Raw genomic sequence first — 72,089 nt, 5'->3', positions numbered from 1 at the left:
AGGCCGCAAAATGTCTGCCAAAGTAGGAAGAGTGCAGTGTGGCACTTTTTTGAACAAAATCCTCATGATCAGGCCAAGGTTATCCGTAAGAAGTGCGCAAAGACCTTTAGCCGAGGGAAAAATCTGAAAAATTTGAATACCAGTTGCATGCTTAGACATTTAACCAGCATGCACTTGCAAGCGTGGACACAACACCAAACCTCAAGTGCCACATGTGCAACTGATCACAAAGAAGGTAGTCAGCAACGCTACATTGTTTCCCCCACTGTAAGCCCACCGGTTAGCACAGCAGCAAATGTTGAGGTGTCGTTGCAAGGCCACAGCAGTCAGGGAATCCCACTGTTATATCAACGAAATACTGAATCTAGGCCTTCAGAAAGAACACCAACTCCATCACCATCATCAACCCTCTCTCAGTCCGCCCTGTCCACTGCTAGTTCCACCATATGCAGCTCTCAAGTCCAGCTCACCCTCCCAGAGACTATGAGTAGGTCAAGAAAGTACTCAGTCTCTCATCCGCGTACACTGGGTTTGAACGCCCACATTGCCAAACTAATCTCGTTTGAGATGATGCCCTATCGGTTGGTGGAAAGCGCAGCTTTCCGCAAACTCATGGCCTATGCAGTACCACGCTATGACCTACCCAGTCGCCACTTCTTCTCTCGCAAAGCCATCCCAGCCCTCCACCATCAAGTGAAAGACTGCATTGTCCATGCACTCAAGCAGTCAGTGAGTTGAAAGGTGCACCTCACAACTGATGCATGGTCCAGTTGGCATGGCCAGGGCCGTTACGTGTCCATCACTGCGCACTGGGTTAATGTGGTGGATGCAGGGTCCACAGGGGACAGCGGTGGAGGGACAGTGCTGCCTAGCCCATGGTATAGGAAACAGTTGGCTGTAGGCGTTCCACCCTCCTCCTCCTCCTCCTCCTCCAGAAGCGAAAGCTCGTCCACAGAGCGCAGTCGTACGAGCACTCCATCTGCAGCTGCCACTGTTGCACACGAGGTGTCCCCCTATCGAGCAGCTAGTGGAAAGCGTCAGCAGGCTGTGTTGCAGATGATGTGTTTGGGCGACAGACACACCGCCGAGGTGCTGGCCGAGTACTTGAAGCGACAAACTGAGTCATGGCTGGGCAGTGTACATCTTGAGGCAGGCAAGGTAGTTAGTGATAACGGCCGTAATTTTGTGGCAGCCATAGCCCTTTCAAAACTCAGCCACATACCTTGCTTGGCTCACACCTTGAACCTGGTGGTGCAGTGCTTCCTCAAAAATTATCCGGAGTTAACAGCCCTGCTCCAGAAGGTGCGAAGACTGTGCGCGCACATCCGCCGGTCGCCTGTACACTCCGTTCGTATGCAGAAGCTGCAGCGATTGCTCCACCTTCCCAACCACCGCCTCATTATTGACATTGCAACAAGGTGGAACTCCACCCTGCACATGGTGGAGTGGCTGTGGGAGCAGAGGCAGGCCATAATGCATTTGTGGGAGGATACACGGCCAGGCACTTTGAGAGCAGACATGGAGTTGACAGGTGTGCAGTGGTCGAAGCTGAAAGACCTCTGTAAAGTCCTTCAGTGTTTTGAGGAATGCACACGGCTGGTAAGCGCAGACGACATCATCCTAAGCATGAGCATCCCACTTATGCGTCTGCTCATGCAAACTTTGACGCACCTTAAGGAGCAGGCGTCTGCAGCCAATGTTGACGAGGAGGAAGAGGTGGAGGGAATCCTTGATGACATTCAGCCATTGTCTGCTCAGGGACCTCTCCTGGACGAGGTGGAGGAAGAAGAGGAGGAGGAGGATGATGATGGGGATGATTACTTAGGGGAGGAGGATGCATCTCGTGGGGCAAGTGAAAATGTTGGCGTGGCAAGGTCTGGTACAGGGTTTGTGCGTGACTGGAGGGATGTGGATTTGCCAGAAAGTGCTCCTCCAACCAGCACTCGCAGTGCATCATTGACACCGGGAACATTGGCCCACATGTCAGATTATGCCTTGCGGATCCTAAAAAGGGACCCCCGCATTGCCAAAATGATGAACGATGACGACTACTGGTTGGCCAGCATCCTGGATCCACGCTATAAAGGCAAATTACAAAACATCATGCCACAGGAGAACCTTGACCTAATATTGGCTAATAAACAAGCAACTCTGGTAAATCGGTTGCTTGAGGCATTCCCAGCACACAGCAGCGGTGATGGTTCTCACACGAGCCGTACGGGCCGGGGGCAGCTTGACAGAGGTGTTCATGGTGCACACAGCAGAAGTGGCGTTGGAGACAGGGGTTTCATGACAATCTGGTTGACTGATTTTTCAAGTACCGCTCACACAACTGGTAATACAGCATCGATGGAAAGTGACAGGAGACAGCAGTTGTCAACTATGGTTACAAACTACTTTTCCTCCCATATCGATGTTCTCCCACACAGGTCATTCCCCTTTGACTATTGGGCTGCTAAACTGGACACCTGGCCTGAATTGGCACAATATGCCTTACAGGAGCTCGCTTGCCCAGCTGCAAGTGTGCTATCGGAAAGAGTCTTCAGTGCAGCTGGATCAATCCTGACAGAAAAAAGGACCCATCTGTCAACCCAAAATGTGGATGATCTAACCTTCATTAAAATGAACCATGCATGGGTTTCCAAGGATTTTGTCCCACCTTCCCCTGATGACACATAGGGTGACAGAAAAATGGCTTGCTTTGGTCCACCTCTTCCTGGGACTTGACCTATTTTGCCTTTTGCATCAGCTGAATGTCCAACATCAATATATGCCACTTTCTAAAACTCCCTAACTGTGCTGCCTCCCCCCCCATGGCCGGGGTCACCACCTAGCGCACGACACCGTGAAAGTGCCGTTGCCCTGGACAGGTGGGTAGGCCGACTCTTGGGCGCGGGCACTGGCACAGGGTCCCTCATAGTGCAATCAAGTGTCTCTGACGGTGGTGGTGCACACCCGCCGTCAGACACACCGCCGTACTATGAGGGGCCCAGTGCCAGTACCGACGCCCACGAGTGGGCCCCCCTTGCTTGGGCAGGGCCCCAGCATTTGCAATCTTTACCTCTCCCTGCTCCTCCGCTGTGTAGTCTGGGCCGTCAAATCCATACTGTGCCTGACACCGTCTGAGCCTGCCTCCTGATGTATAGACATATCTTTTGAATGCGTATGCTATCCATACATGTTATCCGGGGATACGGTACCCTTTCTCACCTTTGTGCAATCACTTGCAAGCCATACTGGGCCTAACACCGTCTGAGCCTGCCTCCTGATGTATAGACATATCTTTTGAATGTGTATGCTATCCATACATGTTATCCGGGTATACGGTACCCTTTCTCACCTTTGTGCAATCACTTGCAAGCCATACTGGGCCTTACACCGTCTGAGCCTGCCTCCTGATGTATAGACATATCTTTTGAATGTGTACGCTATCCATACATGTTATCCGGGGATACGGTACCCTTTCTCACCTTTGTGCAATCACTTGCAAGCCATACTGGGCCTTACACCCTCTGAGCCTGCCTCCTGATGTATAGACATATCTTTTAAATGTGTACGCTATCCATACATGTTATCCGGGGATACGGTACCCTTTCTCACCTTTGTGCAATCACTTGCAAGCCATACTGGGCCTTACACCGTCTGAGCCTGCCTCCTGATGTATAGACATATCTTTTGAATGTGTACGCTATCCATACATGTTATCCGGGGATACGGTACCCTTTCTCACCTTTGTGCAATCACGTGCAATCCATACTGGGCCTAACACCGTCTGAGCCTGCCTCCTGATGTATAGACATATCTTTTGAATGTGTACGCTATCCATACATGTTATCCGGGGATACGGTACCCTTTCTCACCTTTGTGCAATCACGTGCAAGCCATACTGGGCCTAACACCGTCTGAGCCTGCCTCCTGATGTATAGACATATCTTTTGAATGTGTACGCTATCCTTACATGTTATACGGGGATACGGTACCCTTTCTCACCTTTGTGCAATCACTTGCAAGCCATACTGGGCCTAACACCGTCTGAGCCTGCCTCCTGATGTACAGACATATCTTTTGAATGTGTACGCTATCCATACATGTTATCCGGGGATACGGTACCCTTTCTCACCTTTGTGCAATCACGTGCAAGCCATACTGGGCCTAACACCGTCTGAGCCTGCCTCCTGATGTATAGACATATCTTTTGAATGTGTACGCTATCCATACATGTTATCCGGGGATACGGTACCCTTTCTCACCTTTGTGCAATCACGTGTAACCCATACTGGGCGTGAGAACGGCTGGCGAGCTGTTAAGCAAGCTACTGCACCTGTGGTTTGCACACGTAAGTTTTTCATGCCGTATCGGAGCATGATGAGTTGTGGTATTATGTGTTAAAGGGGCGCTCTTTCGCCCAGGGCACATGAAAACCTGGAGCCAGCCCTACCCCCCCACAACATTAGCCAAATAACCCCCATTTTTCAGTGCGTAACTTGTATTATGAAGTTAATTAAGGTTGACCAGCTTAAGTAAGAAGAATTGATGCTTTAGGCATTCAAATGAGCACTGTAGGTGTGTTTCCTGTCCTCCTCTCACTGCCGACTTTTATTCCCAATTGACTTACATTGGGTTTCGTGTTTCGGGACGACCCCGACTTTTCCCTATAATCGGCCGATCTTGCTCGACCCGACTTTTGAAAAGTCGGGTTTCACGAAACGAAACTCGACCATAAAAAACATAAGTCGCTCAACTCTATTCCTGAGTACTGACATAGCTTTTTTGAAGCCTAGCGTCTTCAGGGCCTTTTTCACTGTCACTCTGTTGGCTCTTATTTTCATAGGGTTTTTCATGGATTGCAGACAGCAGCCTTCCTGTCCTTTTCTATCTAGCTAGCTTGGGCCCCATCTTTGCTCAGTCTATCTTTCTGTCTGTGTTAGTATTTTCATCTTGCTTCACCGCCATTATATGTTGGGGGCTGCCTATTGCTTTGGGGTCTGCTCTGGGGCAGTTTAGATTTCCCCTTTCTTTCTTTAAGCCTATTTAATTCTCCGGCTGTGATCGAGGGGTCTAGGGCATCGTAGGAACCCCCCACAGCTACTGCTAGTTGTGTTGATAGGTTCAGGGGTCTGCAATCCGATAGCTGCCAACTTCTCTGGTTTTCTGGACTTAGCTAGCATTTCTGTTTTTGCCTCCTACGGTGACTCAATCATAACAGAATCACCCGCCATACCGCAGATCCTAGGGTACTCAATAGCAGGAAAGAATTGTGTTTCAAAAAAAAAAAAAAAAAAATCTCTCAATGGAGATAAAGCAATTGTCTGATTGTGTGGAGCAGCTCGCTGCGGAACTGCGGGGAATTTCCGTCTACCTTGCTCGTTCGCATGCCCTTGAACCAAAGATCCCTACACCTGATGTATTTTTTGGGGATCGATCTAAATTTTTGAGTTTCAAAAACAATTGTAAATTATTTTTTGCCTTGAAGCCTGACTCGTCAGGGAGCTCCGCGCAGCAGGTTAAAATTGTCATCTCTTTGCTACGTGGTGATCCCCAGGATTGGGCGTTTTCTTTGTAACCAGATGATCCTATTCTGACTAATGTGAACGCATTCTTTCAAGCTTTGGGGTTGTTGTATGACGAACCTAATGCTATTGATCAGGCTGAAAAGACCCTGTTGGCATTGAACCAGGGTCGAGATTCTGCAGAGTTGTACTGTCAAAAGTTCCGAAAGTGGGCGGTCCTTAGTACCTGGAATGATAATGCCTTGGCTGCTCTCTTTCGGAAGGGTTTGTCAGAAGCCGTAAAAGATACTATGGTGGGATTTCCTGTTCCCTCTGGTCTGGACGATTCTATGTCATTAGCCATTCTGGTTGATCGGCGTTTACGTGAACGCAGGATTGCACGAGAGGTGTTGCCACCGGTTGAACAGACGTCTGAACCTATGCAATGTGATAGAGTTTTGTCTAAGGCGCAACGTCAGGAGTTCAGAAGGCGTAATAAGCTGTGTCTTTTCTGTGGAGATGCTTTGCATATTATTTCTGTTTGTCCTAAACGAGAGAAACGCTTTGGACACACGTTTTCTGTTGGTGGTGTTCAACCTAAGTTTCTTCTGGCAATTACCCCTGATCTGCTCCCTGTCCACATTTTCCGCCAAGGCTTTTGTGGATTCGGGAGCAGCGCTAAACCTAATGGACTTGGATTTTGCTAAATGTTGTGGATTTCCGATGACACCTCTGCAGACGCCTATCCCTTTGAGGGGGATTGATGCTACTCCTTTGGCTAAAAATAAACCTCAGTTTTGGACCCAGGTAGTCATGCGGATCGCCCCAGACCATCAAGAAAATTGCAGATTTTTGGTATTGCATGGTCTGCATGATGCCGTTGTTCTGGGGTTTCCCTGGTTGCAAATTCATAATCCAGTTTTGGATTCGAAATCTGTGTCTGTGGTGAGTTGGGGTTGTCGGTGTGCCTTTAGTGAGGCTCCGGTTTTTTCCACCTCTCCTCAGTCGCATGATGTTCCTGACTATTTGGCGGACTTTTATGATGTATTTAGTGAGAATGAGTCTGCGTCCTTGCCTCCTCATAGGAGTTATGACTGTGCAATTGAACTAAGCCCGGGGTGTAAATTTCCCAAGGGTCGGCTCTTCAATTTATCTGTACCCGAGCACGAGGCTATGCGGTCCTATATTAAGGAGGCGTTGGAGAAGGGTCATATTAGACCATCCTCTTCACCCTTAGGTGCCGGGTTTTTTTTTGTGGCCAAAAAGGATGGTTCTTTAAGGCCTTGTATTGATTATCGTGCCCTCAATAAAATTACTATTAAATATCAGTATCCATTACCCCTGATTTCGGATCTATTCTCTAGAGTTAGAGGTGCTTGCTGGTTTACCAAGCTTGACCTCAGGGGGGCGTATAATCTTATCCGCATTAAGCAGGGGGATGAATGGAAGACGGCGTTTAATACTCCGGAGGGACATTTTGAGTACCTGGTGATGCCTTTTGGGCTCACTAATGCCCCTTCTGTCTTCCAGTGCTTCATGAACGATATTTTCCGAGACTTTGTCGATAAATTTTTGATTATCTATCTGGATGATATTTTGATCTTCTCCAAGGATTGGGATTCTCATGTGGAACATATTCGGACTGTGTTCCGGATCTTGAGGGAGAATTCCCTGTATGTCAAAGGATCGAAATGCCTTTTTGGAGTACAGAGGATTTCTTTTTTGGGATTTATTTTGTCTCCATCAACTATTGAAATGGACCCGGCCAAGGTACAGGCCATTTATGATTGGGTTCGGACCACTTCTTTGAAGGCCCTCCAGAAGTTTTTGGGTTTTGCTAATTTTTATCGGAAATTTATAGCAAAATTTTCTAGTATTGCCAAGCCATTGACTGATCTGACTAAGAAGGGTGCTGATGTGTTGAATTGGTCTCCTGAGGCTGTTGCTTCCTTTCAGGAGCTGAAGCGAAGATTTACCTCCGCCCCGGTTTTGCGGCAACCTGATGTCTCACTCCCGTTCCAGGTAGAGGTGGATGCTTCTGAGATTGGTGCAGGAGCTGTTTTGTCCCAAAAGGATCCTGTAACATCTAAAATGAATCCCTGTGCTTTCTTTTCCCGAAAGTTCTCTCCATCTGAACGTAACTATGATGTGGGGAATCGGGAACTGTTGGCCATGAAGTGGGCATTTGAGGAGTGGAGACATTGGTTGGAGGGAGCTAAACATCAAGTTGTGGTCCTCACTGACCACAAGAATTTGATTTACCTAGAGTCGGCTAAATGCTTGAACCCTAGACAGGCTAGGTGGGCCTTGTTTTTTACACGTTTTGATTTTGTGGTCTCTTTTCTTCCTGGAACTAAGAATGTCAAGGCAGACGCCCTCTCTAGGAGTTTCTTTGCTGATTCTCCTGTGGTGACCAAGCCTGCTATCATCTTAGGTGAAGGGGTAGTTCTTTCTGCCATCTCGCCCGATTTGAGACTTGCTCTGCAAGAGTTCCAGGAGGACAAACCTGAGCGTTGTCCCAGTGGAAAGTTGTATGTTCCCGACCAGTGGAAGAAGAGAGTGATGTATGAAGTTCATTGCTCTGCATTGGCTGGTCATCCAGGTATTTTTGGTACTAGAGATCTGGTGAGTCGCTCTTTTTGGTGGCCCACCTTGTCTCATGATGTCAGGAATTTTGTGCAGTCCTGTGGGACTTGCTCCCGGTCTAAATCTTGTTCTCGCTCTAGTGGGTTGTTGATGCCTTTGCCAGTCCCCAGGAGGCCATGGATCCATATTTCAATGGATTTCATCTCTGATATGCCGGTCTCTCAAAGAATGACTGTTATTTGGGTGATTTGTGATAGGTTCTCTAAGATGGTTCATCTTGTACCACTCCCTAAGTTGCCATCTTCCTCTAAGTTGGGGCCCCTGTTTTTGCAACAGGTGGTTCGCTTACACGGGATTCCTGAGAACATTGTATCTGACAGAGGAGTTCAGTTTGTGTCTAGATTTTGGAGGACCTTCTGTTCCAAGCTGGGAATTCAGTTGTCCTTCTCTGCTTTTCACCCTCAGACCAATGGGCAGACAGAGAGAACAAACCAGACCTTGGAGTCGTATTTGAGATGTTTATTTCCGCTGATCAGGATGATTGGGTTTCATTTTTGCCCTTGGCCGAATTTGCTTTAAATAATAGAGCTAGTTCTGCCACTTTGATGTCACCTTTTTTTTGTAACTTTGGGTTTCATCCTCGATTTTCAGTGTTGACACTGTGGTGGAGAGAGTGCACCAGATCTGGGACCAGGTGGTGGATAGGTTGTCTCTCTCCCAGGAAAAGGCCCAGCGGTTTTCCAATCGACATAGGACCATTGGTCCGCAGTTTAAGATTGGTGATATGGTGTGGTTATCATCAAAAAATATTGCTATGAAGGTGGCTTCTCCTAAGTTTAAGCCTAGATTTATTGGACCTAACAGGATATTGGAGATTATTAATCCGGTCTCTTTTCGTTTGGCTCTTCCTTTCACATTTAAAATCCATAATGTGTTCCATAAGTCCTTGTTGAAGAGGTTTGCTGAACCAGTTGTTCCTGGGGTGGCACCTCCAGACCCTGTATTGGTTGAAGGTAACATGGAATATGAGGTAGAGAAAATACTGGATTCTCGTCTGGCTAGACGGAGACTCCAGTATTTGGTTAAGTGGAAGGGTTATGGTCAGGAGGATAATTCCTGGGTCTCTGCCTCTGATATTCATGCCAAAAGATTGGTGCGTGCATTTCATCGGGCTCACCCTGATCGCCCTGGTGGCGTGGTTGAGGGTTCGGTGACCCCTCCTCAAGGGGGAGGTACTGTTGTGAGTTCATTTTCCCCTTCGTCACTGAGGTCTGGTGAACTCCCTATTCTGGTAAAGGAAGGTAATGAGCCTGATTATCAGGCACCTGAGTCTAATGAGGATGACTGGCTGAGTGGAGTCACGGACTGGATATAAGGCTGCCGACGCCCTTCTGCCCTGCGGGTGATTTCTCTGTGGACTTCTAGGACACCAGTCTGATTCCTGCTCCTATAAAGCTGAGTTTTCTGTTTTGCCTTTTAGCATTTTTGTTTTGTTTTTTGTTTTCCTTGCTTTTCTGTATTCTGCCATTCCCTTCTGGGGTGAGCTGAATCTCCTTTTGTCTGTAGCTCTGTCTTCAGAATATTCCTGAGTACTGACATAGCTTTTTTGAAGCCTAGCGTCTTCAGGGCCTTTTTCACTGTCAGTCTGTTGGCTCTTATTTTCATAGGGTTTTTCACGGATTGCAGACAGCAGCCTTCCTGTCCTTTTCTATCTAGCTAGCTTGGGCCCCATCTTTGCTCAGTCTATCTTTCTGTCTGTGTTAGTATTTTCATCTTGCTTCACCGCCATTATATGTTGGGGGCTGCCTATTGCTTTGGGGTCTGCTCTGGGGCAGTTTAGATTTCCCCTTTCTTTCTTTAGGCCTATTTAATTCTCCGGCTGTGATCGAGGGGTCTAGGGCATCGTAGGAACCCCCCACAGCTACTGCTAGTTGTGTTGATAGGTTCAGGGGTCTGCAATCCAATAGCTGCCAACTTCTCTGGTTTTCTGGACTTAGCTAGCATTTCTGTTTTTGCCTCCTACGGTGACTCAGTCATAACAGGGGACCAATCGTCCTATGCCGGTTGGAAATTCTCTGGACCTTTTCCTGAGAGAGTGACAATTTATCCACCACTTGGTCCCATATCTGCTGCATTCTCTTAACCACAGTGTCCACACCAGGGCAGGACGAAGATTCCACTTGCCCTGAAGAGAATCGAGGATGAAACCCAAAATTACAGAAAAAGGGTGACATCAAAGTGGCAGAACTAGCTCTATTGTTCAGTGCGAATTCGGCCAAGTGCAAAAATGAGACCCAATCATCCTGATCATCAGATATAAACCATCTTGAATAAGACTCCAAGGTCTGGTTTGTTCTCTCAGTCTGTCCATTGGTCTGGGGATGAAACGCGGAGGAGAAGGATAACTGAATTCCCAGAACAAAAGGCTTTCCAGAATGTGGAAACAAACTGGACTCCTCTGTCAGACACAATGTTCTCAGGAATCCCATGTAACCAAACCACCTGTTGTAAAAATAAGGGCACCCACTTAGCGGAAGATGGCAACTTTGGGAGTGGTACAAGATGGACCATCTTCGAAAATCTATCACAAATCACCCAGATAACAGTCATTCTCTGAAAGACAGGAAGATCAGAAATAAAATCAATTGAGATATGGGTCCATGGCCTCTTGGGCACCGGCAAGGGCATCAGCAACCCACTAGAACGAGAACAGGGTTTCGACTGAGAACAAGTCCCACAGGACTGTACAAAATTCCTGACGTCACGAGATAAGGCAGGCCACCAAAAGGACCGACTCACCAAATCTCTGGTACCAAAAATACCTGGATGACCAGCAAATGCGGAGCAATGAATTTCAGACATCACTCTCTTTCTGCACTGATCAGGAACATTCAATTTTCCCATAGGGCAATGCTCAGGTTTATCCTCCTGAAATTCCTCCAGGGCGCGTCTCAAATTGGGCGAAATGGCAGAAAGAACTACCCCCTCACCTAGGATGGTAGTAGGCTCGGTCACACTAAGAGAATCGGCAAAGAAACTCCTAGAAAGGGCGTCTGCCTTAACATTCTTAGTGCCCGGAAGAAAAGAGACCACGAAATTAAAACGCGTGAAAAACAAGGACCATCTAGCCTGTCTAGGATTCAAGCGTTTGGCCGACTCCAGATAAATCAAATTCTTGTGATCGGTGAGGACCAAAACTTGATGTCTAGCTCCCTCTAACCAATGTCTCCACTCTTCAAATGCCCACTTCATGGCCAACAATTCCCGATTCCCCACATCATAGTTGTGTTCAGATGGGGAGAACTTTTGAGAAAAGAAGTCACAGGGATTCATCTTAGAAGTCACAGGGTCTTTTTGGGACAAAACAGCTCCTGCACCAATATAAGAAGCATCTACCTCCACCTGAAAAGGAAGTGAGACATCAGGTTGCCGTGAAACTGGAGCTGAAGTAAATCTCTGCTTAAACTCCTGAAATGCTGAGATAGCCTCAGGAGACCAATTCAGCACATCAGAGCCCTTCTTGGTCAGATCAGTCAGTGGTTTGACAATACCAGAAAAATTACCTATAAATTTACTATAGAAATTAGCAAAACCCAAAAACTTCTGGAGGGCCTTCAAAGAAGTAGGCTGAACCCAATCATAAATGGCCTGTACCTTGGCCGGGTCCATTTCAATAGTCGATGGAGATAAGATAAATCCCAAAAATGAAATCCTCTGTACACCAAAGAGGCATATCGATCCCCTAACAAACAGGGAATTCTCCCTCAAAATCCGGAACACAGTCCGGACGTGTTCCACATGAGAATCCCAATCACTAGAAAAGATCAAAATATCATCCAGATAGATGATCAAAAACTTATCCACAAAGTCATGGAAAATATCATTCATAAAAGGACTGGAAGACAGAAGGGGCATTAGTGAGTCCAAAAGGCATCACCAGGTACTCAAAATGTCCCTCCGGAGTATTAAACGCCGTCTTCCATTCATCCCCGTGCTTGATGCGAATAAGATTATACGCCCCCCTGAGGTCAAGCTTAGTAAACCAGCAGGCACTCTTAACTCTGGAGAATAAATCAGACATCAGAGGTAACCGGTACTGATATTTAACCGTCATCTTGTTAAGGGAACGATAATCAATACACGGTCTTAATGAACCATCTTTCTTGGCCACAAAAAAAAAACCAGCACCTAAAGGTTAGGAGGATGGTCTGATATGACCGTTCTCCAATGATTCATTAATATAGGATCGCATAGCATCATGTTCGGGTACTGATAAGTTGAAAAGCCGATCCTTGGGAAATTTACACCCAGGCATCAACTCAATTGCACAGTCATAACTCCTATGAGGAGGCAAAGACTCAGACTTGCTCTCACTAAATACATCAGAAAAATCGGCTAGATAATCAGGAATATCATGAGACTGAGGAGAGGTGGAGAAAACAGGAGCGTCCCTAAGAACACACTGACAGCCCCAACTCACCACAGACCCAGATTTCCAATCCAAAACTGGATTATGAGTTTGCAACCAAGGAAAACCTAGAACAATAGTGTCATGCAAATTATGCAGCTCCAAAAATTACAATTTTCTTGATGGTCTGGGACAACTCGCATTGTCACCTGGGTCCAAAACTGAGGTTTATTCTCCGCCAAATGAGTAGCATCAATACCCCTCAAAGGAATAGGCGTCCGCAGAGGCGTCATGGAAAAACCACAATGCTTAGCAAAGTCCAAATCCATCAGATTCAACGCTGCTCCTGAATCCACAAAAGCCTTCTTGGAAAACGTGGATAAGGAGCAGAGCAGAGTAATTGCCAAAAGAAACTTAGGTTGTATACTGCCCACAGCAAATATGTGTGCAAAACTTTTCTCTCATTTTGGGCAGACAGAAATAGTATGAGAGACATCTCCACAGAAAAAACACAGCTTATTACGCCTTCTAAACTCCTGACGTTGTGCCCTAGACAAAACCCCATCACATTGCATAGGTTCAGTCATTTGTTCAAAAGGTGGCAGTGCCTCCCGGGTAGTTTTACGTTCACGTAAACGCCGATCAACTTGAATGGCTAATGACATAGAATCATCCAGACCAGAGGGAACAGGAAATCCCACCATAACATCTTTTACGGTCTCTGATAAACCCTTCCGAAAGAGAGCTGCCAATGCACTATCATTCCATATAGTAAGGACTGCCCACTTTCGGAATTTTGGACAGTATAACTCTGCAGAATCCTGACCCTGGTTTAATGCCAAAAGGGTTCTCTCAGCTTGATCTACAGCATTAGGTTCATCATACAACAACCCCAAGGCTTGAAAAAATGCATCCACATTAGTCAGAATAGGATTTTCAGGTGTCAGAGAAAAAGCCCAATCCTGGGGATCGCCGCACAGCAAGGAAATTACAATTTTAACCTGCAGCACAGAGCTCCCCGATGAGTTAGGCTTCAAGGCCAGAAATAATTTACAATTATTCTTAAAATTCAGAAATTTAGACCGATCCCCAGAAAACACATCAGGAGTAGGGATCTTAGGTTCAGCAGCATGTGACTGAATGAGGTAGGTGGAAATTCCCTCCACTTCAGCAGCCAGCTGCTCCACACGATCAGACAATTGCATAATCTCGATTAGGAAAAAGAAAAAAAAATCCTCCTATGGCCCCAGAGAAAAAGTGGAAAAAATATATAAAAAAAAAATTCTGATACTTTTTTTTTTAACAACTTTTTCCTTCTTTTGAGTACCCTAGAATCTGTGGTATGGCTGGTGATTCTGTTATGAATGGGTCACCGAGGAGAAAAAAGCAAAACAAGCTAAGTCACAGAAAACCAGAGAGGTTGGTAACTATGCAGATTGCAGATCCCTGATCCTACCACACAACTAGCAGCAGCCGTGGAGCGTACCTACGATGTTCCTAGACGCTTCGTCACAGCCAGAGGACTAAATAAGCCTGAAGCATGAAAAGGGGAAAACTAACTGCCCCAGAGCAGACCCCAAAGGAATTGATAGCCCCCACACATGTATTGACGGTGAAATAAGATGAAGGCACAAACACAGGCAGGAAAATAGGCTGAGCAAACGTTGGGGCCCAAACTAACTAGAAAGGAAAGGAAAGGAAAGACACTGTCTGCAACCTGCAAAAAACCCTGCAAAAATAATGTCCAACACTTCTGATAGCAAAATCAGAAGTCACTAGACTTCTCCCACTATATCAGCATTCTGAAATATTCTGAGACAGAGCAAAAAGAGACCAAACAAGTAAGGGACAAAAAGCAAATTGGCAAAATACTGATAAATAAGAGTGGAAATTCAGCACGGCAATGTCTCCTGCTCCCTCCACATTCAAACTACATCAGATTTTACACTTGTAGTGGGAATGTGGACAGAGCAGGAGACATTGCCGGACACACATCAGGGGATCAGCTGATGTTACTGAACCCCAGTAATGCAGGAACAAGTGTTGATTGTGCAGACGGCACTTCTGAGCAGCAACTGGCCGTGTTGGAGGCCAGGGTAAATACTAGAGACAGAGTGGAGCCAGAGGCCTAATTGGAGCATGTTTAAAATCAGTAGTAGTCTACAACAGATATTAAACTTGATGAAATTAGGCCTCAGCCTACACCCTGATTGACCCTGGGCTCCAACATCACCAGTTGCTGCTCAGAAGTGCCGTCTGCACAGTCAACATATGCTTCAGTGTTATTGGGGTTCAGAAATGTCATCTGATCCCCAGCAATTTCTCCTGCTCTGTCCACACTCACACAACTACAGATTTTAAACTTGCTCCAATTAGGCCTCTGTCTCCACTCTGTTTGTAGTATTTTCCCTGGCTTCCAGCACCGCCAGCTGTTTCCCAGCATTGTCTTTGGCACAGGTACTCCCTCCTGCCCAGCCTGGTTCCAGCACGCCTGCTGTTTCCGGATAGTGTCAATGTCACTTTGCCACCAATACGTTGTCCTGTCGTGTTGCGGTCGGGTTAGCCGAGTCTATGGTGCCTGCAGTTTATGGGCTTCCTATGTGGGCTGCGGGATCTGGCAACAAAGGCTGGTTCCATGGTGCCAATAGGACAAGCACCCCCTGTAGGACTGTGGGTTTCGGTAACTGCGGCCGGCTCGCGGCCTTGCAAGTTTGTTTTTCATGGGTACCATCTGCTGCTCCTCTGGGTTCCAGCACCATCAGCTGGTTATCGGCAGTGCCTTTGGCTTAGGTGCCTCCATCTCGGTATCCGAGTTCCAGCAACGTCTGCTGGTCCTTGGTAGTGCTTTCTTGCACAGGTACCTCCTGCTTAGTAACCGGGTTCCAGTAACGTCAGCTGGTCCTCGGTAGTGCCATTGGCTCTTGTTCCTTCTGCTACCCATCCGGGTTCCAGCACCGTCAGCTGGTCCTCGGTAATTCCATTGCCTCTTGTTCCTTCTGCTGCCCCTCCGGGTTCCAGCACTGTCAGCTGGTTCTCAGAAGTGCCTTTAGCTTAGGCGCCTCCTTCTCGGTATCCGAGTTCCAGCAACGTCTGCTGGTCCTTGGTAGTGCTTTCTGGCATAGGTACTTCCGGCTTAGTAACCGGGTTCCAGTAATGTCAGCTGGTCCTCGGTAGTGCAATTGGCTCTTGTTCCTTATGCTGCCCCTCCGGGTTCCAGCACTGTTAGCTGGTCCTTGGTAGTTCCATTGGCTCTTGTAGCTTCTGCTACCCATCCGGGTTCCAGCACCGTCAGCTGGTTCTCGGCAGTGTCTTTGGCACGGGTACTCCCTCCTGCCCAGCCTGGTTCCAGCACGCCAGCTGTTTCCGGGTAGTGTCAACCTCACTTTGCCACCAATACGTTGTCCTGTTCTGTTGCGGTCGGGTTAGCCGACTCTATGGTGCCTGCAGTTTAGGTGCTTCCTATGTGGGCTGCGGGTTCTGGCAATAAAGGCTGGTTCCCTAGTGCCAATAGGACAAGCACCCCCTGTAGGACTGTGGGTTTCGGTAACTGCAGCCGGCTCACGGCCTTGCAACTTTGTTTTTCATGGGTACCTTCTACTACCCATCCGGGTTCCAGTACCGTCAGCTGGTTCTCAGCAGTGCCTTTGACTTAGGTGCCTCCTTCTCGGTATCCGACTTCCAGCAACATCTGCTGGTCCTTGGTAGTGCTTTCTAGCACAGGTACCTCCTGCTTAGTAACCAGGTTCCAGCACCGTCAGCTGGTCCTCGGTAGTACCATTGGCTCTTGTTCCTTCTGCTGCCCCTCCGGGTTCCAGCACCTTCAGCTGGTCCTCGCTAGTTCCATTGGCTCCTGCAGCTTCTGCTACCCATCCGGGTTCCAGCACCGTCAGCTGGTTCTCGGCAGTGTCTTTGGCACGGGTACTCCCTCCTGCCCAGCCTGGTTCCAGCATGCCAGCTGTTTCCGGGTAGTGTCAACGTCACTTTGCCACCAATACGTTGTCCTGTCGTGTTGCGGTCTGGTTAGCCGACGCTATGGTGCCTGCAGTTTAGGTGCTTCCTATGTGGGCTGCGGGTTCTGGCAATAAAGGCTGGTTCCGCAGTGCCAATAGGACAAGCACCCCCTGTAGGACTGTGGGTTTCGGTAACTGCTGCCAGCTCGCGGCCTTGCAGCTTTGTTTTTCATGGGTACCTTCTGCTGCCCCTCCGGGTTCCAGCACTGTCAGCTGGTTCTCGGCAGTGCCTTTGGCTTAGGTGTCTCCATCTCGGTATCCGAGTTCCAGCAACGTCTGCTGGTCCTTGGTAGTGCTTTCTTGCACAGGTACCTCCTGCTTAGTAACCAGGTTCCAGTAATGTCAGCTGGTCCTCGGTAGTGCCATTGGCTCTTATTCCTTCTGCTACCCATCCGGGTTCCAGCACCGTCAGCTGGTCCTCGGTAGTTCCATTGCCTCTTGTTCCTTCTGCTGCCCCTCCGGGTTCCAGCACCGTTAGCTGGTTCTCGGCAGTGCCTTTGGCTTAGGTGCCTCCATCTCAGTATCAGAGTTCCAGCAACGTCAGCGGGTCCTTGGTAGTGCTTTCTAGCACAGGTATCTCCTGCTTATTAACCGGGTTCCAGCACTGTTAGCTGGTCCTCGGTAGTGCCATTGGCTCTTGTTCCTTCTGCTGCCCCTCCGGGTTCCAGCACCGTCAGCTGGTCCTCGGTAGTGCCATTGGCTCTTGTTCCTTCTGCTACCCATCCGGGTTCCAGTACCGTCAGCTGGTTCTCGGCAGTTCCTCAGCCTTCTTGTACCTTCTGCTACATTTCCAAGTTCAAGCTTATGGAAATGGTTTTTGGTTATCACTCTGGATCTCCCTGACAACGACCTTGAAGACGATGACCCTGAAGACCACCCCAAAGAAGACGAGTACCACGAAAACGATGACCCTGAAGACGATGACCCGGAAGACCACCCCGAAGAAGACCAAAAAGATGACCCTGAAGAAGATGACCAAGAGGACAAAGATCATGAAGACAACCACCAAGATACAGAACAACAAGAGACAGAAGACCAAGAAGCAGAAGACCAAGAAGCAGAAGAACAAAAAGCAGAAGAACAGTAAGCATAAGACTAAAAATCAGAGCAAAAGATATTATCTAAATTCTAAGCAGAAGAAGACTAAGCAGTGTATGGGGGTGAGTCCGTGGTGCCCCTGGAAAATGCCTGGTGCTGCAGGCCAAACTGAACGCGGACAAATCCTGTTGTAAATCTTTTGTGACAGGCAGAACGGAAGGTGTAGTCTTCAAACTTTTATAGATAACAACTACAGGATCCTGTCACAAATAAGAATAAGATGAAGAAGAAGAATAGGAAGAAGATGAAGAAGTAGAATATGAAGAAGAATAATAGTTGAATAAGAAGAATATGAATAATGTAAAAAAAAGAATAATAGGAAGAAGGTGAAGAAGAAGAAGATGAATAAGGTGAAGAAGAAGTTGATGAAAAAGATGCTGCTGCTGCTGCTGCTGCTGAGGATCAAGAAGAAGAAAGTGCGGGACAAGTAAAAAAGAAGGTGAAGAGCATGGAAGTAGTGAAACATACATATCTGACAAAATATAAAAAAGGTTAACATAGTCAATAGCTTTGTAACTCCGAACGTCTTTAAAACAAAAAAAATTATTCCTGCTATTCCATTTGATTGGGCTAAACCTGTATGCCTTTAATGTCTCCTCCACCTCCCCCAATACAGTCTACATTATTCTTAGTTGTTTTCTTCATGTAGAATTACAAGGAAAGAAAGGGATTTTTTTAATTCCGATATTTCTGTCCCATTGTCTTGCATTGGTTTCCGGTATCGGAATCGGCGATATCCGATACTTTTTGGGTATCGGTCCGATCCGATATTTCACGATACCGGATGGTATCGCTCAACACTAAACTTCACATAACATTTAGTGAAGTGAAAGCAGGAGAGGCTTGATAAAAAGCTACCTAAATGAAGACAAAAAAAGTATCTAATTGGAATATTTTTAGTCTCCATCCTGGTAATTTTTGTAGTAGCCCTTTTTTTTGTCTTTGTGCGCTATTGCGGCTGGCTCTGACAGGTGTTAATAAGAGTTGTGATGTGTGATCGAGTCAATCAGATGCTTATCACAACTCTCTCCGCTTCATGCATCTTTCCTAAGTCATAACCTGCAATTCTACCTTTTTATTTCCTTTTTCTACATATGTGATTTCTTTGGTAACTGAGGCTTTTCTCTCCTCTGGTCATGTGTCTTCATTAGTGTTGAGCTTTCCGATACCGCAAGTATCGGGTATCGGCCGATATTTGCCGTATCGGAATTCCGATACCGAGTACCGATACTTTTTTCGTATCGGATACCGGAATCGGAAGTCCAAAATGCAATGAGCCACTTTTGTGGCTCTGATTGGCTGCCGAAATGACGTCATCATGATGCGCTGTCTGTGCGCATCATGATGCGCCGTCAGTTCGGGCCTTCGGGGGGCTGTGCTGACTGTCCGGGGGTCTGTACCGGCCTGCCGGTGGTGTGTGCCGGCCTGCCGGGGGGCTGTGCCGGCCTGTCGGGGGGCTGTGCAGGCTCCGGGGGTCTGTGCCGGCCTGCCGGTGATCTGTACAGGCTCCGGTGGTCTGTGCCGGCCTGCCGGGGGGCTGTGCCGGCCTGCCGGTGGTCTGTGCAGGCTCCGGTGGTCTGTGCCGGCCTGCCGGGGGGCTGTGCCGGCCTGCCGGTGGTCTGTGCAGGCTCCGGTGGTCTGTGCCGGCCTGCCGGTGGTCTGTGCAGGCTCCGGTGGTCTGTGCCGGCCTGCCGGGGGGCTGTGCCGGCCTGCCGGTGGTCTGTGCAGGCTCCGGGGGTCTGTGCAGGCATCGTCCGATGGGACTACAAGTCCCATCGGGCGATGCCTGCTACCATGACAGTGATTGACACATTAGCCAATGATGGGACAGTAGTAGTCCCATCATCCGGCTAATGTGTTGAATGTAAAAAAAAAAAAAATTACATGCTACATACATGCTACATACATACAACATGCATACTACATATATACTACATGTAACATACATACTACATACATGCTACATACATAATACATATATACTACATGCATGCAACATACATACAACATATATACTACATGCATGCAACATGCATACTACATATATACTATATACACTACATGTAACATACATACTACATATATACTACATTAAACATGCACACTACATGCTACATACATGCAACATACTACATGCATACTACATACATACTACATACATGCTACATACATACTACATACATGCTACATACATACTACATACATACACTACATGCATGCAGCATACATACTACATATATACCACATGCATGCAACATGCATACTATATATATACTGCATATATACTACATGCATGCAACATACATATATACTACATACAATACATACATATAGACATACAGTACATATAACATAGAGTACATACTCACCGTCACTTGTCACTTTGATCCCCGAAGCCATTGTCGCCTGAGGAATAAATGTCAAAATAAAAAAACACCAATATACTTACCCCGATCCGCAGAAGTCCACGAGGGTCCCACGTCCATCTTGCGTGGAGAACAGCAGCATCAGCTGATGCTACCGTTCTCTACCAGCTCCAGGAATACAATGACGGAAGGTAGGTATCCTTCCGCACTGTATTCCTCCACCACTGTAAAAAAAAGTCCCTAGTCTCACTTTATGCCATTGCTGCGTGGGAATTTCCCACGCAGCAATGGCATAAAGTGAGACTAGGGACTTTTTTTTTTTTAAAGCGGTGGAGGAATACAGTGCGGAAGGATACCTACCTTCCGTCATTGTATTCCTGGAGCTGGTAGAGAACGGTAGCATCAGCTGATGCTGCTGTTCTCCACGCAAGATGGACGTGGGACCCTCGTGGACTTCTGCGGATCGGGGTAAGTATATTGGTGTTTTTTTATTTTGATATTTATTACTCAGGCGACAATGACTTCGGGGATCAAAGTGACAAGTGACGGTGAGTATGTACTCTATGTTATATGTACTGTATGTCTATATGTATGTATTGTATGTAGTATATATGTATGTTGCATGCATGTAGTATATATGTAGTATATATGTAGTATGCATGTTGCATGCATGTGATATATATGTAGTATGTATGTTGCATGCATGTAGTGTATGTTTGTAGTATGTATGTAGCATGTATGTAGTATGTATGTAGTATGCATGTAGTATATATGTAGTATGTATGTTACATGTAGTATATATAGTATATATGTAGTATGCATGTTGCATGCATGTAGTATATATGTTGTATGTATGTTGCATGCATGTAGTATATATGTATTATGTATGTAGCATGTATGTAGCATGTATGTAGCATGTATGTAGTATGCATGTTGCATGTAGTATATATGTAGTATGTATGTATGTTACATGTAGTATATATAGTATATATATATATATATAGTATGCATGTTGCATGCATGTAGTATATATGTTGTATGTATGTTGCATGCATGTAGTATATATGTATTATGTATGTAGTATGTATGTAGCATGCATGTAGTATGTAGCATGTATGTAGTATGTATGTTACATGTAGTATATATGTAGTATGCATGTTGTATGTATGTAGCATGTATGTAGTATGTAATTTTATTTTTTTTTTACATTCAACACATTAGCCGGATGATGGGACTACTACTGTCCCATCATTGGCTAATGTGTCAATCACTGTCATGGTAGCAGGCATCGCCCGATGGGACTTGTAGTCCCATCGGACGATGCCTGCACAGACTACCGGAGCCTGCACAGCCCCCCGGCAGGCCGGCACAGCCCCCCGGCAGGCCGGCACAGCCCCCCGGAGCCTGCACAGACCACCGGCAGGCCGGCACAGCCCCCCGGCAGGCCGGCACAGACCACCGGAGCCTGCACAGACCACCGGCAGGCCGGCACAGACCCCCGGAGCCTGCACAGACCACCGGCAGGCCGGCACAGCCCCCCGGCAGGCCGGCACAGACCACCGTAGCCTGCACAGACCCCCGGCAGGCCGGCACAGACCACCGGAGCCTGCACAGACCCCCCCCGGCAGGCCGGCACAGACAACCGGAGCCTGCACAGACCCCCAGGCAGGCCGGCACAGACCACCGGAGCCTGCACAGACCCCCCGGCAGGCCGGCACAGACCCCCGAAAGGCCCGTACAGACCCCAGAGAGGCTGTACAAGACAAAAATAGGGTTTTTCTTATTCCGATACCGGAAGTCCCATAGACTTGAATGGGACTTCCGGTATCGGAATCGGCGATACCCGATATTTTTTTTAGATCGGCCGATACCATCCGATCCGATACTTTTAAGTATCGGACGGTATCGCTCAACACTAGTCTTCATTCAACCGGCGTAACAAAAAACTGTAATATATTTCTGCCGCTTGTTACCAGCAGCTGAACATATAGCTCCACTACATAGCTGTCCAGGGCATTCTCTGTCCGTAAAAATGAGACAAAAGTAGGTCAACTGTGGAACGAAAAATTGTCTGGTGAGTGATTGTTACATAGATGGAGCCATGTACATATTAGTCCATGTCGTCTGGTTCTTATTTAAACTGGCCAAACAGGTTCAATGACACCGGGATAATGATGAACAATCTTTCCTGGGAATATTCTGCGAGCACTTCACAAAGTGATCTTTCGTAGACTAGCAATTATTTTAAATTCGACAGAATTCTTTTTCAGATGTTAACAATCTGACATTGCTTGGCTAAAATAATATTTTTTTTTTGTTAAATTTCACCCTATAAAAGATTGTTTTGGTTTAATTTGTTTTGATCAACTTTAGACTGATGTGTATGGACCCCTGAAAGTGGTTTTCTAGGACCTGGATATTCATCTGCTGTGCTAAGGATAGGTGATTAATTTATAAGTTGTAGAAGACCTGATCTATCTTAAAAAGGAACCTGTCAGGTCTCCACCAACAGTTGTTCCAGCATATATAAATTCCCTGCCTAACAGGCCCTGTGCTACTTTACATACATAAACAGATCTTTTGAAAAAGTATTTCTAAAGTCCTTTTAAGGTATGTAAATAAGGGCTTTGACTAGTCAAGAGGCATTAGAGTCCCCAGACTAGCCGGACCACTTAGTATGTTATCTTGTTCCTGTGGGCAAAAGCAACGTCAGTTATACTTTCTTCGTGCATGCGCCCGGCTTCTTTCTCTAAAGCCGGGCGTACACATCCTGGCTTCAGAGAGGCGCACTGCACATGACCGGAAGTAACGTGGCTCCAGTACAGCTCCTATTAAAATGGATATGATCAGATATGCAGTATTCAGTGTATGGAGAAGTGTTGGCTTTGTGCTTTGTGTACATCCCACTATTGCAGGAGCTGTAAACCGCTAATTGTTGGAGGTGTCAGGTGATGGACCCCCATTCATCTGATATTGACGCATTTCACAGTATGTAGTAGAAATTTTTCAGAGTGAAAAGCTTATGTTAAGTGATACCGATGGTGTCAACAAATTTTGCGTAAATCAATAGTATGAGTGAAAATAATAAACTGTCATATATCTCATCAGAGAACTGCTTTTTTCTCCACTTATGAGTCACTTCTGCCCAACCCCTTGTGTTCAGAGTGAATTCCCAGGCAGATACAGGAACATCGTGCTGCTTTTTTCAGCATATAAATTTTCACTTTAGTGCTGGATTTACAGCCACACAGTTCAGTATTGCTGTTTTAAAATGTCTTTCAAACTGCTCTTGTGGCTGCTAGAGGTGAGAGAATCTTTTTAGACTTGAATTTACCAACTTGGACAAATTTAAAAAAACCCTCTATTTATGTTTATTAAATTTGCATGAATCTCAATACTGGGAAGCTTGTAATTACTCATAAAATACAAGTGAGGGAGTGAAGAGAATGGACCCTTCTGACTATAAGAGCTTGCACTCTACAGGAGAGAGAGAGAGAGGACCTCACTGACCAGAAAATCTTTCACTCTACAGGAAACAGAGAGGACTCCACTGATCATAAGAGCTTACACTCTATAGGAGAGAGAGGACCCTGCTGACCATAAGAGCTTAAACTCTACAGGAGAGAGAGAGGACTCTGCTGACCATAAGAGTTTACACTCTACAGGAGAGAGAAAGGACCACACTAACCATAAAAGCTTACACTCTACAGGAGAGAGAGGGCCCCACTGACCATAAGAGATTACACTCTAAAGGAGAGAGAGGACCCCACTGATTATAAGAGCTTACACTCTACAGGAGAGAGAGGACCCTGCTGACCATAAGCGCATACACTCTACGGGAGAGAGAGAGAGAGGACCTCGCTGATCATAAGAGCTTATATTCTACAGGAGAGAGAGAGGACCCCGCTAACCATAAGACCTAACACTCTACAAGAGAAAGAGGATCCCACTGACCATAAGATCATACACTCTACAGGAGAGAGAGAGGAAATCACTGGCCATAAGAGCTTACACTCTACAGGAGAGAGAGAGGACCCCATTGACCATAAGGCTGTGTTCACACGTCCGGAATTTCTGCGGATTTTATGCATTTTTGCCATGTTTTTTTCTCTGCGAAAACGCTGCAAAAATGCATAAAATAAGCAACCCATTGTATTCAATGGCATTCTGCACATGCTGTGCTAATGCTGCGTATTTTTCCATGGTAAAATCGCATCGTGGAAGAATACGCAGCATGCTCATTCTTTGTGCGGAATCGCGGGAATTCCGCACACATAGGAAAGCATTGTTCCGCTTACTTTCCGCATGTGACTATGGTACCCAGGGGCTGGAGGAGAGGAGATTCTCTCTGTAAAAAAAGAATTAAAATAAAAAATAGTGATATTATCACCTTCAGGCATCCCACGCAGCATTCCCGGTCCTCAGCGATGTTTCCGGCAACTCCTGTTCCCAGTGATGCCTTGTGACAATGACCTTTGACGAAGTCGCGGTCTCACGAAACCCTAGCGGTCTCGCGAGACCGCGACGTCATCAATAGTCATTGTCGCAAGGCATCGCTGGGAACGGGACTTGCCAGGAGCATCGTGAGGATAGGGTACGCTGCGCAGGACATCGGAAGGTGAGAATATCACAATTTTTTTAATTATTTTTAACTTTATATCTTTTTACTGCTCAAGCTGCATAAGCAGCCTCAATAGTAAAAAGTTGGTCACACTCGTCAAACACTATGCTTGACAAGTGTGACCAACCCGTCAATCAGTTTTCCAAGCGAAGCTACAGATCGCTTGGAAAACGCTAGTATTTTGCAAGCTAATTATGCTTGCAAAACGCTAGTTAAAACACTAGAAATACGCGGGAATTACACATGCGGAATTCTAGCATATTTCCCACAGCAGGGAGTTGCGGAATTCCCACGGAAATTTCCGCAGCAATTCTGCAACATGTGCACTTAGCCTAAGAGCTTACACTCTACAGGAGAGAGAGAGAGGACCCCGCTCACCATAAGATCTTACACTCTACAGGAGAGAGGGACGACCCCGCTGACAGTAAGAGCTTATACTTTACAGGAGAGAGTGAGAGGACCCCACTGATCTTAAGAGCTTACATTCTACAGGAGAGAGAGAGGACCACACTAACCATAAGAGCTTACACTCTACAGGAGAGAGAGGGCCTCACTGACCATAAGAGCTTACACTCTACAGGAGAGAGAAGACCCCACTGATCGTAAGAGCTTACACTCTACAGGAGAGAGAAAACCCCACTGATCGTAAGAGCTTACACTCTACAGGAGAGAGAAAACCCCACTGATCGTAAGAGCTTATACTCTACATAAATGTACACACAATCCTGTGACTCTGGAGATGGAAATTACTCTGCCGCACAAATTGTGCTCTGCTGGGAATTGCTAATCTGTGATGGCCACGGTACTAACCACCACTATACAAGGTATGATAATCCGCTAGATGTTAGCCTGCTCGTTGATGCTTCAGCTTTGTGGAAAATAATGCTCAGCAAGGGGTTTTATTTTTGAGAACCCTAAATCGAATATTAAAATGATCATGCTCTCATGAAACCTCAATTTTCAGAACATTGAACTTGAACTTTATCCTCCGCAGATCCATCTGCTCATCTTTAGTGGCTGTTTCTTCAGTCTGGGTGCTACAAAGAAAACTAATAATCCATATCTCTTTATGCGTACTGTGTATAGAAAACAACATTGCAGTTTGTCTCAACACACCAGCTCAGAGAGAATAGAAAACTCGGAATAGTATCTGCTCAGTGGAAAATAGTAAAAAGTCAAATAATGGCAATAAATAGTGTTATTCCTTGTGTACACATATTACAGTCAGGTATACTTACATTGTTTCAAAACTACAGTTGGCCGGGAGTTATACTTTTGGGGATCATCAATTTGAGGGACATTATAATTCAGTATGAACTGATCACCTCATGTTCTAATATCTGAATTCTATAATTCTTGTAAGCAGAAAGTCCAGATGCATATCCAAATGAGCATCCTTTGGGAACTGAAAATGAATATTAAGAAACTTTCCAACTTTGTCACATTCCATTGTGCATATTTCCTCAATTAGAGTTACATTTTTTTTCTATTTGCATTTCCTGTTCATGTACTTTATCTTGATACAACATTGTATATTTAGTATAGACACGTTCAATTACTGTTATTGCCAATAAAATGAACCATATCTCTGAAATGTAAGATTCTATTCACCTGTAGAACATATATTAATTTGTTCTCCTATCACCTGTAATTGATACCTTATAGCCTAATGTCTAAACAGTTTTCTAAGATATATGGCCACTTTCTCATGTCCTATATGGAGTTCTCATTGACGCAAGACAACATCGCTTCTGCTACCTATTGCATTATAAATTGAGAAACAAAAATGTGTAATTGTCATTGAAAAGCAGCAGGACAGGTGCCAAGTGCAACATATCACTGATCAATCACACTGAGTCTGGCACTCATTTGTAAACTACTACACTCATCTTCTTTACTGCTACAGTGAGCAACAAGGTATTATTTGGAATATTTGTCAAATGCTTTAGGGTTTTCTTTGTCTATCTTGATTGCTGAAGTGTAAGTTCTGATGCCCTTTCTCTATTCTAAGGGTACCGTTACACTTAGCGATGCACCAGCGATCCCGACAATGATATGGATCGCTGGTGCATCGCTAAGTGGTCGCTAATGAGCTGCCACAAAGGCAGATCTCACCAGCGACATAGCAGGGGTCGGGGGTCGCTACTTACTTGTCAGACTCAGCGATTCTCTGTTCTGTCTTTCCCTCATTTTCTTTCTCTCTCTCTGCTCTTTCTTTCTCTCTCTAATCTTTCTTTTTTCTTTCTCTCTCTCTGTTCTTTCTTTCCCCTCTTTCTTTTCTTTTTCTTTGCTCTCTTTCTTTCTCTCTGTTCTTTCTTTCTTTTCTTTACTTCTTTCTTTCTCCCTCTGTTCTTTCTCTGTCTCTCTCTGTTCTTTCTTTCCCCTTTCTTTCTCTCTCTCTGTTCTTCTTTCTCTCTCGCTCTCCTGTCTTTCTCTCTCTGTTTTCTTTTTTCTCTCTCTTTGTTTTCTCTCTTCCTTAGTGCCAGTCAGTGTGCCCATAATGCCAGCCACTGTGCCCTCATTACCAGTCAGCGTGATCAGCAGTGCTAAATGGGTGCGGTTGGCCGTGGACATGGGTGTGACTAGTTGCGAAATGGATGTGGCCGGGGCGTGGCCTAAAATTTGCGCTGCGCGCCACTGTCTTTCTCCCTCTTTCCCTTCTTCAAAAGTTGGAAGGTATGATAGGGGTGGCTGTGACCAGGGGGTCTGGTTGCCCAATGGATAACAGTTCTGCCAGGAATTCTGTCACCGCACATACAAAAGGGGACAGAGCTTTGGGAGGAGTACTGTACCTAAAAGCAATAAATAGAACTGAGCTGAAATACTGGGCACAGTTGTGACTTCTTGTTATATAGTCATGTTAATCTCCTCTCACTTCTTCTTCAAGTGTACAAAGAAATTATATAGTCACCATGTGACTAGTGGGCCTGTGTAACTTCAAATGCCAGGGCTGAATTTTAGTCCCAGTCCGGCCCTGATTACTTCTGGCAAGAAGAAAAACAAATATTGGAAATATTAGTTCCTTATCAGGCCTCTGTTGTAAAGTGCTTTATTAATTTATTATTAGGCATGACTGGCCTAGACACAAGAAAAGGTGTTCTCTGACCCACCACGTCTAAAGGTTCTTATCGCTACCTTCATCACAATCGGACCTGTTCTCAAGTACAACAAATACTTTCAGAGCCATCTCAGCTTGGCCCAAGTTTTATGTGCATTAATTCGGCTGCACCAAGGTTACAATATGCATAGTCAGCTTCGTAAAAACTGAGTCATATTTCTTAACAAGGAATCTTATTTACCAAGAGATTGTTGTATCCAATCTCCATCTTTGTCCGAGCCAGATATACAGTATATCTTTTCATAATAGCCACTGTTGAAACGCGGGAGACTACTACAATGGCAAAGTGATAGTTAAGACTGTTCTAATGACTGTAGTAAATATTAGCACAGTTTATTAGTGATCAGTGAATCAAATTTGCTGTGAATTTTTTTGTAATTTGTTCTATTTGAGTAAAGCAAAATGGCAACAATTTTTAAGGACTTTTTTAGGGAAGGGTTGCGAGTTGCGACGCACATCAAAGACGTCATAGACATGCATGCAGCTTAATCAGTGTGAGCACTGCTGGAGAGTGGAGACCTAAGCGTTAGTGCCAGAAGGTCAGAGGAGGGCTTGATGGCAAGCTGTGGCAGCAGTAGAGGTTGAATGTACTATTTTATTATTATTTTAGTCTCTTCCCTACCGTACGACCTCAAAGAATAATAAACGTCTTTAGATGGCAATTGCGGCTCTTTTGATTGCATCAAATGAACTTGGTACAAATTTAATTTCCTATTTGAATTCAAGCAAATTTCCGGAATTCAAATTTTTGGGTAATGTCTGCATATGTATTGTATTCACAGCTAGTAAAATCACTCCCCAGATGTTGCCCACTTGCTTTATTACAGGAAGCCTGTCATGACCACAAATAGTTTTAGCCTGCAGGATAATAGCATTTGCAGTGCTGTATGGTCACCTCACTAAAAGTGAAAAATGAACTTTATTCTTCCCGGGAGCTGCCGGCTTTCAGTTGTAGAGATGTGCCTGGATTGACTACAGCCACCACTAACAGCAATGTGAGCAGCAGCTGTAAGCATGCCCTTACACTTCTCTTAACAGCTCACTTTATACAAATGCACTGCAGAGCAAGCTGTCAATCAAAGTACTGTGTACTGAGAAATGACTAATCTCTCCAGGCACACCTCTCTGACTAAAAGCCGGCTTCTCCAGGGAATAATAAAGTAATTGCACTCTAGGTAGGTTCACACATACATGAAAAATGGACTGACAATTCTGATCAGACTTTGATCAGAGTTTGATTAGAATGGCATCACTTTTTCTCATGCGTCAAAAAAATCTCCAGCTTCTCCTTTCTACCAGTCTTGGAAAATTGAACCGGATGAACCTTAGACTTGTATGGCCGATTTTGATTCGAACCCCTGGATCAAAATAGAACTTGTCTCCAATTTTGGACCACTCGGTATGCAGAATATATTGGACAGGTATACTGCCTCATAGAATATCATAGGTACGAGTGCTAACATGAAAACCACAGATTGCACTTGTATGAGAAATTCAGTTGTAAACTCTTTCAGTTAGGCAGCCGAGCAGCATTGTAACGCTGTTACTCTCCAAATTAACCCTATATTTGCAGGTAATAACAATTGGGAACAAGACAGATTCCCTTTAAGAAGCTGGGAGTCATAGATATAGGGAATATGAAGATGTAAATACAATTTATTTTTCTCTTCTTACGTCTACACCAGTACTTAGGGTTGACGGGTTCAAATTGATAAGTCTGCAGTCACTCTTTGTGACTGCAGACATATGAATCCCCCCAGCGCACGGACAGTGTGCTGCAAGGATTCCCCAGTTTCTGAGCCGGGACCGGAGGGCATGTATACGTTTATACATACCTCCAGCCAGAACCTGTCAAATAGGCGCAGCCATGCTCCATACACTTGTATGGAGTGAGGCCACACCCTCCAGATAGGCATGCCCACTGGATGGCCCCATCACAAGTGTATGGAGAGAGACCACACCCACTAATCGGGTTCTGTCCGGGAGTATGTATAACTAATACATGCCCTCCGATCCTGGCACAGAAACCGGCAAATCCTGGCATCGCACAGTGCGAGCGCTGGGAAGATTCATAAGTCTGTAGTCACACAGAGGGACTGCAAACTTATTGATTTTAGACTGGTCAATCCCTTTAAAGAGGTGGCCATTTTTTCCTTATTTTAGCAATATGTTGTTGAGGACATGGTTTTGTAAAAAAGCTGGCACACTAAAACAAAGTTTATCTACACCCATGTATCTGAACGTTCATGCTCTGTAATGTAAATGTACATCATAGTGAGGAACTTGTTTTTCCAGTTCAGTCCTTGGTAATTTTTAGATCAGTTTTCACAGCAATGACATATTTGTGACTTATCGTGTTAAAAAAAATAAGACAAAACACACAAGCAATTGATATATTATTCTTTATTGCTGTGAATAATTCATTGTATATACGTAATTTGCTCTTTTTGGTGATACATCCAATTTAACGCTTGAAAGTACTGTAAGTACAATAGGCATATACGTTTTAACATAAAACAGATCTACATTTTTACAGGGAATATCATTGTTACATTTTTATTATATTTGATGCCAGTTTCTTTTCTTTTTTCTTCTTTCTTAATCTTTACTGTTTTGTCTGTAAAAATTGTACAGCAGGGTGTGTGTGATTTCTGAAGGCAGCAGCAAATAATTGATATCAGGTGGCAGAGAAAACGTCATAGATTATTACATTCTCCAGGAAGTAGTAAGGTACAGTCCCAGCTCCTGATTATATATCCTTATCTGCACATATCCTGCGTATTTAGACCTCAAGTATTATTATAAGAGCTGTCATTAATTGCTTGCCTTCTACGTTAATGAGATGACTCTGTTGATTCTGTCTCAGCTTATACAGCAAAGCTGACAAGTCATCTGGGCAAAAAAGGAAATGTCTACTCATCTTGACTGCTCTACTGGCCAGTGTGACAGCTGCAATATTATCATTTGATATACTGTATAATTGCAAATTTTCTATGAACACCAATAATTTTAAAATAAGATTCTTAAACAAAATCCTCATTTAAATAATATTTCCTTACGCAATCAGACTTCACCCTATCAAGTGATTGATGGGGTGATGTTCACAACAGCCTATCCACACACAAGTTAATTAAATGTTATCGCAGGGAAAATCCTTTTTATTACATTATCATTTTTCTTCACACTCACATTTTTGTCAAACCAAACTTGTTAGAGTAGACGATCAAATACCTAAATATTTTCCAACTCCCACATATAAGAAGATTTATTATCTGCTAAATCAGATTAGGGTTCAAACAACCATTCTACCATTTGGGGGCTCATCATGGGTTTCGGCCATGTTATGCTTGCTGTAAAAAAATAGCAGATCTCTATTGGACCCCATTATACAGTAGTTCGACTTTAATGGAATCTATTCAGAAACTTCAGAAAATGACTATGTCACGTCAGTCAATGTTTCTTTATAGACGGGAGCCATGACAGTACTGTGAAAAGAGTCCTACTTGGGTTCTTTAGGAATGAAGGAGTAAAAGTTATTGAAAAGTGCACAAAAAGTTCTAAAGGTGACCACCAAGGTTTGCTCTTGAGCAACTATAACAAACCATTGGATAAAAATTTTAAAGAGATTGTTCGATTTAGATTTGTGTTGAAGACAGGAATTTGTGTTACCAACTAGAGATGGTGAAAATTGATTCTTAATAAGACCCAGTCCAGTGGCCACGTAGGTAATTTATGGTCATTGGAAGAGAAAATATCAAATATCTCCATTTCTTCTCTTAATTAACCAGCCACATGTCACATGGGCATCAAGACACAATCAAAAGTGAAGCAGGGATGCTGACACATAAAAACATCCCCCATCTGATACTGGCATGATTTTTTTCTCCAAATGGTAATTGATGAATGTGCATGTGATAAGGCCTGTCTATCAGCCTACTCCAATCGAAAACCACCGCACATAATAAAGCTGCCATCCAATAGGTGGAGGCAGTGAAGAACTAGACACTTGTAGTTAAAAATACAGATCAGAACGATTTATTGGTAAGTATATTCCCACAGAAAGTGCATAACATTTCGATCACATTGATTTTCATCAAATGATTATGGACAAAATTGGAATTCTACATAGACAGGTATGTGCTCAGTGGCTACTGCTAAAAGCTGAGCATTTTCTTGTGTATCTTGGATTTCTAGATAGATGTTGAAGGTCAATGTGACCAAAACATTCTACATTTTCTGTAGGAATACACTTGTCAAGATTCCACTGCGCAGTGTGTCTTGGACACATTGACCGATAGCTCAGTCATCCAATCTAATGCAAGGGCGTGCTGAGCTGTCAGTATTTTGAGTGACAGCTCAGTCATCCAATCTGGGAATGGGATGTCCTAAGCTTCCATCTAGTGTTCCATGTTCCAAGTGATTACTCAGCTACTTAACTAAGCTATCTCTCCCAGATAGCTGCCAGTTGTAACTTTCATCTCTCTGTGGCTTGTCCTCTGCTTAAAGCTCTGAATTAAGACATACTGATCTTCTGGTGCTGGACCCTGGATTTGCCAATTGACTATCCATTTGTATTACCCCTTTTGCCTTGATGTACTCTGATCTTGGAACTCTGACTCTGGCCTCTGGCCTGACCACGCTTTACCCCTTGAAATATGACGAGCCCTCTTGGTTTTTGACCCTGCGCTTCTTGACTACCCACCTTACAGTTTGTCAATGGGTAGAGACTAGCATCACAATACTTAACAATAAGTCGTTCTAATATGTATTTTTCACTGTATGTGCTAAGTTCTTCATTACCTGCTATATAAGGGGTGGTACTCTACTTGTGCACCAACAGTATAGGAATGCCTTGTCCTTTTTATTCCAATAGGAGGAGGAGGCAGATAGGCCTTGTCACATGACCCTCCATCTACTGTTATTTTGAGAACAAGAATGCTGTGCCAGGGAGGCTTCGTTAAGTGCAAGAGGAAAACCTATAATACTTATATATTAGTATGTGCCTCATAATCATGTCTACAACACATCTGTTAAAGTAGGGATAAAATGGAAAACCCCTTTAATTTTTCCAATGTAGGTTATAAAATTAAACATAAGTTACATAACAATATGATTGGATGCTACGAGCACCCAGTATACCCAGCACCCTCGTATTACAACGTACGTGCTTGTACTTTTCAATTACATTTATTACTTACAGTCCGTGTAAGCCCTTTCGATAGCAGCGGGCAGAGTGATGTATGGGCCACTTTAAAACAAGTGTTACAGAAATATTTATTACTTTTAAAGTCTTTTTATGTTTATGATTAATACTAAATAGTAGTTACTTTTAGATATTGAGCCAAATATGGTTAAATAACATAGGAAATACTCCTAGAATATGACATATTCCACTTATGGTAATATATGGCTGTATAAAGTGGTATTATAGAGCTCATAGACTCAGACCATACATGTATGTCTCAGGTATAGGAAAACATTGTGATATGCTTCATTATGTACAGAACGTTCCCTAGAAACATGGCTTCCGACGATGGCTATCTCCGTATCGTTGCACTGTATGGGAGCACCATATAGACGCACACAGTAAACAATTGCATGAGGCATAAGAAGGATAGAAAATAGGCTTTGGCACAAAGAAAAAAACTATCCATATAATATGTTTTCACAGCTTTTCCAAAACAGAATGCTTTATAATTGTGTACATCACAAAACTGATACAGTGTAAAAAGTTCTGTATACATAAAATAAATTGAACTTTCACATGTAAAAAAGGTTTAAAATGCTTTACATTAATAATGTGTACATTCAAGACCCAAAACAAAAAGTTCATGGTCAAAGTTCAGAAATTTCCTGATAGGTTTATATGGCGTATGGTTAAGTTATGGGTTTATATGGCGTATGGTTAAGTTATGGCTGGCGACTCTTCATGGAAGAGAATTGATCCCTTCTTCTTGGGTTTAGTGGTGATACTATGAGCTGGCACTGATACCATGTACTGTGCCCAACGTATCGATATGTGAGTTAGATATCTGTTATTAATGGGTTTAGCTATTAAAGACAGACAGGTGAAGAAAATCCGAGAACTACAAATGGTCTCGTTAAAGAGATTCTGAGGGAAACAGTTACCGTATATTTTCCACTCCATTTCTCAGACAAGAAAGAATATGGGGCCGATTCATCAAAGCTTTTATGCTATAAAAGTGGTGTAAAAGCTTTGAAAAGCCCCAAAATTTTTGTGAAATGCGGAGCTGCACCAATAATTTTGCAACTATTTGGATCAGCTTTGAGAGACGGGGCCTCAATGTGGCAATGCCCCCCTTTGAATTAATCAAACCTGGTGGCATTTTGGTGCCAGAAATGCTAACTCCCAACTGGAGTAGCATTTCTGGTGCAGAAACGCCAAATTCATTAATTAGCGTGCGCCCGTTAATGAATTAATGAATTTGGTGCCTTGCACTCTGCCAGGACTGGCGTAGAGCGAGCTTGCTCTACTCCCGTCTTGATGAATCAGCCCCAATCTATTGAAGCGGAAATAAAAAAACTCATTAACCTGTATGAAAAGGTATTTGGAACATACATTTTTCAGCAAATGTCCTCCTTTAACACCTCTTTACATAATCAGTCTACATTGAATTCAAAAGAACCGATCACATTGTACTTTGCAGTCATATCTGTGGGCAGTACGGTATAGATAGGAGAAACCAAGCAGACGGATATAAAGCTTTACAGGAAATTATTCAATATAAAGCCTCATTTAGGTGCATACAAAAAGGCGATTTTTTCATTAGTCAAAGTTTAAGTTCATCCTTTTTTTGTGCATTTGTCAAGTTTTACCATAAATAATGGTATCAGTTTTTTTTTGCATGCCAAAAAAGTTTCATCTTTTACTGCTAATTCAGCAGTGTATAACTGAACAGAAGACATCAGAGAGCTGCCAGGATAAAATGAACTTGATTCCCACTAGCAGCGCTTGGCATCCAATCAAAGAGGTGGCGTCGGTGAGGATTCAGTTACCGTTCTGTGTATAAAGAGCAATGACTGTAACCATGCTCCCATCACTGACTGACAGCCAGCTTTGATGCTGAGCTATAATATTGATCCCGCTATCAGTCAGTGATGGGCACGTGATTCCAGGTGCTGATCTTTATACAGAGAGTGGTGACCAAACCCGTGCAGGAGCTACCTCTATGAGGGGAGTTCATTAAAGATTTCCCCTGACCCACTTCTATTTATCACAGGACACTGAAACTGCAAATGTGTAATGATATAAGTCTCTGTAGGTTACTTGCCAATTTGCAACTCAGAACTGATAACGGTCTTGATTTTACAGGCGCTGAAGTAGTGTGAGGTTTGATAATGGACCCAGTGAAATACAGAGCAGAAGAGAAGAAAAACGAGTTATATTATACTCACCCAGGGGCGGTCCGGGTCTGATGGGAGTCATGGTCCGATCTGGCACCTCCCATCTTCTAGCGATGACGTCCTCTTCTATGCTTCCTGTCGCGGCTCCAGCAGGGCAGAGGGTAGAGCAGAGTACTGCAGTGCACAGGTGCCGGACCTCTCTGACCTTTCCTGGTGCCTGCGCACTGCAGTACTCTGCTCTACCCTCAACAGGGCAGAGCAGTGCGCCTGCGCCGGAGCGCGAAGGGAAGCAAAGAAGAGGATGTCATCGCTAGAAGATGGGAGACGCCGGACCGGATCGCGACACCCATCGGACCTGTATCGGACCCGGACCGCCCCTGGGTGAGTATAATATAACTTGTTTTTCTTCTTTTTCAGGTTACATTGGGGCTTATCTACAGCACTACAGAATGCTGTAGCTAAGCCCCTGATGGCGGTGGCCGCATCTTATACAGCAAAAAATAGGTGACAGATTCCCTTTAATCTACAGGCTGAAATCTGCCAACATTCCCTTCTGGCTCAGTGACTACAAAGAGCTTGTTTTCAGTGTATAGAATTCTAGGAAGTGACACCTTCATACTGGGGATTGTGCAATAATCTCATACCGGGAACTAAGTGTCCTAGTTTGCGAGATCAGCCGACATGGAGAAGTTAGATGAAGGACTGACTTTTACATCATCCTATAATTAGCAAAGATGAAGAAGTTGTAAACTGAAATGTTTAATATTAGCACCTCCTGAAAAATCTATACATAGTCATAACTGAAGTGAAAGGATCATGTTCAATTAGTTTGGTCATATATAAATAACTACGCAAAACAAACTAATAATAAAAATATATGTATCTGTGCGGTATAAAATAACTTATAAGATCATTTTAAGTTAAACTTTGGAGGGTCAGAGGTGCTCACTTCCAGAGGTGAGCAATGACGATGACGTTCTAACACCACACTTTTGCCGATAACTCTTCAATGATAAGCAAGTATCGTGCTCATAACTCAGCAAGTGTGTAGGGTCATAACATCAGTTCCCCTTACCTGTGAAAGTGAGCAGCACCAAATAATCCCTTTAAAGATAAGGTTCAATAACAGTGTCGATCAGCAGTTTACTCACAACAGTAAACTGACAACCTCCATTACACCAGGAAAGCACCAAAGAAGGTTTTGTGTTCAACAGAGGTATCAAGTGGAGTGCCAGGACTTATATGCACCTTCAGCTGTTCATTCTTGTACAGATGAATAAGACCACCCAGGTAAATGGGTTGGTATTTTTTATTTGTACAAAATGAAATTCCACTGAGAATAGTTTCCGGCTCTGGGTAGTTGGGGTTGAACTTCTTGATGTACTGTGATATGGTCTTGTCATCAATGCACACATTACTTGGAGGGCGGAAAGACAATTGAGAGTACACAAAATAAAATCCTTCTTCGGGAATGATGATGGATTTGTTGGAATATATCATTCCATTTCTGAGAAATGCCAGGCCACGTGTAGCTTCCCATTGCAGATCTTCAGCGCTTACATCAGTTTGTCTTGTGCCTGGAAAAATATTAGCAGTTTATGCATTAGTTAGATATTGAGTTAGATCGAACAACATAGTTGTGCACAACAAGAAAGTTCATATTGTCAAAAGGAAGCCAAGAGTGTCTCTTTGGCATGTGTTTGGTTGGTATAGGTCAGCATACTGAAAATTCTACTCTATTCTATAATTTTGTATCGAGTTAAAAAATGCAGACGTTTAAGGGCTTGTTCACACGTTGCGTTTTTGCCGCATCTTTCCGGCGCATTTCAACCTCAGAAAAAATGGCATAACAGCACATGGCGTTGCGGCAAGACAGTCATCGGCCTTGATTCCAAGTATATAACTGACAGCTCCAGTTTTGGCAGTGTCGAAATATACTTGATTATACAGGAGAGACTCCAGCTGCTAGGAAGAGACATCTCAGCAACTCCACTATTTAGTGTGGATACTGATGAGGGACAGGCAGAAAAATGGGTTGTCTCAGGTGAACTCTTTGCTTAGTGCTTTCTTGCTTCTCCTAAGGTTGGAGAACAAGAGTCCATAGTATGTATGGACTGGGTCAGAAGCAACTTTGAAGCTCCTGATCTACCACTGCTCAGAGCAGAAGTAAGCTGCAGAATCACTGGGATTGCTGAACATCTGACACAAACAGAGCTGACTTTTCATTTCCCATGAGGCCTGGCTCAGTATTGGCACCTTCAAAGTATCAGTGGAGCATTTCTGAAGTTCTCAGAACTCTCTAAATTCTGACTGTCTCTCTGATGCTCCATTTATGTAAATGTCCATGCTTGTACAGTTACAATATGCAGACAGCTTAGTGGAACTGCAGGGGAAGCTCCAGTGACAAAACTGCCCTTATATAACCATATATGGACATTTACATCACTGGAGCTTCCCCGGGCAGCCTCGGTCTTTAGGGTCGTTTCTGTGCAAATTTTCCTGGTGTATCCTACTAGTTGTAATTTGGGCATGCCATGGTAGCTCCTCTGAGATGATATTTTAGGTAAGGTCTGATGCACACTTTAGTTTTACCAATAAGTGCAATCAGTGGGTTATTAACCTGTGCAAACCCAGTAAGACTGTAACTCAATGACTACCAGTACAGTCACATATGTTAAAGCCTTCTGCAACTGTCCCATTGATTTGCAGCAATTGTCCCATTCATCTGAGTGAGGCTTACAGATAACTATGTACTTGCTGCAGATACAATCAAATGCAGACAGAATGAATTAATTAACAGTGGGAATTTCTGCCACATGTGGATGTACTTCTACAGGTCTCTGCACCAACAATGAATGGGATAACTACGATGCAGGAGAAAAGTCGTATAAGCTGATTCCTCAAGACTGGCGTAGCGTAAAAATGCACTAGGCCAGTCTTGCTGAAACAGAAGGCGCTAAATTCATTACGAGATGCTCGCCACTTAATTAGGTGCCTTTTCTAAGTGGCATACAATGCACTAGAAATGTTATCCCATTTTTTTGGATTGCTACTTCCAATAGGTGGGACTAGAGCTCAAGACCTCTTCTTTTCTGAAGAGACCATTTGCATATTTAATTTCCCAGAGGAGAATTGAAAGGCTTAGGCTACTTTCACACTTGCTTTGTTTTGCAGCGCAAAAAACGCATGGAAAAAACGCATACAAACGCATACAAATGCTGCGTTTTATTTCAAGCATTTTTATTAGCATGCATGAAAAAAACCCAGCGTTTTTATGCGTTTGTATGTGTTTTTAGTGCGTTTTTACCGCGTTTGCATTTTTTTCCAACATTAGTTGGCCCCTCACACTAACCCAAACCATGACTTTACTAACCCTAACCCTAACCCTTAACCAAACCATACCCTAACCCTTAACCAAACCATACCCTAACCCTTAACCAAACCATACCCTAACCCTGACCCTAACCCTTAACCAAACCATACTAACCCTAACCCTAACCCTTAATCAAACCCTACTAACCCTAACCCAAACCCTAACCCTAAACCCTAACTAACCCTAAACCCTAACCCTTAACCAAACCATACTAACCCTAACCCAAACCCAAACCCTAACCCTAAACCCCCTTAACTAACCCTAACTCTAACCCAAACCCCTAATTTCCATTGTCTAACCAATGGTCAACAAAAAAACGCATGCACAAAAAAACGCATACATGAACATGCCAATGCGCACATATGCACACCCATAGACTTATAACAGGTGTCTTGATGTAAAAAAATGCATTGCGCGCACATGCGTTTTTTTGAGGCAAGTCGGACGCCCAAAAAATGCAACAGGATGCATTTTGTGCGCCCGAGCGCACACCACAAAATAAAACGCATGCGTGTAAAAACGCATACAAACGCAGGTGTATGCGCACATAAGCGCATCCCATGCAAAATATAGGAAAAAAAAGTGCATGCGTTTTTTAGTGCTAAAATACAGCACAAAAAAATGCAAGTGTGAAACCAGCCTTAAAGTCTCTTCACCTTGGCATGTCAGGCTTGGCATGTCACTCTCCGCAAGGAGAAATGTTACCCCCTTGGATTCCATATTTTATTAATTTCATGGGTGGCTGTTGCCACATCTCCATCCCACCCCAGCTCTGCCCATTTCAGTGGAGCTGAGTCAAACAGGCAAAACATCCAAAAAGTGGCAAAATGTTTGCGGAACTCCCCAACTTTGTGACTTTTCAAAACATCTTTTCAGTTTTCTGGCTTAAAAGCTTTGATGAATCGACCCCTCAGATCCCAGATGTTGGTCTCCAAAGATTAAAATGACATGGCCTCTCTTAGCAGTAAGTTGTAACTAGGGATGAGCAAGTATACTCGTTAGGATTTGGTACTTTGCGAGTAATGCGGTACTCGCGATTCTCGAATCCTAGAGAGTACATTTCAATACTCGCCTCGCAATATTCAGATCTCCAGCCTGGCATGTGTTAGCCAATCACAGTAAAGCCATCGCCTTCTTTGTTGAAGCATTACTGTGATTGGCTGGCCGTGTAGCGTCACAGTCATAGCCTATGAGTCATAGGCTATTAGGCTATAACTATGTGTGTGCGGAGAATCTGTGTGGAGGTCTGTGAGGCTGTGTGTGTGTGTGGAAAATGTGTGCGTTTCTGTCTGCAGGGCTGTGTGTGTGTGTGTGTGTGTGTGTGCGGGGCTATGTGTGTGTGCGGGGCTATGTGTGTGTGTGCCATGTCTGTGCGCGGCTGTGCCAGGATCTGTGGGGATCTGTGGGTTGTGTGGGGCTGTGCCAGGCTCTGCGGGCTGTGTCGGCCTCTGCCAGTGCTGCGCGGGGCTGTGCCGGCCTCTGCCCGGCACAGCCCCATACAACCCTGGCAGAGGCCGGCACAGCCCCGGCAGAGCCCGGCACAGCCCCACACAGCCCCCCGCACACATTCTCTGCCCACACACATTCTCAGCCCATTACTCGCATTTCCCATAGACTTACATTGGACTCGCTACTCCTTACGAATACCCGAGTATTAGGAGCTACTCGTAACGAGTACAGCGAGTCCGAGTATTTCACTATTTGCTCATCCCTAGTTGTAACATTATATATGGAACTATCCGTTTTTCCTACCTTTTATCATTCAAAGTTCAACACTTAAACAACTTTAATAAGAAAAAAAAACTTTGTGTACAATGCATTTCCAACCTTTACAATTAATAATTGACTGCAGAGGTCTTGTGCCTTACTCCTGCAATCATACCTCACCGATGGGATCCATGACACAAGTATTATGGCAATTAACCTCTAAAGTACCTGAAAACAAAGGCTGAGAATAAAATCAGTACTAAATTGGAGGAGAAAGAAAGTGATGAGTGCTATTTATTTTGTGTTCATTAATTAGTTTTCTTGCTACATCTTGACATCGGGAGCTGTGTTTTTTATTTTGTCTTTTTGAATTTATTGATAAGATGGGTAACCCCTTTAAATCTAAATAAAAGGAAACTGGAAATAAGAGTCACATTAATGTGTTAATACGTAACAAGACGAAGATAAAATTAAAGTTTAAAAAACTCTAAAAACTTTTCGAGGGTTTTTGTTTTTTGAAGATTGAAAATTAGAATCAGTGGAATCAGTACCTGTTAGGTGAGCCTTGGGTCTTTTATCGGAGTCCGGATTGGTCCCTTAATTAAAATAATAATGATTATTGCACCATCATGTTAAATCAAAATAATGAAATAAAAGAAAAATTAGGAAAAAAATGTAAATTATGGCTTATCCATGTCCTTTACTAGAGCACTGCAGACCCTTCCCTGCAATAACTGATGCAGGGGCAGCCATATATCTCTGTTTGCACCCGGTGGTTGGCAGTTTGTCTTATACTGCAGTGACGAGACCACAATATTATAGTGGGCATTGCGGACCCTTTGTACTTATGACCAATGGGCATAATGGGTTTTTGAACCCCAAAATCATACATTAGTACTCTAAATTATGATCATTGAAAGCTCATTTAAATCTACTAATTGCAATTTGGGTGTTAGAAAATACTCATTAATAAGTAAGACATTAATAATATTATTTAAAGGAATTTGTAAACAAGATTTCACACTCCAAACTACTTATATGAGCATGTAAGTCTTTGAAAATAAAATCCAGAAATGCCTTTACATGGCCGGTCTGTTCCTCCATTCCTGAGAAATAAGCTTTTAAATTAATATGCAAATGAGGCTGAACGACCATGGTAGATCTGAAGCCTTTGTCACTCCAGCTCTATTCCCAGCTCATCCTGGCCACCTCCTGCTGCTTGTCTGATGGCTCCTTTGACTGAAGTTACACAGAAAAGAGGCTGTTAGTCAAACAGGAAGAGGTTGCGCTGAGTGAGGAATGGGAATGGAGCTGGAGTGACAGAGGCTTCAGATCTACTGTAGTCCATCTGCCTCATTTGTATGTAAATTTAAACCCTGATGTCTCAATAATGGACCAACGACTGGCCATATAAAGATACTGCTTGACTTGTCTTTATATGGAGGCAGTACTGGGTGGAAAATAAAGCTGGGGTGACGGAGGCTTCAGATATACAATATCCATTTACATATCAATTCAAACAGAGAATGGACAGGCCATGTCAAAGTATTTTTGTTGAACTTGTCTTTGAAAGAGCTAAATTGGCATATAAGTACAGCTCTGGCAAAAATTAAGAGACCACTTTCAAATGTTCAGTTTGTCTGATTTTTCTCTTTATAGGTATATTTGAATAAAATGTAAATTGTTCTTTTAGTCTACAAACTTCTGACAATATGTCTCAGAATTTCCAAGAAATAAATATTGTATTTTTTTCTGACAAAGAAAAATGGTCAAAATTAAAAAAAACAAACAGTGCTTTCAGACCTCAAATAGTGCAAAGAAAACAAGTTCATAATCTTTTAGAAACAACAATACTAATGTTTTAACTCAGGAAGAGTTCAGAAATCAATATTTTGTGGAATAACCATGATTTTTAATCACAGCTTTCATGTGTCTTGGCATGCTTTCCACCAGTCTTTCACACTGCTTCTGTTGCAAAAATGTAAGCCGTTCTTCTTTGTTTGATGGCTTGTGACTATCCATCTTCCTCTTGATTACATTCCAGAGGTTTTCAATGGGGTTCAGGTCTGGAGAATGGGCTGCCCATGACAGGGATTTGATGTGGTGGTCTCTTAAGTTTTGCCAGAGCTGTATTTTGGAGAGTGAAATCTTGATGACAGATTCTCTTAAAAAAAATTAGTCTAATATAGAGGTATAATTTTTAATTTTTAGCCACTCTGATTGATAAATTACACTTTGATCTACCTTATAGAAATTAAAGTTCATATTACTTACCTTGCTGTTTGTCCATTTGTCCCTGTAAGCAAAGATAACAATAATGAGTGAAAATAAAAATAGTAATAAAATATTCTATAAATAAAATTCAGCGTGAATACGCAGATACCAAACATGCATATTTTTTATTAATTTAAATGGTGGAAAAAAATAGAAAATTTGTAAAAAAAAATTGCTTTTATCACCATTTTCTGAGTCCTGTAATGTTGTCAGCTTTTGGGATTTTGTGCTGTGTAAGGGCTTGTTATTTGCACACTAAGCTGATGTTTTTAATGATACCATTTTGGGGAAGATGTGGTATTTTGATTTTATTGAAATGTTGCGGCATCTAAGAACCTGTAATTGTGGCTTTTTGATCTTTTTCCTCATTAAACTGTTTACTGATCAGATTAATTGATTTTATATTTTGATAGACCGGACTACAGCAAACGTATAAACACAATATATGTGTATTTTTATTTTTTAAAATTGTTTTATTTTTAATGGGGCAAAAGGGGTGATTGGAACTTTTGCATTTTGTTTATTTTTTTCATATTTTTAAAAACATTTTGTTTTTTATTGTATTTAATAGTCCCCTTAGGGGACTTGAAGCTGCTATACGTGGCACTGCATCAGCACTGCTAGGTATAGAGAAAGTCTTGACCTCCTATGAACGTCAGCTATACATTGGCTTTCACAGGAGGATTGTAATGATAGGCAATCGGGGTCATCAACAGACCACTCCATCTGTATGTATAATGAAATCTTTATATGGTGAAAACCTGGTGACAGTTTCTCTATAAGCCCAACGTGCCTATAGTTGGGACATGTGGCTCCTCTGAAGCCAATGAAGAAGGTAGGCCCTGGCATGGTAGGTCAAATTCCATTTCCTATTGGATGCTGAAAACATTTGAGCTACCCCTTTCTCCTATCCGTCTACCACTCTCTTAAATGTATGGTTAGCATGCAAGTGCTCGGATGTGGAAACAAGCACCAAAGTCCAATTTTCTTCTTTTGGTATTCGGCACTCGCTTTTCTATTTGCACCATTGGGTGAAGACCAACAAACGACATTAGCACCCCAAAAAGAAAAGCAACGTCTTTTTAATACCAAGTAGTCATCGTCATCATTATGTAGGAATCTTATTTTTGAATATATTAACATTAATGACAATGAAATGGTCCTGTGAATATGAGAAACATAGAAATGCACTAGGAGGATCACCGACCAGATTAGACAGTAGGTTGGAAATTTTCATCAGCTTACGTTACACATATGGGATTTTCCCACAATTAACTTTTATGACATATGAATTATCATGTAAAAAAAAACAGAGTTGTGGGACACCCCTTCCTTATCGACTTTTCTAATTCCTAGTTTGTTAAAGGGACTATACACATTATCATCAATCTTCCATAACTGAGGATGAGATTTCCATTTTTATTAGATATTTGGGTCTTAGAGATGAGTCTGCAATTGCTCTAAATTAATAACAAACTCGGTTATGGTGAGATGGCACATGAAGTTTAGTTTCTGATACAATTACTTAAGTCTGGATTGGATCCGATAGAAATATTTTTTTTCCTTTATTCCAAAGATAAACTACTTTTCTGGTCCAACGGCCACATTTTCGTCCCGATCCCAAAAGCCATAGCAAAAGGTAAAAGGGTAATACTATCTGAGACATTTAGGGCATATTGAAAGTTTATGCCAACAATATCTACTAGCTGCCAACTCAACTTCCTTGACTCCCACCTTGACGATGGAGGAAGATCACCCTTCTCCTCCATTCACACTCCCAAGGAGACCATAAGTGCAATTCTCTCCATTATAACTTATGTCAGTATTTCACTACAGGCTACCTATATAACTATTGTACTGTAGACAAACTCCCAAGTGGCAACATTTCCATTTTGGAGTGCAACAAAATGGTTTTGAGACTCCGATTGTTCAGATATCACATGATTTCAGAACTGGATGTCCAACGCCGTGTAATTATTTGCTAATCTCAATGCCTCTGTTCTCTTGAATAAAAAAATAAGTCACTAGACACAGATAAGGACATCTGTATCCAGATAGTTTGTTACGATACAGAACAGATTGACATGGCAGATTGACATGATGCATTTTACTAACCCATACTTCTAAATCCATTCAATTGTGTGTTATTCCAGTTTTATACTATACTTTTTATTTTTCTCTGTGGCTAAAAAATCCTAGTACATAGCTAAGGATTTTTTTTTTACAGCCTGTCAGTAATCGTAAATACAGTGGGTATGGAAAGTATTCAGATCCCTTTAAATTTTTCACTCTTTGTTTCGTTGCAGCCATTTGGTAATTTTTTTTCTCATTAATGTATACTCAGCACCCCATCTTGACAGAAAAAAGCAGAAATGTAGAAATTTTTGCAAATTTATTTAAAAAGAAAAACTGAAATATCACATGGTCATAAGTATTCAGACCCTTTGCTCAGTATTGAGTAAAAGCACCCTTTGGAGCTAGTACAGCCATGAGTCATCTTGGGAATGATGCAACAACCTAAACACAATTGAGCATCTCTGAAGAAACCTGAAAATGGCTGCTCACCAACATTCACCATCCATCCTGATGGAACTGGAGCGGATCTTCAAGAAAGAATAGCAGAGGATCCCCAAATCCAGGTGTGAAAAACTTGTTGCATCATTCCCAAGAAGACTGTGCAGTTATACTATGTGACTGCAGATTTGTGAATCCTCAGGGCGTGCACACTGTAAGCTGTCAGGATTGTCCTGTGTCAGCGCCATGAGCAGGCGGGTGCGTAACTTCAAGTATGCGATTTGCATTAATTCGGTCACTTGTCAACTAGTTGTGTGTGGGCTTTCATTCAATACAAGTGAATTGAGTTAGGCCAGATATGTCTAGTCGGAATGTGACCAGAAGTATGCATATTGTATCACATGACTGCCCATTCTCAGCACTGGCACCAGAGAATCCTGACAGTGTGCACTGTGCACGCTATGAGGATTCATGGCTTTTTGGCCACCGTTCTTCCATGAAGACATCTTTTGACCAGACTTCGCCAATCAGTAGATGGTTGCAGCTGGGTGCCACTGGTTGCTACTAGTTTTGAGCTGATGGCACTGCTGGATATCATCTGATTTTGAAGGTAAGTTAGCATGAATTTTTTATCTTCCATACGATGTTTTATTTGATGAACACTGATTGTCCTGTCCTTAATGTTGCCCATTTCTTGGTGCTTCTTCTAAAGAACTTGAACAGCCCATTTTGAAAAAACCCAGTCTGCTTTGAAATCTTTGCCTGGGAGAGACCTTGCTGATGCAGTATAACTACCTTGTGTCTTATTGCTGTGCTCAGTCTTACCATAATGTATGAGCTGTGACATAAAACCATCTTCCGCAACCTCACTTTAGTAGTAGAGCTTGGGTGCTCCTCACCTAATTTTAACCCTCCTACATAGCTGTTTCTGTTTTAGTTAAAGACTGTGTCAACCTACATATGAAAATGATCATCAGAGTCACCTGCTTGGTTTAACTGGTTACTCACACACCTGACTATAAACCTACAAAATCCCAACTTTTTACAAGTGTGCCTAGAAGAATTTATGCTGTTTTTAAGGCAAATGGTGATCGCACCAAATAGTCATGTGATTTAGATGACTCTTTTCTTCTTTCATTTTACATTTTGTTAATTTATAATAATAGAGTATTAACTATTAATTTTTGAGTGCTTTCTTACTACTTTGCAGCATTTTTCCCCAGCTGCCTGATACTGATGCACAAGACACTACACTTACAGTACACTTGTCGTGAATGTCATAGAAGTCATTCACCTTGTACTTTAGACCATTGATCATTAGATCCATCTTCCATGACTCCACATACCATACATTCACAAATGAATGTTACCGTCGTCTGTGTTATCACATTAAATCATAACTTTTTCAATGATTGACGAAAGACAGGAAGTAAATATTCACGTGGAAAGCTCTAGGCATCTTATCCTTCTAGCGATGTAACATGGACCTTGTCCAAACCACACAAAGACAGATTAAAGAGTTCTGAAATTTTTGTGGCAGTTCAAAGTAAACCTCTAAACAATTGCTTAAATTGCAAATTCTGTAACATTTCTGAAAATACAGCAGGAGAGCTAAGTGAGATTACACAAGTCGGCAGTTTTCTTTATACCTTGGTATAGATAGACAGAAACTTATCTGGGTATCTGTTTTTAGGGTTTTTATCCTGTATTTGAGAGGAACATCATTTGAGACAGAGCTATGTCATTTAGGACAACATTACTGCAGGTTTGCTTGTCCTCTCAATGATAAGTTTCTGCTGAGAAAACGCTTTAATCAAAACTACAGCAAGCAGCCCAGTAAAGACCCCGAAAAGCAGCAAACTAACATTGTCCAACCCCTCCAGATCAGCAGGAACTGGCGTCAGTCTAATCAATATGGAGTCTTCCTGAATCTAACCCCCCAACAGATGATATTGAGGGACAGAAGGATCCAGCTGGTTGGATTTCTGACAGCTGTTCCTTTTGTTCTCTGGGAGAAAACCCGTTGTCAGGGGAGTTTGGTAGCCGCAGTCTCTTGGCTGTCCTTACTGTGTGCATGGTCTCCAAAATTTAGCTGTCATCTGAATGTTTTATCTTTCCAACAACTGCCTATTATCGAATCATCCTATTGCCACGTATATAGTACATAAGCTCACAAATTACAACACCTGTTCACCATCTAGTAGCTAAATCAGAGCCACAAAGCATTTGAGCGTCAACCATTAATATTAAAAATACCAATTTTATTAATTATCCATAAAAATATTTGCATAAATATATAACAGAGTACAGGAACAAAGAACAGTGACAGACTGACTCCTCACAATTTACATATATTGCTGCATGATAACCAAGGAGGAATGATGTGCCCGGGGGGTTCGGGTGACAGGGCTCCGTTTTCACCTTCACACGCTGCTGGGATCCAGGTAATGTGTTCATGGCGGTTCACTTTGTTTATAGAGTTGATTAGGAATCTTCACACAGGGCACATCATTCCTCCTTGGTTATGCCCACATGATATGTCTCTGGAGGAGAATTTTGTAGTAGTTGGAGGTATTGCTAAGGGAGCTTAATGTGCTTAATGCCCTGCCATTAATCCCCATGTGGTTTCATTAGGCTATTGTGGTTAACAAGTAATGTGTACCCTGGGGTATGTGAAAGGGGTAGGACTATAATCTTTGATATAATCTTTGCTGTATTTTGCACTAGTTGAACGTCATGTCACTTACCATGCAGCAATATATGTAAATTGTGAGGAGTCAGTCTGTCACTGTTCTTTGCTCCTGTACTCTGTTATATATTTATGCAAATATTTTTTAGGATAATTAATAAAATTGGTATTTTTAATATTAATGGTTGACGCTCATATGCTTTGTGGCTCTGATTTAGCTACTTGATGGTGAACAGCTATTATCTATTATGCATGGAAGGGCTTAAAGAGAAACTGTCACCAGCTTTTTCCCATATAAAGTACGGTCACCACCATTAGGGCCTTTTCTACAACATAATGAAATGTTAAAAAGACCCCAATCCAGTTTGCAGATCCCAAAAATATCTTTTATTGCACTTAGACAGGGTGGTTCGGTCCAATGAGCATCTCTGGTCTTGATCCGGCACCTCCTCTCTTCCTACAATCATCGTCCTCTTTCCCCACTTCGAGTGGATGACTTGTCCTACGTCATCCACACAGTGTCCTCCATCGTGCTCCTATGCAGGCACACTTTTATCTGCCCTACTGAGAACAGAGCAAAGTACTACAGTGCACACGCTTCTGAGAAAGACCAAAGAGCGATGACCTCTGCAGGTGATAGAGACGTGTGCCTATGCAGGACTGCAATGTAGAACACTGTGTGGATGACAAAGGTCACGTCATTCACATGGATCATGAAGGACAGCAATTATAACAAGAGGGGAGGTGCAAGATCAAGACAAGAGATGTCCACCAGACTGAACCACATTGTATGGGAGTATAAAAAAAGCTATTTTTTGGGATCTGCAAACTGTATTGGGGACTTTTTTACAACATTCAAGTATGATACAAAAAAGGACTTAACGGTGTTGGCCAAACTTTAGATGGGGAAAACCTGGTGACAGTTTCTCTTTAAGTGACCCACAACTGGACTTAGGGTAACAGACATTATGCTGCTTCAAGTTGAAGAAGCAAACACCAGGAGACTGAGTCTCTTTAAGGATTACTGCTGTCTTCACCAACCCTATCCAATGACAGACATATGCTTCTATAGAGGCAACACTTCCAGGAGACAATACCTCCATACTGTAGTATGTGAATTAGTAAGAAACCCTCTATTTGCTTTTCTGTAACTCAAGTCCTGTATGGACCATGGAAAAATGTTATTTGTATTTTTGCTCACATTCAAACAAACCAATGTGCAGAACAAACAATTAGGGAACCGGAGGCCCTTCATTCTGATAATTGACGTGGCCCTCACTGGTGAAACAGTGATGACCTATCCAAGACAAATGCCATTACTGGTTTACAGAAAAAAATACATTGTAAAAGACTAAGGCTGGTTTCACATTAGCGCTTTTTAAGCGCATGCACGGCCGGGGGTAGCTCCGCCCCCGAGCCGGCTCTCTGCCCGGCGTGCCCGCCCCTTGCTTGTAGCGCCGCCTCCTAGCGCACAGCGGCGCCTGCGATCGGCGCACCCTATCTTTAGCATAGGGTGCGCAGATCGTGCGCAGGCCGTGCGCTAGTTGCGCTTTGACCTGCGCTGCGCACTTTTGACGGTGCGCCGTGCGCGCCAAAATCCGAAAATTGGCGCGCACGGCGCACCGTCAAAAGTGCGCAGCGCAGGTCAAAGCGCAACTAGCGCACGGCCTGCGCACGATCTGCGCACCCTATGCTAAAGATAGGGTGCGCCGATCGCAGGTGCCGCTGTGCGCTAGGAGGCGGCGCTACAAGCAAGGGGCGGGCACGCCGGGCAGAGAGCCGGCTCGGGGGGCGGAGCTACCCCGGCCGTGCGTGCGCTTAAAAAGCGCTAATGTGAAACCAGCCTTAACCTCTGTTTTTTCCCCAAAAAAGTAGAGAAATTCAAGTAGCTTTTTTACAATGTTGATAATTAGACCTCCCTGTCATATCAATTATTATAGAACCAGCATAGTGATATACAGTGTATACTGTGTAATGGCAGCCTAAATTTTGACCCTTTATATTATTTTATTTATTATTCAATATTATTTCTATTGTTGATATCATAATATATATGTTGGCGCTATAGTAATAAAAAACATTAGCATTACTATAGTGTATATAATGTATATGATAAAGCTTAAGGAAAGCTCATCATACTCCTAACTTCTACCTCGGCTGCCATTCCAGTGACTGTTAAGAGTCAAGTTGTCTCCCTGTTTTCCTGCTGTATATAACACTATAAAAACTTTTGACTATATATTGTGAATGGGACAATCTTTCCAATGCAGTTTTTCTGATATCTAAAAAAATACCATGCAAAATCTGTATAAACATATTATCAATAATAATAACAACAATATCTAATTATAATGATTAATAAATCATTAATAAATAATAATGTAATCTTTGTGAATAGTCATGTATTTATTTGACCTAATTCCCATGCATTTCATGACTCACTTCGATTGCAAGTTTTCTCATTAAGACCCTTCATTCTTGTCCTACTCAGTAAAATTTTAGCATGTATTATGAGCCCTGATCATTATCATCTAAGCTGTTTGCACATCCCCCTACCAATTATGCCAATTAAACATCTGGGACCGGAATGGTGTGCAGTTAGAAAGTTACATGCACACCAACAGGTACAACAACCATAAAGAAGGGTTAGAACCTCACCTGAGGTGGCATCCTTCCCTGGCAGCTTGGATTACAACATATTGGCAAAAACTGTATAGTCAGCCTCTGCAATCTCCCATTTCCTATTTGGCAGGGCAATAATGAGGTTTCTGGTGTCCCAGTATAGCAGACTGAATCTTACATACTCCTTCCATGTGAAAGCATGGTATATACCCCCTGGAGGACACAAACAGTGAAGGACCCCATGCAACCACAATATATTGAGCCGCTGCCTCAAAACCACCAGAGCTGTTGCACCCCCGACCTTCTGTCTCTTCCCCTCTATCCCGTAGAATGTAAGTCCGCAAGGACAGGGTCCTCTCCCCTCTGTACCAGTCTGTTATTGTAAATTTGTTTACTGTTAACGATGTCTATAACTTTGTATATAACCCCCCTTCTCATGCACAGCACCATGGAATTAATGGCGCTATATAAATAAATAATAACAATAATAATAATAATGATAATAATAATATTGGCCCTTTTCAACCCAAGACCTCTTCGTAATGCAAAATTCCACCTGCTTTGGAGGTGACAGTGGCCCCTTACCTCTTATGACTTTACAGGATGCACCAATTATATGTCCGGCCCTGTGCAAAGGTTTGAGAAATACAACAACCAGGCCAATGATAAAAAGCACATTCCTCCTGCTAGTATGTGACCTCTAATTCTCTATGGAAGGGGTTGTCCAGGCCTGAGGCTCAAGTCTGCAGCCACTCTATGTGACTGCATACTTGTGTATCCTGGATTCTCCGATGCGGACAGCCAGTTGGTATGTGACTGTAAGTATGCAATTTGCATATATGTAGCCACATGCCAACTAGACTTGTGCTGGACACGTCTAGTCGGAAAGTGGCCGGAAGTATGCAATTCACACAGCGCTGTGCTATGAGGATTCACAAGTCTGCAGTCACATAGGGAACCCCAAGCCTGGACAACCCGTTTAAAGTATTGCAATTATGAATTACAGTACCTTGTCTCTCTTGTCAGGAAAGTCACCTCGTAGTAGGAAAACTGCGAACAGTACCAAGGCGGTGAGGAGAATGAAACAGAAAGCGACAGCCCATTTCAGCCTCCTAATACTCCTATCTTGAATACGCAGAGACTCTGAGCTGGAAGTAATATAATTCCTATCTTCTTGCAGCATTTCCTCTCTTCTTGGCATAGCTTTACTGAGTTCTGAGCTCTCAGCTTCGGTTCAGGATTGAGAAAGGCCCTGACAATCATGTTCTTGTCCGGTGGTCAGGCCCTAAATAAAGAACCAGCGCCCCCACCTCCTCTCCAAGTGTCCAGAGATCCCCTCCCATCCTAGAAGGGAGTGTTCCGCCTACAGTCGATACTCCTCACTTGTGCACTAGTGTAACTTCTACTCTGCAATGTCTCAGGAAAGTCCCAGTAAGAGTAGGTGGTGATAGGATAATGAACTTGTGTGTGGGTCGAGTACACAAGGGATTTAGTACAGAGAGTGAAACAGCAGCCAGAGCCAGAGGGAAATAGCACAACGATAATTGCTCAATTTAACTTTAGGGATTTTTGCTGTCACATTTGCAGCCTACACATCTTATGGAACATTATTACAAGCGATATTTATGAGGCACCACAAATACTTTTCTTTCAATATTTTACATTGTATCATTCATTAAGTATCTCAATTTTACATAATTGTGTTCTATTATTTGCCATTTTTACAATTTGGCACTTTAATCCTGGATCAGGGAATTTTTCTTTTTCTCTCTCATTTTTTCATTTTTTCCTCACTTTCATTCAACAGCCATAACTTTTTTTTTTTCATTTTTCCATTGACATAAAAACGGGAAAAAAAATTGAAATGGTGAAAAAAAAAATGTAATTCCCTTATTGTTTTTTAAGGGTTTTATTTTTGTGTTATTAGTTGTGAAATAAAAATGACCTGAAAACGTGAGTAAATATTTTTTTTTGCCTTGTGTTGCTATGTTCATACACCCGTTACATTTTAATTTTTTTGTTGATGGGGCTGAGTGAGGGCTTTTTTTTGTGCAGTGATCTGTCGTTTTTATTGATATCAATTTTGTATAAATATGATGGTTTGATTGCCTTATTGTTACACTTTTTTCAGTGAAGTAAGGTAACAAAAAAAAATGCAATTCTGGTGATCTTAGTAATTTTATTTTTTTTTCTCTTTTTGGAGTTTATTGATTGGGTTAATAAATTTCATATTTTAAAAAAGCAAAGATATGAACCGGGATGTAAACTGATGTGCATGCGTGGTAATTGCAGGTACGCAGGATGCAGTGACGAGTCGCGAGACAATTTGGTGCTTTCTATAATAACGTTTATAAGACTAGAGGGAACTTTCCTCAGTCACGGCTTGATCACCAAAAGGGGTAATACGTGTTGCCCTCACAGGGGCTCTAAAACAAGCAAACACAAACGGGTAGAACACGACTACTTCCGGCAATAGCCGGTCACTATAGGGCCGCGGTATGGCCAACTACGGGTCCGTAAGTATATAGTCAACTTAGCCGTCCAGACATCCCTCGCCGGTGGTCTTTCGGCGCAGTAGTCATTGGGCCCAGTTGCTGAGGCGTTGGCGAAGTCTTCGCACGCTGCGGCGCGCTGATGACACTGAAGCCCCATAGGCCCCGACGGAGTCCTTGGACGGGTGTGCAGCAGTCCCCGGACTGGGGCAAGCAGCAGCAATGTAGGGTGGTGAATCACAGACCACCTGCGCAGCTAACGGCTGCGACGGGGAGTCCGCGGCCAGCAGAGGCTCGGCCCCTGCTGCGGATCGGAGTGGGACAGTGGTGGCTGCCGGCGGCACTGTACTTGCCGCGGCCACTGGTGAAAGCAGGGCGGCTGTGGGTGGCAGGGAACAGGCCACAGCCGTGGGCTGGAGCGAGATGGCAGCGGCGGCGGGCGACCGCGGGTAGGCCACAGCCGGGGGCTGGAGCGAGATGGCAGCGGACACGGGCGACCGCAAGTAGGCCGCAGCTGTGGGCTGAGGTGAGGTGGCAGCGGCCACGGGTTGAACTGGGGCCGCAGTGGCTGCGGGTTGGAGCGGGGCAGCAAATCTTGGATGATCGCCCTGGCGCCGTCCCTCTGGAGTCCTCAGTCAGCGTCTTCCCTGGCACTGGTAGGTCGCTCTATCTTGCAGTCGCTCCCACGGTCTCCTCCTGCCTCTGTCCCCGTCTGCTGACTCATTGTCTTGGGGATTCCCCACCTCCTTTATACTGGTCCCTCCCCCAGCCCATCTGTCTGTCACAACGGTCCGTCCTCGAACTCTGTCCCCCGGGGACAGTTTCCCCTGGAACCCAGATGATGGCTAGAGTTGAGCGACTTTTGTTTTTTTAGGGTCGAGTTTCGTTTCGTGAAACCCGACTTTTCCAAGAGTCGGGTCGAGCAAGATCGGCCGACTATAGGGAAAAGTCGGGGTCGGCCCGAAACACGAAACCCAATGTAAGTCAATGGGGAATAAAAGTCGGCAGTGAGAGGAGGACAGGAAACACACCTACAGTGCCCATTTGAATGCCAAAAGCATCAAATCTTCTTACTTAAGCTTGTTAACCTTAATTAACTTCATAATACAAGTTGCGCACTGAAAAATGGGGGTTATTTGGCTAAAGTTGTGGGGGGGTAGGGCTGGCTCCAGGTTTTCATGTGCCCTGGGCGAAAGAGCACCCCTTTAACACATACCACAACTCATTATGCTCCGATACGGCAGAGAAATAGCGGTATAGTACAATGATAAATACTTCACTTTTTACATCTCATGACGAGGCCCATCTATTTCTCCATACAGAATCATTGGTCCCATATAATGTTTGAAACAGTATATGATGAGCTCCACATAATACTACAGTATATGTTGGTCCCCATGGATGAAGCTCCACTGTCTTATGGGCCCAAATAATGCTCCAAACATAATGGGCCCCATTTCTAATGCTCTAGTTTATAATGGGCCCTGTAAATGCTGCTCCAGTGTCTGATGTCCACCTTTGGAATGTTCAAGTGTATGGTGGGCCCCATCTATCATTCTCCAGAGTATAGTGCTCCCCAAAAATTGCTGTCCCAACATTGAAAACAATGAAATAAGTCTCCTCGCTAGGGAATCCCTGTACTAGTCTGGACTCCTCGTCGTTTCCATCTTCCATCTCACTGCACAGTATTTCAACCTTGCAAGTGCTGTGATCCTGAGCAAGCAGGGGGGGCCCACTCGTTGGCGACGGCACTGGCACAGGGCCCCTGATAGTACGGTGGTGTGTCTGATGGCGGGTGGGCCGAACCTGCACTTTCATCTGCAGCTTCCTCTTTGTCACCGTGTAAGATGGAACTGTATATGGGAAGGGTAACCTGAGTTTCATCAAGGTCAGATTCAGGCCGTGTAGCGTGCGAGGGGAATGTAGTGGTCTGGGTCAATGTACCAGCAGATTCATCGAGCAGTGGCTGGGCATCAGTGCACTTGTGTCGCCCCCAGGAGTACGGTCGCCACAGTGGCATTACCTTCCTCCTAGGGAGTGTGATGTCATGCTTGGGAGCAACGAAGGATCTCTCTAGCAGGTTAACTGATTGGGCGGCGTTATTCCCACGAGTCATGACCCTCCAAACAGCGTTCATGAAGGCAAAGTGTTTGTTTTACGTGGGCAGTATGGTTGCAAAGCTGAACCTTAAAGGAATGTCCAGAAGGGCACCACCAGGAGTGGAGCCTACGGTTTAATTCCACTCCACCTGGGAAACCTCAACCATGCCAGCTACAGAAAAGATGCACACATTGCAAGCTTAATTCCGTTAACGAACGAGACTCCGTCATGCTCCACGGTCCGAGTCCGGCTTACTAGAGGGACACGTGAGGCTCTGGCACATGAGATTGGCCAATAACTGGTGTGTCATGCCCTTACATGTCCGTGGCTGCACGTACGCTACACTGAAAAGGCCAGCGTTTGTCACAATTATTACCCGCGAACTATGATTTCCCAGTAAGTGCAGGTCAACCGCAGTTCCCGAAATAGGCCTAACCATCATTCCTGAAAAAATGAAAAACTTACGTGTGCAAACCACAGGTGCTGTAGCTTGCTTTAAAGCTCGCCAGCCGTTCTCAGGCCCAGTATGGATTACACGTGATTGCACAAAGGTGAGAAAGGGTACCGTATCCCCGGATAACATGTATGGATAGCATAGTGTACACATTCAATATATATGTCTATACATCAGGAGGCAGGCTCAGACGGGGTTAGGCCCAATATGGATTGCACGTGATTGCACAAAGGTGAGAAAGGGTACCGTATCCCCGGATAACATGTATGGATAGCATAGTGTACACATTCAAAATATATGTCTATACATCAGGAGGCAGGCTCAGACGGTGTCAGGCACAGTATGGATTTGACGGCCCAGACTACACAGCGGAAGAGCAGGGAGAGGTAAAGATTGCAAATGCTGGGGCCCTGCCCAAGCAAGGGGGGCCCACTCGTGGGTGTCGGTACTGGCACTGGGCCCCTCATAGTACGGTGGTGTGTCTGACGGCGGGTGTGCACCACCACCGTCAGAGACACTTGATTGCACTATGAGGGACCCTGTGCCAGTGCCCGCGCCGAAGAGTCGGCCTACCCACCTGTCCAGGGCAACTGAACTCAAACGGTGTCGTGCGCTAGGTGGTGACCCCGGCCATGGCGGGGGGAGGCAGCACAGTTAGGGAGTTTTAGAAAGTGGCATATGTTGATGTTGGACATTCAGCTGATGCAAAAGGCGAAATAGGACAAGTCCCAGGAAGAGGTGGACCAAAGCAAGCCATTTTTCTGTCACCCTATGTGTCATCAGGGGAAGGTGGGACAAAATCCTTGGAAACCCATGCATGGTTCATTTTAATGAAGGTTAGATCATCCACATTTTGGGTTGACAGACTGGTCCTTTTTTCTGTCAGGATTGATCCAGCTGCACTGAAGACTCTTTCCGATAGCACACTTGCAGCTGGGCAAGCGAGCTCCTGTAAGGCATATTGTGCCAATTCAGGCCAGGTGTCCAGTTTAGCGGCCCAATAGTCAAAGGGGAATGACCTGTGTGGGAGAACATCGATATGGGAGGAAAAGTAGTTTTTAACCATAGTTGACAACTGCTGTCTCCTGTCACTTTCCATCGATGCAGTATTACCAGTTGTGTGAGCGGTACTTGAAAAATCAGTCCACAACATTGTCATGAAACCCCTGTCTCCAACGCCACTTCTGCTTTGTGCACCATGAACACCTCTGCCAAGCTGCCCCCGGCCCGTACGGCTCGTGTGAGAACCATCACCGCTGCTGTGTGCTGGGAATGCCTCAAGCAACCGATTTACCAGAGTTGCTTGTTTATTAGCCAATATTAGGTCAAGGTTCTCCTGTGGCATGATGTTTTGTAATTTGCCTTTATAGCGTGGATCCAGGATGCTGGCCAACCAGTAGTCGTCATCGTCCATCATTTTGGCAATGCGGGGGTCCCTTTTTAGGATCTGCAAGGCATAATCTGACATGTGGGCCAATGTTCCCGGTGTCAATGATGCACTGCGAGTGCTGGTTGGAGGAGCACTTTCTGGCAAATCCACATCCCACCAGTCACGCACAAACCCTGTACCAGACTTTGCCACGCCAACATTTTCACTTGCCCCACGCGATGCATCCTCCTCCCCTAAGTAATCATCCCCATTATCATCCTCCTCCTCCTCTTGTTCCTCCACCTCGTCCAGGAGAGGTCCCTGAGCAGACAATGGCTGAATGTCATCAAGGATTCCTTCCTCGTCAACATTGGCTGCAGACGCCTGCTCCTTAAGGTGCGTCAAAGTTTGCATGAGCAGACGCATAAGTGGGATGCTCATGCTTAGGATGGCGTCGTCTGCGCTTACCAGCCGTGTGCATTCCTAAAAACGCTGAAGGACTTTACAGAGGTCTTTCAGCTTCGACCACTGCACACCTGTCAACTCCATGTCTGCTCTCAAAGTGCCTGGCCGTGTATCCTCCCACAAATGCATTATGGCCTGCCTCTGCTCGCACAGCCGCTCAACAATGTGCAGGGTGGAGTTCCACCTTGTTGCAATGTCGATAATGAGGCGGTGGTTGGGAAGGTGGAGCAATCGCTGCAGCTTCTGCATACGAATGGAGTGTACAGGCGACCGGCGGATGTGCGCGCACAGTCTTAGCACCTTCTGGAGCAGGGCTGTTAACTCCGGATAATTTTTGAGGAAGCACTGCACCACCAGGTTCAAGGTGTGAGCCAAGCAAGGTATGTGGCTGAGTTTTGAAAGGGCTATGGCTGCCACAAAATTACGGCCGTTATCACTAACTACCTTGCCTGCCTCAAGATGTACACTGCCCAGCCATGACTCAGTTTGTCGCTGAAAGTACTCGGCCAGCACCTCGGCGGTGTGTCTGTCGCCCAAACACATCATCTGCAACACAGCCTGCTGACGCTTTCCACTAGCTGCTCGATAGGGGGACACCTCGTGTGCAACAGTAGCAGCTGCAGATGGAGTGCTCGTACGACTGCGCTCTGTGGACGAGCTTTCGCTTCTGGAGGAGGAGGAGGGTCGAACGCCTACATCCAACTGTTTCCTATACCGTGGGCTAGGCAGCACTGTCCCACCACCGCTGTCCCCTGTGGACCCTGCATCCACCACATTAACCCAGTGCGCAGTGATGGACACGTAACGGCCCTGGCCATGCCAACTGGACCATGCATCAGTTGTGAGGTGCACCTTTCCGCTCACTGACTGCTTGAGTGCATGGACAATGCTGTCTTTCACATGATGGTGGAGGGCTGGGATGGCTTTGCGAGAGAAGAAGTGGCGACTGGGTAGGTCATAGCGTGGTACTGCATAGGCCATGAGTTCCCGGAAAGCTGCGCTTTCCACCAACCGATAGGGCATCATCTCAAACGAGATTAGTTTGGCAATGTGGGCGTTCAAACCCAGTGTACGCGGATGAGAGACTGAGTACTTTCTTGACCTACTCATAGTGTCTGGGAGGGTGAGCTGGACTTGAGAGCTGCATATGATGGAAGTAGCGGTGGACATGGCGGACTGAGAGAGGGTTGATGATGGTGATGGAGTTGGTGTTCTTTCTGATGGCCTAGATTCAGTATTTCGTTGATATAACAGTGGGATTCCCTGACTGCTGTGGCCTTGCAACGACACCTCAACATTTGCTGCTGTGCTGACCGGTGGGCTTACAGTGGGGGAAAGAATGTAGCATTGCTGACTACCTTCTTTGTGATCAGTTGCACATGTGGTACTTGAGGTTTGGTGTTTGGTTTGCACGCTTGCAAGTGCATGGTGGTTAAATGTCTAAGCATGCAACTGGTATTCAAATTTTTCAGATTTTTCCCTCAGCTAAAGGTCTTTGCGCACTTCTTACAGATAACCTTGGCCTGATCATGAGGATTTTGTTCGAAAAAGTGCCACACTGCACTCTTCCTACTTTGGCAGACATTTTGCGGCCTAGCACGCTATGATATTTTGACCCTCTGGACAAGCTGTCCAGCAACTCTTTTGATTTTTGGAACCTGTCTTTGGAGTGCTCCGTGCCTGCCAGATAACAGCTGTTGCGATGTCGATGTCTGCTGTGGATGCTCCTCATCTGAGCTATTGGAAGCAGCACCCTCTTCCCCCAATGGATGCCAATCTGGGTCAACAACTGGGTCATCCATCACCTCCTCTTCAATGTCATGTGCACCTTCCTCTGTGTCACCGTGTATGGTGGTATAGTGTGCTGGAAGGGGCACCTGAGTCTCATCAGGGTCAGAATCTGGCTCTGTACACTGCGAGGACAATGTAGTGCTCTGAGTGAATGTACCAGCAGAATCATCTATCAGTGGCTGTGCATCAGTGCACTCCATGTCAGATTCATCTTGGCCTGGGTAATTCACCATTTCACTTGATAATCCAGGCATGGTATGTGAAAACAGCTCCATTGAGTAATCAGTAGTATGGCCTGCGTCATCCTTCAATCTTGGTTGGGGTTAAGGACACAAGGAAAGGTGTGGTTCATGAACATGAGCCTCCAATGACGACTCAGTGCTTTTACTTTTTACAACTTCAGAAGAGGAGGCAATAGAGCTGGAGGCTGAGTCAGCAATGTAAGCCAAAACTTTTTCCTGCAGCTCTGGCTTTAAAAGCGGTTTGCCAACTCCTAGAAAAGTAAGCCTTCGAGGCCTTGTGGAGCCAGACGATGATGCAGGCTCAACACCTCCTGCATTCGGTCCTATTTTGCTTTTGCCACTACCATCAGATCTACCACCAACACCATCATTACCAGCTGCCAACCCCTGCTCAATTCCATGGCCTCTTCCACCAGCCTTCCTCATTTTTGGTAGAAATGTAGACAAAATCCAACAAACTATATAGTAATGTAAAACAAGGTACAAGGTGTCTATAGGACAGGGGAGATTATGAATTTCTGCACACACTTGTGGACACTGGACACTTATGGATTGTGTGAGGCCCACTGAATATCAGAGCGCTATGTCACAGGCTCGATGGCACAGGTGTGAAAAAAGTTACTACAGGATCACAGAGATTTTGAATTTCTGCACACACTAGTGCACACTGGACACTTTTGGATTGTGAGAGGCCCACTGAATATCACAGCGCTATGTCACAGGCAGAAATTGGCTAGTGTATCACAAACTACAAGGTGTATATAGAATTGGGCAGAATAGGAATCTCCCTAGAGTGTAGGTCTGTAAGAATGGAACAAGTCCTCCACTTATCCTTCCACAGTGACACACAGATAGCTTCACTGTGGCCGTGATAACAGCCGTTACACGGTACTGAGAGGAGCGTGCACGTACACGGCTGTCCGGTGTACATAAAATTGTCAAGCTCCGTGTTTTTTAAGTATACGGACTGACACATGCTGTCTCTCTATAGTTTTGAATGTGATCAAACAGCTAATATATTTAACTATTTGAAAGCTAGACAAAACTAGAAGGTGCAGGTCTGTAAGAACGGAACATGTCCTCGACTTATTCTCACAGAGTGACACACAGATAGCTTCACTGTGGCCGTGATAACAGCCGTTACACGGTACTGAGAGGAGCGTGCACGTACACGGCTCTCCGGTGTACGTAAAATTGTCAAGCTCCGTGTTTTTTAAGTATACGGACTGACACACGCTGTCTCTCTATAGTTTTGAATGTGATCAAACAGCAAATATATTTAACTGTTTGAAAGCTAGACAAAACTAGAAGGTGCAGGTCTGTAAGAACGGAACATGTCCTCGACTTATTCTCACAGAGTGACAAACAGATAGCTTCACTGTGGCTGTGATAACAGCCGTTACACGGTACTGTGTGAGGAGTGTGCACGGCTGTATGGTGTGAAAAAATGCACGCTCAGTACCTCAGCAGGACAAAAAAAAAAATTGGGATTGCTTTTAAAAAAGCAGTTTGCAGAGCAGTGGGTAAACAGCAATGCAGCCGTCAGGAAGCCTTAGAAGGCAGCCTAACAACCAACACCGCTGATCCACCAAAATATAGCCTCCCCTTGCACTGCACACACAGTGACTGGTGTGTTGTACAGGCAAAATCGCTAGCAGCAGAAGCAGTTTTTTTTTCTTCTTCCCTGCCTAACGCTCTCCCTACAGAATCAGCAGCAGCAACCTCTCCCTATGCTAAGATCGGCAGAAGTAAGATGGCGGTCGGCGTGCACTCCCTTTTATACCCCCTGTGACGCCCACCAAAGCAAGCCAATCACTTGCATGCCCTTCTGAAAGATGGTGGTGACCCCTGCCTATGTCATCACGTTGCCCACAGTGTCCATGGATCCTGATTGGCTGAAAAAGAGCGCAAAACAAACTTTTGAAACGCGACTTTGGCGCGTAAGTCGCCAACCTCGTGGCCGACCTCATCCTAGGGTCGGGTTTCGTTTCATGAAACCCGACTTTGCCAAAAGTCGGCGACTTTTGAAATTTTTCGACCCGTTTCGCTCAACTCTAATGATGGCTCTATTTGTTCCGGCCCGGACACTCAACGGGGGCCATTCCTCCCACACTCCCCCACCCTGTATGCTCGTCAGTCCTCGGGAGAGGGTTTTCGTAGACTTGGGTTAGTTTTTTGGGACGACAGTCCTTGTCGCCATACGAACTGGTCCTGTTCATAACGTTCAGGGGGTTTGCCAGCTGTTGACCACTCGGAGCATCGAAGCTCGGGTGTAGTGGAGTCTCCTTGGGTGGTGGAGGGTGGTCGCATAGTTGGTTCTGGTGGAATTCCAGGTTCTATTGTCATGCCACTACTGGGGCGACCCGCAGCTGCGATGAGGAAGTCCTCTTCGTCATCCCGGTCCCAGACCGTGGGCGGGGGGTCAGGGACCTGGAGAGTCGGTTCGAGCCGTGGGGGATCGGTAGACATACAAGGCCGTAACATGTTACGGTGCTCAACCCGAGTTAGGGGCGCGTTGCTTCCTTCAGATTGTATTTCATACACTGGCCCATCAGGGCTTATTCGGCGCAACACTCGGTACGGGTTCACCTCCTACCGTGGTTCCAACTTGTTTTGGGGACGTTGATCAAGTACGAGTACCCGATCCCCAGTCTGAAAGTCAATGGGCGAGAGCAGTGCTCCCCCTTGGTGTTCTAGATCCTGGAGCTTCGTATGGACGATACGGTGGAGGGTCTGCAGCCGGTGTTCTAGATCCTGGAGCTTCGTATGGACGATACGGTGGAGGGTCTGCAGCCGGTGCCGGTGGTTGCGAACCCACGAGGATACCCCAGTCCAGGGTTGTGGCTCCTCCGGGTTCAATTCCACTTCCGTAATTCCTTTGCCTTCCCGTCCGAACAGCAATGAGTAGGGGGTGTAACCAGTCACTTGATGCACCCGATTGTTATATAACAACACCAGCTCGGGGACATATTCAGGCCAGCGGGCCTTGCGGTCGCTCTCCAGGGTGCGCAGCATTTGGATTAGCGTGCGATTGAATCGTTCGCAGGCTCCGTTTCCCTGCGGGTGGTACGGCGTAGTCCGCGATTTATCGATATCGTAAAGATGGTATAGCTTTTCCATGACTTTTCCTAGGACGCACGCTCCTTGGTCCGAATGTATTCATTGTGGACAGCCATACACTTGAATAAAGCTCTTACAAATCGCATAGGCGGCCGACTCCGCTGTTTGGTCTCGAGTGGGGGTGACCACAGCGAACTTGGTGAAATGGTCCACCGTAACGAGACAATGTTCATATCCCTGATAGGCAGGACTTATGGTCAGATAGTCCACCGCAAGAAGCTCCAGAGGGGCTGATGTTACGATAGTTTGCACCGGGGCTCATTGCACGGGGGGTTTAGCGAGCTCGCACAAGCGGCAGGTTCGGCAAACTTCTTCTACAGCAGCGTGCAAGCGTGGGTGGTATGCTATCTGCTGCAACCATTGTAAAGTCTTTTGAGCCCAAAAATGAGCCCCCTTCTCATGGGCTTCCCGGGCCAGTTGGTTGAGATGGGCTCCCGGCACGATCACCTGCCATATCGTAGCTGACGTGGTTCGTGACATGGCTTTTCGATATAAAAGTCCCTTTTTGATGATTTGTTTTTCCCACTGGCGCAACATTAGCAACATATCTTGGGTCAAAGCCTGTCTCTGTGAGTCCATGGGCCATTTACCGGTGGCCACCCATCGGTGCAGGAGTCCAACTTCTGTATCTTCCTGTTGCTGCTGAATCCATTTGTCACGGGGCTGTTCCAGCATCCCTCCTAGAAGCCCCGAATGAGGCACTTCCTGCGTGTTGACTGTAGGCGCGGCGGTGGTGAGGGTGAACAGCGTCACGACTGCTTCTAATTTGTCGTCTCAACTTCTTCCTGGGGTGGTGTGTCGGATTCAGGAGAGCGCGTCGGCGTGCACGTTTTCAGCACCCCATTTGTAGATGATCTTTTACTTGAATTTGGCCATCCGAGCCACCCACCACTGCTCTAGGGCCCCCAGTTTGGCATTCTCCAAATGGGCAAACGGGTTGTTATCGGTCCGCACTACTACTTCGGAGCCCGCCAGGTACTCTGCGAATCGCTCCGTCATTGCCCACACTACCGCGAGGAGCTCGAGCTTAAAGGAGCTGTAATTGTCCGGGTTACGTTCTGAGTCGTGCAGCGTCCGGCTACCATAGGCGATCACTTTCTCCCGGCCGTCCTGCACCTGTGACAACACAGCTCCTAGTCCCTGGAGGCTCCCGTCGGTATGCAGGATGAACGGTTGCGAGAAATCCACATACGCCAATACCGGGGCGTCCGAGAAAGCAGCTTTGAGATCTTGAAACGCATCCTCTTGCGGTTGCTGCCACTGGATCTTCCGTCCATTCGCCCCGGCGGGAGCTCCCTTCAGCAGGTCTTGCAGGGCTCGAGCTCGGGGTGCAAAATTCTTCACGAATCGACGGTAGTAGCCGGCCAACCCCAAGAAAGCCCGCATGTCCTTCACAGTTTCGGGGGTAGGCCACCCCTGGACGGCAGTGACCTTCCTCCGACATCGGCACCTGCCAGTACCCACTGGCTAGGTCTAGGGTTGAGAAGTACGTCGCGTTCCCCAGGGCGGACAGAGATTCTTCTATGCGGGGCAACGGATACGAATCCTTGATGGTGCAGGCGTTCAACTTCCGATAATCCACGCAAAAACGCAGAGTGCCATCTTTTTTCCGAACCAGGACAATAGGGGCCGCCCAAGGGCTATGGCTTTCTCGTATGACCCCCTTCCGGAGCATTTGGGCTAATAGAGTCTTCACTTCCTGGTATAGCTGTGGTGGTATTTGACGATATCGCTCCTGGATGGGGGCCGCTCCTGCCATGGGGATCCCATGCATGATGGCCATGGTACATCCGAAGTCGTCCTCGTGGCTTGCGAAGACACTGTAAAATTGTCCAAGAAGTGTCTCTACCTGGAGAAGTTGGGCTGGCGCTAGGCCGGAAAGTTTGGCCCGCATTCTCTCCAGGATGGCTCGACCTTTCTCCTGGGTCGAGGGTATGGCAGTCTGTTGGGTTTGTACAGTTACTGCCCAAGGATCTTCGGGCTGCACCTTTAACTGGACCGCGGGGTCCGGCAGCATCTCCTCCAAAGGCCTCACTAGTTTGGCCATTTCGGCCCGGGGCTTCAGGGCGATATCTTGGTCTTCCAGGTTGACACAACGCACCAGGATGGTCCCCTCCCACACCGTGGCCAGGGAGCGGGCTACCAGTATGCCAGGGTGCAGGCGCTCCGAGTAACATGGTTCCACCTGCACCTCCACACCCTCCAGTGGCATCGGGGCACGGATCGGCAGAGCTACCACCGTCTGACCTGGAGGACTCTCCTGCGGCTGAGTGATTTGCCGCTTTTTGAAATCTGCATCCAGGCTACTCTGATGACAGGAACTGGTAGCTGGTTAACGGCTACCAACTTTATCACTGTCCCCCACTGAGGTCTCACTGCTTCGGGAAAATGCTGCCGAAAATAAGTCTCTGGCATGGTCGTAACTTGCGATCCTGTATCTACTAGGCATCGCACGGTACGGCCTTCGATCTCTGCCCATACCACTGGGCACCGCGTGACCAGGTCTTCGTGACTACCTCCATCCCGTTTGATGAGCTCCAGCTCCGGGCGGCGTCCCCACGGCTCAGGGTCCTCTGCTCCTCTTGGCCAGCGGGGCAGGTTCCCCCTGGAGTGTGGGCACTCTCAGGCGGAGTGTCCCAATTCTCCACAATCGTAACAGGCAAATGGTCGTGGGGACAGACTTGGATGAGGGCCGCGATGGTTCATGCCTCCTTTACCCGGCCCTGGCCGACTCCTTGTGGCTGCTTTCTTGGCTTCGGCCAGTTCACCCTTAATACTCTGTATCTCTTGCTTCACCTCTTGTACCCAGTGGGGTTCGCTCAGGGCGCTTACAGATGCTTCGATACTCTGAGCCATCCCCACAGGGACCGTCACCACTTGCTCCTGCTCCCGAACCCGTGCCTCCTTACCTATCTCTGAAAAGGTCAGATGTGGGTCTACTCGCACCCGCTCTTGCAAAGCCTGTCTTGTCAGGGTGTCTCGCAACCTGGTCACTAACAGGTCACGTAATTTTACGTCCACGGTCCCCACGCCGACTCCATCCTTCCTTTCAATGGCTAAAAACAGTTCCTGCAAAACATTCATATACTGGGTTTCCCACTCTTTCTGCATGCGTCTAAACATCTGGGTTCTCAGTTCCCCCACATTGGTCGGGTCCCCATAGGCCTCTTCTAAGATCTGTAACACCCTGACGAAGGTGTTTCACTGCCCACGGGGCCTCAACATTACGGTATCCCGGGCTTCCCCGTCCAACGCCATCAGGGCCATTTCTGCCTCTAGGTCAGGGGTAAGCGGATGCATCCTGAATAACCCACGCATTTGCTCCATCCAATTCCACAGCATAGTATTGCTGCCGGAGAACCTGGGTAGATTGCTTAGCATGGCCCCCAAAGAAATGCTGGGCCGGGGACCCTCGCTGTCCACGCTCGGAGACTGCATCCTGCCGACTACGCCAAATGTGGTAATTGCAGGTACGCAGGATGCAGTGATGAGTCGCGAGACAATTTGGTTCTTTCTATAATAACATTTATAAGACTAGAGGGAACTTTCCTCAGTCACGGCTTGATCACCAAAAGGGGTAACACGGGTTGCCCTCGCAGGGGCTCTAAAACAAGCAAACACAAACGGGTAGAACACGACTACTTCCGGCAATAGCCGGTCACTATAGGGCCGCGGTATGGCCGACTACGGGTCTGTAAGTATATAGTCAACTTAGCCATCCAGACGTCCCTCTCCGTTCGGGATGGTGGTCTTTCGGCGTAGTAGTCTCTGGGCCCAGTTGCTGAGGCATTGGCGAAGTCTTCGTGCGCTCTGGCGCGCTGATGCCACTGAAGCCCCACAGGCTCCGGTGGAGTCCTTGGACGGGTGTGCCGCAGTCCCCTGTAGGGTGGCGAATCACTGACTACCTGTGCAGCTAACGGCTGCGACGGGGAGTCCGTGCCCAGCAGAGGCTCGGCCTTTGCTGCGGACCAGAGCGGGACAGTGGTGGCCGGCGGTGGCACTGTACTTGCCGCGGCCACTGGTGAGAGCAGGGCGGCTGCGGGTGGCGGGAAACAGGCCGCAGCCGCGGGCTGGAGCGAGATGGCAGCGGCCGTGGGCGACCGCGGGCAGGCCGCAGCTGCGGGCTGAGGTGAGGCGGCAGCGGCTGCAGGTCAAACTGGGGCCGCAGTGGCCAGGGGCTAGAGCGGGTCAGAAAATCTCGGATGATCACCTTTGCGCCGTCCCTCTGGAGTCCTCAGTCGGTGTCTTCCCTGGCACTGGTAGGTCGCTCTATCTTGCAGTCGCTCCCACGGACTCCTGCTGCCTCTGTCCTGGTCTGCTGACTAGAGTTGAGCGACTTTTGGTTTTTTAGGGTCGAGTTTCGTTTCGTGAAACCCGACTTTTCCAAAAGTCGGGTCGAGCAAGATCGGCCGATTATAGGGAAAAGTCGGGGTCGTCCCGAAACACGAAACCCAATGTAAGTCAATGGGGAATAAAAGTCGGCAGTGAGAGGAGGACAGGAAACACACCTACAGTGCCCATTTGAATGCCAAAAGCATCAATTCTTCTTACTTAAGCTTGTCAACCTTAATTAACTTCATAATACAAGTTACGCACTGAAAAATGGGGGTTATTTGGCAAAAGTTGTGGGGGGGGAGGGCTGGCTCCAGGTTTTCATATGCCCTGGGCGAAAGAGCGCCCCACATACCACAACTCATCATGCTCCGATACGGCAGAGAAATAGCGGTATAGTACAATGAAAAATACTTCACTTTTTACATCTCATGACAAGGCCCATCTATTTCTCCATACAGAATCATTGGTCCCATATAATGTTTGAAACAGTATATGATGAGCTCCACATAATGCTACAGTATATGTTGGTCCCCATGGATGAAGCTCCACTGTCTTATGGGCCCAGATAATGCTCCAAACATAATGGGCCCCATATCTAATGCTCTAGTGTATAATGGGCCCTGTAAATGCTGCTCCAGTGTCTGATGTCCACCTTTGGAATGTTCCAGTGTATGGTGGGCCCCATCTATCATTCTCCAGAGTATAGTGCTCCCCAAAAATTGCTGTCCCAACATTGAAAACAATGAAATAAGTCTCCTCGCTAGGGAATCCCTGTACTAGTCTGGACTCCTCGTCGTCCCCATCTTCCATCTCACTGCACAGTATTTCAACCTTGCAAGTGCTGTGATCCTGAGCAAGCAGGGGGGCCCACTCGTTGGCGACGGCACTGGCACAGGGCCACTGATAGTACGGTGGTGTGTCTGATGGCGGGTGGGCCGAATCTGCACGTTCATCTGCAGCTTCCTCTTTGTCACCGTGTAAGATGGAACTGTATATGGGAAGGGTAACCTAAGTTTCATCAGGGTCAGATTCAGGCCCTGTAGCGTGCGAGGGGAATGTAGTGGTCTGGGTCAATGTACCAGCAGATTCATTGAGCAGTGGCTGGGCAACAGTGCACTTGTGTCGCCCCCAGAAGTACGGTCGCCACAGTGGCATTACCTTCCTCCTAGGGAGTGTGATGTCATGCTTGCGAGAAACGAAGGATCTCTCTAGCAGGTTAACTGATTGGGCGGCGTTATTCCCACGAGTCATGACCCTCCAAACAGCGTTCATGAAGGCAAAGTGTTTGTTTTACGTGGGCAGTATGGTTGCAAAGCTGAACCTTAAAGGCATGTCCAGAAGGGCACCACCAGGAGTGGAGCCTATGGTTTAATTCGACTCCACCTGGGAAACCTCAACCATGCAAGCTACAGAAAAGATGCACAGATTGCAAGCTTAATTCTGTTAACGAACGAGACTCCGTCATGCCCCGCGGTCCGAGTCCGGCTTACTAGAGGGACACGTGAGGCTCTGGCACATGAGATTGGCCAATAACTGGTGTGTCATGCCCTTACATGTCCGTGGCTGCACGTACGCTACACTGAAAAGGCCAGCGTTTGTCGCTTACAGGTGAAGATAACCCGCTGAACAACGTTAGTGATGGGGATCTGTGATTACAATTATTACCCGCGAACGATGATTTCCCAGTTAGTGCAGGTCAACCGCAGTTCCGGAATTAGGCCTAACCGTCATTCCTGAAAAAAGGAAAAACTTACGTGTGCGAACCACAGGTGCTGTAGCTTGCTTAACAGCTCGCCAGCCATTCTCAGGCCCAGTATGGATTACACGTGATTGCACAAAGGTGAGAAAGGGTACCGTATCCCCAGATAACATGTATGGATAGCGTACACATTCAAAATATATGTCTATACATCAGGAGGCAGGCTCAGACGGTGTTAGGCCCAGTATGGCTTGCACGTGATTGCACAAAGGTGAGAAAGGGTACCGTATCCCCAGATAACATGTATGGATAGTGTACACATTCAAAATATATGTCTATACATCAGGAGGCAGGCTCAGACGGTGTTAGGCCCAGTATGGCTTGCACGTGATTGCACAAAGGTGAGAAAGAGTACCGTATCCCCGGATAACATGTATGGATAGCGTACACATTCTAATATATGTCTATACATCAGGAGGCAGGCTCAGACGGTGTTAGGCCCAGTATGGCTTGCACGTGATTGCACAAAGGTGAGAAAGGGTACCGTATCCCCGGATAACATGTATGGATAGCGTACACATTCAAAATATATGTCTATACATCAGGAGGCAGGCTCAGACGGTGTCAGGCACAGTATGGATTTGACGGCCCAGACTACACAGCGGAGGAGCAGGGAGAGGTAAAGATTGCAAATGCTGGGGCCCTGCCCAAGCAAGGGGGGCCCACTCGTGGGCGTCGGTACTGGCACTGGGCCCCTCATAGTACGGCGGTGTGTCTGACGGCGGGTGTGCACCACCACCGTCAGAGACACTTGATTGCACTATGAGGGACCCTGTGCCAGTGCCCGCGCCCAAGAGTCGGCCTACCCACCTGTCCAGGGCAACGTCACTCGCACGGTGTCGTGCGCTAGGTGGTGACCACGGCCATGGGGGGGGGAGGCAGCACAGTTAGGGAGTTTTTGAAAGTGGTATATGTTGATGTTGGACATTCAGCTGATGCAAAAGGCGAAATAGGTCAAGTCCCAGGAAGAGGTGGACCAAAGCAAGCCATTTTTCTGTCACCCTATGTGTCATCAGGGGAAGGTGGGACAAAATCCTTCGAAACCCATGCATGTTTCATTTTAATGAAGGTTAGATCATCCACATTTTGGGTTGACAGACTGGTTTATTTTTCTGTCAGGATTGATCCAGCTGCACTGAAGACTCTTTCCGATAGCACACTTGCAGCTGGGCAAGTGAGCTCCTGTAAGGCATATTGGGCCAATTCAGGCCAGGTGTCCAGTTTAGCGGCCCAATAGTCAAATGGGAATGACCTGTGTGGGAGAACATCGATATGGGAGGAAAAGTAGTTTGTAACCATAGTTGACAACTGCTGTCTCCTGTCACTTTCCATCGATGCAGTATTACCAGTTGTGTGAGCGGTACTTGAAAAATCAGTCCACAACATTGTCATGAAACCCCTGTCTCCAACGCCACTTCTGCTGTGTGCACCACGAACACCTCTGCCAAGCTGCCCCCGGCCCATACGGCTCGTGTGAGAACCATCACCGCTGCTGTGTGCTGGGAATGCCTCAAGCAACCGATTTACCAGAGTTGATTATTAGCCAATATTAGGTCAAGGTTCTCCTGTGGCATGATGTTTTGTAATTTGCCTTTATAGCGTGGATCCAGGATGCTGGCCAACCAGTAGTCGTCATCGTTCATCATTTTGGCAATGCGTGGGTCCCTTTTTAGGATCTGCAAGGCATAATCTGACATGTTCCCGGTGTCAATGATGCACTGCGAGTGCTGGTTGGAGGAGCACTTTCTGGAAAATCCACATCCCTCCAGTCACGCACAAACCCTGTACCAGACCTTGCCACGCCAACATTTTCACTTGCCCCACGAGATGCATCCTCCTCCCCTAAGTAATCATCCCCATCATCCTCCTCCTCCTCTTCTTCCTCCACCTCGTCCAGGAGAGGTCCCTGAGCAGACAATGGCTGAATGTCATCAAGGATTCCCTCTTCCTCTTCCTCCTCATCAACATTGGCTGCAGACGCCTGCTCCTTAAGGTGCGTCAAAGTTTGCATGAGCAGACGCATAAGTGGGATGCTCATGCTTAGGATGGCGTCGTCTGCGCTTACCAGCCGTGTGCATTCCTCAAAACACTGAAGGACTTTACAGAGGTCTTTCAGCTTCGACCACTGCACACCTGTCAACTCCATGTCTGCTCTCAAAGTGCCTGGCCGTGTATCCTCCCACAAATGCATTATGGCCTGCCTCTGCTTGCACAGCCGCTCAACCATGTGCAGGGTGGAGTTCCACCTTGTTGCAATGTCGATAATGAGGCGGTGGTTGGGAAGGTGGAGCAATCGCTGCAGCTTCTGCATACGAATGGAGTGTACAGGCGACCGGCGGATGTGCGCGCACAGTCTTCGCACCTTCTGGAGCAGGGCTGTTAACTCCGGATAATTATTGAGGAAGCACTGCACCACCAGGTTCAAGGTGTGAGCCAAGCATGGTGTGTGGCTGAGTTTTGAAAGGGCTATGGCTGCCACAAAATTACAGCCGTTATCACTAACTACCTTACCTGCCTCAAGATGTACACTGCCCAGCCATGACTCAGTTTGTCGCTTCAAGTACTCGGCCAGCACCTCGGCGGTGTGTCTGTCGCCCAAACACATCATCTGCAACACAGCCTGCTGACGCTTTCCACTAGCTGCTCGATAGGGGGACACCTCGTGTGCAACAGTGGCAGCTGCAGATGGAGTGCTCGTACGACTGCGCTCTGTGGACGAGCTTTCGCTTCTGGAGGAGGAGGAGGAGGAGGGTCGAACGCCTACAGCCAACTGTTTCCTATACCGTGGGCTAGGCAGCACTGTCCCACCACCGCTGTCCCCTGTGGACCCTGCATCCACCACATTAACCCAGTGCGCAGTGATGGACACGTAACGGCCCTGGCCATGCCGACTGGACCATGCATCAGTTGTGAGGTGCACCTTTCCGCTCACTGACTGCTTGAGTGCATGGACAATGCGGTCTTTCACATGATGGTGGAGGGCTGGGATGGCTTTGCGAGAGAAGAAGTGGCGACTGGGTAGGTCATAGCGTGGTACTGCATAGGCCATGAGTTCACGGAAAGTTGCGCTTTCCACCAACCGAAAGGGCATCATCTCAAACGAGATTAGTTTGGCAATGTGGGCGTTCAAACCCAGTGTACGCGGATGAGAGACTGAGTGCTTTCTTGACCTACTCATAGTGTCTGGGAGGGTGAGCTGGACTTGAGAGCTGCATGTGATGGAAGTAGCGGTGGACAGGGCGGACTGAGAGAGGGTTGATGATGGTGATGGAGTTGTTGTTCTTTCTGATGACCTAGAATCAGTCTTTCGCTGATATAACAGTGGGATTCCCTGACTGCTGTGGCCTTGCAACGACACCTCAACATTTGCTGCTGTGCTAACCGGTGGGCTTACAGTGGGGGAAACAATGTAGCGTTGCTGACTATCTTCGTTGTGATCAGTTGCACATGTGGCACTTGAGGTTTGGTGTTGTGTCCACGCTTGCAAGTGCATGGTGGTTAAATGTCTAAGCATGCAACTGGTATTCAAATTTTTCAGATTTTTCCCTCGGCTAAAGGTCTTTGCGCACTTCTTACAGATAACCTTGGCCTGATCATGAGGATTTTGTTCAAAAAAGTGCCACACTGCACTCTTCCTACTTTGGCAGACATTTTGCGGCCTAGCACGCTGTGATCTTTTGACCCTCTGGACAAGCTGTCCAGCAACTCTTTTGATTTTTGGA

At 45.7% G+C, this 72,089-nt stretch overlaps 1 protein-coding gene across 1 annotated transcript; it reads right to left on the bottom strand.

Annotated features, from left to right (window-relative positions):
• Window positions 1–35,475: 35,475 nt before the first annotated feature.
• On the bottom strand, window positions 35,476–51,640 carry TNFSF15 (TNF superfamily member 15). Its single transcript, XM_073573140.1, has 4 exons — window positions 51,250–51,640; window positions 42,416–42,437; window positions 40,693–40,737; window positions 35,476–36,638 (listed from the first exon to the last, which is right to left on the bottom strand). The coding sequence occupies exons 1-4, from the start codon at window positions 51,439–51,441 to the stop codon at window positions 36,235–36,237; spliced, it is 663 nt and encodes a 220-aa protein (XP_073429241.1). The 5' UTR covers window positions 51,442–51,640; the 3' UTR covers window positions 35,476–36,234.
• Between the last annotated feature and the right edge of the window lie 20,449 nt (window positions 51,641–72,089).

The sequence above is a fragment of the Dendrobates tinctorius genome, unplaced genomic scaffold, assembly GCF_039654945.1.
Source record: "Dendrobates tinctorius isolate UK_male_01 unplaced genomic scaffold, ASM3965494v1 ptg000034l, whole genome shotgun sequence".
Taxonomy (NCBI): domain Eukaryota; kingdom Metazoa; phylum Chordata; class Amphibia; order Anura; family Dendrobatidae; genus Dendrobates; species Dendrobates tinctorius.
This window is presented reverse-complemented; position numbering and strand designations above follow the sequence as displayed.

What these genes read in the sequence shown, in the direction of transcription:
- TNFSF15 (XM_073573140.1), bottom strand. Translation starts at nt 51,441, where the DNA reads ATGCCAAGAAGAGAGGAAATGCTGCAAGAAGATAGGAATTATATTACT. An exon ending in ACAAATGGACAAACAGCAAG is followed by an intron (nt 40,738 to 42,415) that starts GTAAGTAATATG and finishes ATTTTAATTAAG; the next exon opens with GGACCAATCCGGACTCCGAT. An exon ending in ACCCAAGGCTCACCTAACAG is followed by an intron (nt 36,639 to 40,692) that starts GTACTGATTCCA and finishes ATATTTTTCCAG; the next exon opens with GCACAAGACAAACTGATGTA.